Below are 72,089 nucleotides of genomic sequence, written 5' to 3' on the forward strand. Positions count from 1 at the left end.
AATAACAAGATTGGAATCCATTAGTGCAATCTTTGAAACCTTTGACTGCATTTAAAGATGAAGTTGCCTTGGCACGAAGGATTGTAGCTTAATCTACAAGGACACACTTCATTTTATGCTCGAAGCACTCTTCACAAAGATTACTCCAACACTCTCTCATATAATTACAATCAGAATCACAAGATTTTTCTCTTAGATTAAGCGAGAGAAGTAAGAACAGGCATTGAGAGCACTTTGATCCCTCGGCCACCCTTCAACTCTCATTTTGTCGCATATATATAGCCTTCAAAACTTTTTCAGTATGTTGGAGACTTCAAATAGGTCAAAGTAGCCGTTGCAAGGGCTTTTCTTAGCTCAAAAAGTTCACCCGAAGTTGATTGATGAATCTTGCCCATAATAAACCAAACTGCCTCTGCGAACTTGCTTGACACTTCCTTTACTTAACCAAAAATGGCAGGCCCCATTTGACGTCTCCAGAACATTTTCTATGGACTCCAAGGATTGAAATTGGCTTCAAAGCACTAATTTGAATCTGAATCAAATTGGTATAGAACTGGGTCTGCTTTGTTAAGAACGTGTAATGGGTCAAGCTATTCTTTTTTCTATTTTATTTTCAGGTTCATACTTTCTCTTGGATCTATTGTTAATTGAGTGACAATTGTATAGCTCCCGTGAGATTTGGGTTCAATCTTTCGCCAATCCTTTCTCATCAATGTACTGTCGATCTGTTCGATGGAGTGCCCTTTTGTGCGACTAATTCTCAAGTGCACGTGAATGGTTGAACTTTTCATCTTGTGCACCCGAGTCATTTTGTCAGTAGTACTCTTACTTAAGTTAAAATGTGATGATTTTTATCTGCCATGATGAAGAGACATGTTAGGATAATATAACGGTATTAATCTTGCCTTCTAGTCTTTAACTTCGAATACTGTATTGCGATAGCTAGTAGTAGGTACTTAGGAGACTAGAGATTAAATTTGAGTAATAAATGATGATTATGAGATGTCAATGATGATTAAAATATGCCAATGATGATGCTAATTTTACAAAATAGATACGAAAAATGTTTTTACCCCTATGCTTAGCACAAACTTCACATTGATTTCTATTCAGAACAAAATATTGTCTTCATATTGAGGATGAAAATATGGGTCGTTGTAAACTTACTCATATGTCCATGTACTATAAAATATGAAAGTTGATATCCTATTTGAAGAAGGATGAGTTTAAACAAACAAATAAATAAAATGATACCCATTAAAACAGCCAAACCAATGTTACTAGCATCCTTTAGGCAGTAATAATACATGAGCAAAATGGAGCTTGTGTTTACAAACATGGTCTGGATTTCTTTTAAACATTTGTGTGCTATGGCACTTTGTATAGTAATAAGAAGGCAAAATGTACGTTGGTACAATGTTCCTAGGGCAAATGGTCCATCGAGAATTCATAGAAGGTCTATGCTCTCAATATAGAAGAAGGCAACGGATATAAAACAAGGGTATTTGTGATGAAGACACTAGTAATAAAACCAAACAAAAATGGAACTTCCAGCTTTATTTTTGTCATTTTCCAAAACAAACTCACACATGAGGAATGCGAAAGTATACCTCAAATAAGCACTAACAATCGAAGCGATTTCACGTTGAGACCACTTTTAGTTGACAAAAGTAAAATTAGTGTCCTAAAGTGTTCCAAGATATTACTGTTCCAAATCAATTTAAGACAAATTTATCGAACTGCTCTCGCTTATGTGTTAAATTTGGGCAAAGGACACTGTGAAGTCTTATGTAAGTTGTGTACGGAGATCGAGCTTTGGTGCCATAACTTTTTCGGATCACTTTGGTGTCAAATCGGAGGAAAATATATCACTTTAGTGACTCCGACCAAAAAGGCGATGTGGCATTTATATTTTAAAAAATGGTTTGACTTGTACACGTGAAAATTATGTGGTTTTTTTTTTGAATTTTTTAATCTTTTTTTTCCTAACTTTTTCCCGGTCGTAGGTCCGGACTCGAGCCCGAAGGAGGGCCGGCGACCTGCAGCGAAACTGCTCCCGTCGGCCACGGCGAGGGCAAGCCTCGGCGGCCCCTGGTGGCGAGGTCGCCTCGCCTAGCAAGGCGAGGCCGACCTCGCCTCGCAGGTCACGACGGCAAGGTCTCCTCGCTCGGCAAAGGCGGGCGGCCTCGCCGTTGCCTCGACCCGGGCGACGGCGGGTCGGCCTCGCCTTTCTTTGGAGAGCGAGCGAGACCTCGCCGTCGTGACCGGGGCTGACGGCGAGTTCTCGCCTCGCCCGGCAAAGGCGAGCCGACCTCGCTGCGTCGCACAGGTCGCGACGGTGAGGTCTCCGCTTGCCGGCAAGGCGAGGCCGACCTCGCCATCGCCTCGACCCGGGACGACGGCGAGGTCGGCCTCGCCTAGCAAAGGCAAGGCCAATAAATTTGCCACATGCTTTGTTAGTCTAATTAATAGTTGAGCATTAGCGCATGAAAATGGGTTTAAGACATGAATCACCATCCATACTATCTTGTCTATGAAAGATACCAATCAGAATCATAAATATGCACATATAAAACAAATTATAACATTATCACTCAAACTAGTCCATCCTTATTCATATTTTTGGGGAGAAATTTGAAGCGGTACTACAATGCAAATTTGTCGCCAAGGGATTATTCTTCTAAGTTCTGTATTTGAAAGGTTGGGCGTGACTCTCCTTGAGTCTGTTGATTGATCGACCTCCACAAGCTCCGCTGAAGGTCGCACCTTCATTTGGTAAGCTCTTGAGCTCTTCATGTTGTTGGTTGAGCTCATGAAACTGGGCTTGATGATATGACTCAACCAAAGCATGAGACCTATCATTGGGCGGAGGGTTCTGGTTGAGGAATCGATTGGCAACTGTATCGATGGATGGATTAGCAAAAGAAAATGGTTTTCCTGCAGGAGAAAGTACTACAAATCTCACCTCCAGCCCACAGAGGATCACAAGCTCGCTTGCTTTTTTGTAGATACTAGATCTGCGCTTTGAAATTGCAGTAAATCTCCGATTCTCATTTTCTATTTGTTACATTTCACTTTTTTAATGCTCTGCCGTCTGTCTTCCTGCCATAATCAAAGAGAAAGTAATCTAAGACAACAGCAAACAAGTAAAGTTGTGATATCGTTTAGTGCAGAGATATTAGATAGAAAATGCACACACTTATACGTGGATATGAATGTCAAAATTAGTATGAGCATTTGGTGGGACAATCTCTTTCTGCTGTCACCTTCTCTAAGATGGCTAAAACAATAGTAAGGCTATTTATCATTGTGGATATAAGTATCTTAATCATGAATTAGATACCCAGTAATATTATAATGTCTATGAAAATCAAGATGACTATGTTATGTACCCATTAAGGTATGGTGCGGAAAACAAGAAAGTAGATTTTTTTTTTCTATTTTGGCATGCTTTTCATGCAATTTTCTTGAGCATTCATTGTCATTCATTGTTTCGTCCATTAAATTTTTTCATAAAGTTAAAAACAAAAGAAATTATGCAATTGATTTAAGTTTAATTTACAATAGAATTCGTACTTAGTAATAGATCTGCAAGTACAATGTAACTTACTCAACAGTTCTTCAGAAATGAATACGTGTGTGACTTTGGATGCGTTTGGGAAATACATTCCCAAGGTGCTTTGAGACAAGGCCCCTTTGACAGATGAAAGTACCGTTTGACAAATTTTTTGAAAAGTTTTGAAAAGATCCAATTGCATTTTTAAAGGCCTCTTAAGGCCTTTGACTCAAGGCAATCTTCACACGATTACGAGTCCAAATTAGAGAACTTTCAAGTTTGGTAATTGAAAGATGCTTACCAGAAATTCTACATGCAATTCACATTGTATGTGTTTAAGCGACTTTAAAAAAGAGAATTGCAAGTACATGAGGGAATGGTGATGCCAAGAATATAAAGGAGAGATCAAGTTCTCTGAGCTAATTAAATTCTGAATAAAGTTGTCTATGTTGAGCATCTCAAGATCATCCAACCAAGACAAATCAAGAGAAATTAATCTCGAGAGCTATGAGATATCCGACGGACTTTCTCAGAATAGTCCAAATTAAAGATATTAAAGTAAACTTTGTAAGTAAGAGCCATCCTTTGTATAGCAAATTATATCACAAAGACATTATGATAGATATGATCGTGATTCACATATCGTGATTCTTACAAAGTGTGGGAAGAGTAGCTCGCAGAAGAATCTGAAGGATGCCCACGCTTAAGTTAAACATGATCGTGATTTTTTTACTTCAACTTCAGACTTTTACAAAAAAATAAAATAAAAATTTCATGAAAAGCACATACATATATTTGAGAATATCCAATGATCACGTGTATAACTATGGATCATAATTTACTATAATTAAGACGATTGACAAGTAGTCAATGAATAATTTACCTTCCAAATTCAAAAACAAAATTCTGACCCCAAAAAAAAATTCAAAAACAAAATAATTGTCATGTATTGCATAAATCTCTTCTTTCCCTTTAGGACAATTGATACTATATTCAAATAATGAACCAAAATCTTTGCAAACCATTTTATTCCAGGTATGTGAAATATTGTCCCTCTCAATAGGAACATGAACTTCCTTGGTGGACCATTAAGACTTGTTGATTTATATGATCCAAGTTGTTCTCATTCTATAATGTCCATTCAAGTATCTTGACAATCCTTCATCCCTTGGTTATTCACCAAAATCTAAATGTTCTTTCAACTCTAACACTTTTCGTTCAATATATTGTTTTTCATTTGTAGACTGAAGAAGCTCTCCACAAGCACAAAAGTCCCGTTGTTAGCATCATCTACACATGAAGTTGTGAATGTAGAGGATCGATATTTTGTCAGCACACTCAAATACACATATTGAGTGACATAGAATGTCATGTCATCTTCAAAATATAGAGTTTTTTTTTCTAAAAAGCAGTTGCGTTTAGTTATATAAAGAAGGTTACCAACTGTCAAAAGTATAGGTTCAACATTTATAATGACAAAAGTGTTCCTAATTTTTCATTATTACGAGGAAGAGATGAATTTTGACACTCGAGAAAAATGAGATAAAATGATATTTTACCTTAATAATATAGACAGTATGCACGCTATGACATGGCTATAGAATATGTAATTCATTATGCGCACGAAATTGTCTCAACCCATTAAAAAAATATTGGCATAACACGCGCACAATGCTAAAGCAATTCAAAAACGAGAAAGCAAAAGACGATACAAGACTTTAAACTTGAATAATATCTTATTAACTTCTCTATAAATATTTCTTTTTGCTAGGGATTTTTCTTCGTCCGCTGCAACGCTGAGATTCTCTTCCTCATTATTACATTAGTTCCCGCGTCAATCTTATCAATGATTTTGCATTTCCACGATCGTCCTATGAAATTGCAATCTCGTGTTCAGTTCTTCAAAATATTTCGTAAAGGGTAAATGACACAAATGATTTTTGAACTTTAGCGTAATATGCAATGTGGTCCCTAAACTTTATATTTGTTTAATATTGTCTATGAACTTTAATCCAATATGCAATGTCATTCCTGAACTTTTAATTTATTCAATGTGATTTATGAACTTTTGATACATATTCAATTTAGTCCCTGAATTGTATGAAAATATTCAATATTGTCCGTAAACTTGTTTTAATGGAAGTACGATATTGAACATTTTCATACAGTCTAATGACTAAATTGAACACGTTCCAAAAATCTGGAGATTACATTGAATAAATTAAAAGTTCAGTGACCACATTGCACATTGGGCTAAAGTTCAGGGTTCATGTTGAACTAATTTAAAGTTCAGGGATCATATCTCACATTGAGCAAAATTTAGGAATCGTTTATGTCATTATCCCTTCTATAAATGGGTAAGGCTATGATTTTTTTGTTTTCGAGGTTCATAATTTCTCTTGGATCCAGTGTTCCTCTCTCTCTCTCTCTCAAGGTGAAGTGGACAACCTCAAATCAACATCTACCACCTTGCCCTGTTGGAACCCTTCCATTGAATTAGCTGCAATAGTTCAGAACAGGTCTCCAAAATTTAATGATCAACAGACCCTTTCCAGATAGCCATCCTGATCCTGGGTATTTGCTTTGACCCACTCCCACGGCCATAGGAGGCCTTTTGGAGCATATCAGATCGTTACAGCAGCAAGGCAAATCTCCAGGAAGATGAAGAAGTCATTCTCAGATTGAAGGCCACATTACCTCAAGCACCATGCTCGGTCATGGGAATTAAGAATGCCTGTTGCCTGCCAATAGCGTTCGAAACACTCTCGTTTTGCACCCATGCTTCACCTTCATCAAGAGGACCGACCAAGCAACAAATACATACACTGGAAGTCCTAAAATTTATTACGAAAGTGCTTTTAAAACAAAGTCCAATCAAGCCCTAAAACTTATCAAATTGGTGCAATCGATTCATTCTGTCAACTCCGTCCAACTTGATTGATGGAGAGTTGACGGAAAATGCTAACGTAGCTTTTTTGAATATTTTCTCTTTCATACATGACAATGATGTGGCTAAAACAACCTCGTTTTTGTCCAAATATGATTTTTAATATGAGTTTTATTTAAATTTTAAATTTGCCAAATTGATGCAATCGAATCCTTCCGTCAACTCCGTCCAACTTGATTGACAGAAAATGCTGACGTAACTTTTTTAAATATTTTTTCTCTTATACATAGCAATGATGTGGTTACAACGACGTTGTTTTTGTCCAAATATGAGTTTTAATACGAATTTCATTTAATTAGTGGCCGGCGACCTCGCCGGATATCCCCCACCCTCACCGCCTAGTTCTCAACCATTTTTCCTCTCTCTTTTTAATTTAGCTTATTTTTAAATTTAATTCAAATAAAATTTGTATAAAAAATCTGATTTTAGCCAAAACGACGTCGTTGTAGCCTTTTATTTCATGTTTTAGTCACGTCATCGTCACGTAGGAGATGGAGAATAATAATACAAAAGTGACGTCGGCATTTTTCGTCATTCAAATTTGACAGAGTTGACAAAAAGATTCAATTACATCAAATTTAACAAATTCTAAAACTTGATTTCACTTAACTTTCGGTGCACACGTCCCTAAAACAAACATGGAATCAGCAGGCCTTAAGCGGCCCGACTAAACATAGAATAATTCCCTCTGAAAAAACCATTTCTCGAGAGGAAGCGGCATCTTCTTCGGACACCACGTGTAGAGAGCCTGTTGGAAGATACGTCCCACTCGTTATTATCAACATCATTATTATTATAATTATCAATATTAATATTATAATATTAATAATAATCATTATTATTGTTAATCGTTATTGCCGTCTTTCTTGGAAGCTGTCATTCTTAATTAAACAAATCCAAGCACACTAGCGCCAAAACTCCGCGACACATAAGCCCGTGCGTCACGCTCGCACCAGACGGTAAAAGAGTACTTTAAGAATCTTTTCATGTCGCGCGAACATCTTTGTGTTGTTTTTTTTTTTATCTCAATTCACGATTTATTTAATTAATCGTGATTATCGTTTGAAATATTAAAATCACAGGCGAAGCCCTTTAGGCGAACGTTCCGCTACCGTTACGCCGATTGAAATTATTAGCTGATAAAAGAGAAATTATCGACGCAATATGGAGAGAAATATAATTCGCGATTTGAAGTTTACCCTGTAAGGGTCATTATTTGTATAATTAAAAATATTAAAAAAAATTCTACGTAGATTAAATAAAGGAAAAGAAAAGAAAAGTCATAGATTGAGATTCTTGAAAGTAGAAAAAGCCGCTCATTTTTATTCATGGTTAATATCTCGAAAAACCTCAAATCGGTACACCCGTGATAAATTTACCTTCCGTTAAGTTCCATTAAATTTTACTGTTAAATTATTGAATTGGATGACACGTTGCAGTTAACTAGTGCACCAATTTGACGTTTCGCCCTCCATTTGTCATATGCGTACTAGTTTGTGATTTTTTGTGATATTGATTCAATTTAACGGAAAACTAACGGAGGGCAAATTTATCATAAATATACTAGTTTAGGATTTTTGGTGATCAAAAAATTAATTTGAGGTAAATTTATCATAAATATACCGATTTGAAGTTTTACATGGTGTCAACCTTTTTATCTATTGGTATAGGTAATTATGATGACGACGATCACGATAAATAATGCACATATGATATTCAGAAATTTTGTGAACCACAGAGAATACCCTTTCTTTCTGCTTTTCTTCTTCTTCTTCTTTTCTCACCGTGACAGGGAGAGGACGAGGATAATGTCAATAGGATATGGCTCTGGGACTCTGTCTCCGTCGATAGCTCCCACCTAAACACATCACAATCAAAACGGGACGTACACAAAAACGATATCATACTTGCCCCCCCCTCAATACTTATATGAACGCCGACCTGACGAAGCAATTGCAAGATTAGTCAATGCCTCCCCTTTGTTTTTTTTTTTTTTTTTTTTGGTAATCGAGGTGTCAGGAAGTAGAACTGCGTGGCATCCCTGATTATTCCTCGGGAGACTAGCAAAGAACCCACCGCCATGGCCCCAGCTTAAATCATGAAGTCACGGTGGGGAATAACCCTTGGGGAATGCGTCTTAACCTGTAGCACAATCCCAAACGTCATAACTAACCGAGCCTGTACCCGTGGGTGGGTAATGCCTCCCCTTTGTTTTTATCTTGATTTTCCATTTCCAATCTGGCGAGATATCGTCCACAGCTTTGAGGTTTTGTGTGGCTTGGAGATGATCGAGTTGAGACGGTCCAAATTTCGCGTTCGATGATATCTGGCCACTTCATTGTCAATGGCTAGAATTGGCACTTCCAATGAGGTGTCGTGAGGTTTAAATAAAGAAGGAGAATTAGGTTGACCCTCTCTCAGTTTTGACCTTAAGAAGTAGGTGGTTCTTTTTAATGTGATTGTGCCATATTTGCGGTCCTTAAATCCATCCGTACGCACACGAGTTATGTAACTTTCGGTGATTGATTTTGGGGCGAGTCGGTTTCAAAATATTGGGATCGAGAAGCGAACTGATCCGGCTCTACTAGGAAACCGGCCCGTTTTATGTTTTGGGTAAAAAAACAAATTCTATAATAAAATATAAAAATTGCACAATTTCACTATAGAAAACATTTGTTGGTTCAATTTCACTATAAACCGGCCCGTTTTATGATTGGTGGAAAAGTTTCTTTTTTTCGAAAGAAGATTCAAAATCAGTTCAGCTTGAATATCGGATAGGTGAAATCGATTCCTAAGGGGAACCGACGGTTCTAACCTTGGAAGTGGAAATTAAAATCAGTTTAGGCCGAATCTAGGCCTGCGAAGTGGGGAACTGAACAAGTTTTCCCTAAACCCGACCTTGAACCGATGAATCCTGTCCGATTTGGTCCGGATCCGATGCTTACCACTATTTAAACCCTCGAAGTGCAACTCCCCGTATCCCTAAAAAGAAATTATCGCGAGAAAATGCATAAAAGATGGGTTTTTTCTTTTATTCATATCGCGAGTGAGAAAAAGACAAATAGAGCGAGCAATCGAGACACGGAATATTTCTTTTTTGTAAATGACCATTTTTGGGGCAATTTCCATGCGCAACCTTATCTTTAAGTACGCATAATTATTATTTTCCAAAGCTTACACGAATTTTTTTTATTTAACTACATTTTTTTTAATTCCTCGCTCTTCGAAAAAATCCCATTGTTATTATTCGGTTGAGTTGTCCAGCAAAGCCGCCCCAAATTCGATACCCAAAATTATCTATAAATCGATTGACCGGTTTCGTTCCATAAAAGGGCAAGAATCCCAAAGATTACCGAATTTTCTTTTGCTATAAAAAACGAAAGAAAATGGCCCAAAAAAGCACACGAAAAAGTTTAAAGGGAAAAAAAATTTAAATTAGCGGGACGCGCACCCTGTTGGATTCTCTCCAACCTTCCTCCCACCTCTGCCCCCTCCACGCAGCTTCCTCGTTCTTGCTCCCGTTCGTGGGTCGCGGTCGGGTCATCTTGTCGCGGGACGTGCGAAAACATCTGCGAAGGCGAAAGGTGACTTTCGCCCCCGTTTTGTCCAAATTTCGATTTCTTGGATGCTGATGATATCCGCTTTGCTTTTGCGGCAAGTCTTTTGCATCCCCCCCCATCGTTTTCTCCTGCTTTTCTTGTTTTCTTTTTTGATAAAAAAGAAATGGGTTCTTGTTAAATCTTTTGTTTGCCGGTTGAATTTTGGGGCACTCGCGGCGACTTCATCGACCCATGTCGAAGGTTTTGATTTTTTCCCAACCGATAACAGAGGCGTACTGTTCCGTGCGTGTTTTTTGTTTTCTTTTTTGATGTATATGTGGACAGGTATGTGTACGTGAATACAAGGGGGGGGTGTACTGTTGGGGGTTCCTGCGGCTGCAGTTTCTTGTGGGTTTCGCGAAAGAAGGTGGGGGTGCTCCTTCTGAAAGCTTCGAATGGGAGGGGGAGGATTCTGGATGTTCTTGTAAAAGTCTGATCCAATCTTGACGTAATTGCGTGTGCTTCGAGAAGGGTTTCACTTTCATTGAATCTTGGGGCTTCGCGCGTGGCATCTTCGGCTCAATTCTCTTGCGATTTTGGTGGAGGGTTCTGGTATTTTAAGAGGGGTGTGGAGTTTGTTCGAAGTGGGCAATGTTTGGGGCTCCCTTCAGGCTGATTCATTGAGGCTTTGGGTTGTTTGGGAATTTGAGCATTTCATGTTGTTTTGCTTGAGGGGGTGGTGTGGTGTGCTGTAGTTGTGTGTATCTGGGGGTTTTTCGATTGAAAGTTAAATTAGAGATTCCCGGGTGCAGATTCGTTATCTGGGTTTGGGTTCTTGTGCAAGACGGTGTGACTGAGAGTTTCGGTGGAAGAGCAGAAGGTGGGTTTTTGTTTGGAAGCTTGAATTGTTGGGTAGTTCTGATCTTGAGAGTGGTGGCGAAATTTGAAATGGACGAATCGCCGAGCGGCTCGAATTCGCTGCCACCTTTCCTGATGAAGACGTACGAGATGGTCGATGACCCCTCCTCTGACCCGGTGGTTTCGTGGAGTCAAACCAGCAAGAGCTTCATTGTGTGGAATCCACCGGAGTTCGCACGGGATTTGCTGCCGAGATACTTCAAGCACAACAATTTTTCCAGCTTTATTAGACAGCTGAACACATATGTAAGCTGAGACCTTTCTACTTACGTTTCTGCTTGCTCTCGTCTTCCGATATGATTTGGCTTTCTAGGAAGTGATCATGCATTCGCATAACTTGCAATAAATGTGCATTTCACCTTTGGACAGGGTTTTAGGAAGATTGACCCAGAACGATGGGAATTTGCGAACGAGGAATTTATAAGAGGTCAGCCGCATCTTCTGAAGAACATCCATCGGCGGAAACCAGTCCACAGCCATTCCCTTCAGAATCTCCAAAATCAGGGAAGTTCTTCTCCTTTAACTGAAGCAGAGAGACAAAGCCTGAAGGAAGAGGTAGAAGGGCTTAAAAGCGACAAGGAATCACTTCAGATGGAACTACAGATGCATGAAGAAGAGAGGAAGGGCTTTGAACTGCAGATGCAGAATTTGAAGGAGCGGTTTTTGAAAATGGAAGAACGACAGAAGAATATGCTGTCTAACTTAGGTAATGTTCTGCAGAAACCTGGTCTTGCCTTGAATTTGTTGATCGAGTCGGGGTTCAATGATAAGAAGAGGAGATTTCCTCGAATTGGTTACTTTCATGATGACGGACATGGTGAAGACAAGTATGCTGGGTCTCCCCGAACTTTGATGAGAGAAAACATTGATGGAGCTTCATCCTTACCATCGATACTGGATTTATATGATCAATTGGAATCATCGCTCACAATCTGGGAACACATTGCGCATGATTGTGAAAACATTATGCAGCACAACTCAACCGTAGACTTTGATGAGACTACTAGTTGTGCTGATAGCCCTGCTATATCCTGCATTCAGTTTAATATTGATGCACGGCCTAGATCGCCCACAATTGACATGAATTCTGAGCCCGCTACTGCTACTGTTTTTGAGCCTGCCATGGGTACCACTTCCGAGCCAGCTTCGACTGTTGCCTCTGAGCCAGTTTCCTCCAAAGAACAAGCAGCAGCTGCAGCTCCTAATGTGCCGGCAGGTGCTAATGATGTCTTCTGGGAGCAATTCTTGACGGAGAATCCCGGTTCCTCCGACGTTCAGGAAGTTCAGTCAGAAAGAAAGGATACTGATGGTAGAAGGAATGAGAGCAAACCTGCTGATCACGTCAGGTTTTGGTGGAGTACGAAGAATGTAAATAACCCAGCAGAACAATTGGGGCATCTTACCCCAGCAGAAAGCACTTGATGTTGGTCGATCGTATTTTGGGATTTTGATGGCTCGGCGTGGGCATTGTAATATAATAGGTATGGTATGTTGGGTCTTCCAATAAATAGGTAATACATGCTTAGGGTGGCTGGTTTGCTGCAATAACGTTGATGAGATCTCTCTTGATTATTTGTCCATCGAGTTTTGTAGCATTTTGTATTGTTCCAGTTAACATAGTTATATGAGGGTTGTGATATCCCATACAGTGTTACATGACAGTGGTACTGACTTTCATCATGCATCTTTTGAGGAGTTACCCATGATTTCTCATGTGTTTGCTTTATTGCAAATAATATTCCGCCCCATACAGGTGCTTACTTTGCATATGAATCTTAAGTAAAAGGTGAACACTCTTTCAGCTGTAGATTGTATCAAGGGCTCTGCAGATCAGGCTCCTGTAGTTTCATTGCTGCCTTTATGTTATCATTACTCCGCTGGACATCGCCATATGGTTTTTGACACGAGTAAGCTTGGTCTTTGACTCGAATAAGCTGAGAGATTATGTTTGCCTATCCAATATGATGTTCCTTATCCTGCCGAAGAATAGCTAAACAGGAGGGAATTGAACATAAGGAAAGAGTGAGAAATAGAAGGAACCTTCTCGCTCCATTTTTTTCCTCCTTTTGGTTGCTGGTCTGGGGTAGATTTTATGCCAATATGTGATTAGTCCAATGCTGAAATGCAGACATGCATTGCCTGTATTTCATCAAGAAATTCAGATCATGATTGTGTTAGCAGCCACCACCCCCCCCTCGCCCCCCCACACACACACACTCTCTCTCTCTCTCTCTCTTTGCGCGGGGGTGGGCGGGTGTGTGCGGATCTGCAGTGTGGGTCATGAGTGATGCATGTGTGCCTACACTCGCGCAGAGAATAGTCTTGAAGTTTCCTCTATAATCCGTGTCGTTGCTTTGCGATGCTTTTTCATAACATTTCTGCAGCACATGGTTAGAAAATGCAGAACACTGAAGCATGATCGGCCGAAGGACGAGTTCATGATTGAGGTTCTTGTTGGCTGTGTGAAGATTCCGGGGTAGCAGTCTTCAATCATGTTATTCAAGTACACAGCCCTTTGGTTGGAGAGATTCGGAGAAAAAGGAAGGGAATTGAAGGGGGTGATTTTCAGCTCATGTTGTTTGGTTTGTTTTAGTGGAGGAAAGAGGAAGGATTGGGAACTTTCATCTGATATCTCTTCTATCATGTCCTACTCAATATTGTTAATCCATCCTTTTCGTTTTCCCAGTGATTAGTCAACCCTTTTTCCTTCTTTTCTAATGGAACTTATCCAACTATAGTGGTGGTGTCCCTATCACCTCACTTTCAGTTTTTGTTTTATCTTTCAGTGTAGACTGCCAAACTTTACACCGCTCCCAATTGGAGAGAAAAAGTTGAGGCACAACCAGTGGTTTGACTTTTGCAGATTGTTTTTGGCGTTAATGTGCTTTATCTATGTTTGACTTCTTGGTCCCATCACTCCTAACCCTTTTGCTGCATTTACACTTTGCACGTTTCTTGGAACTCTGGAGAGGCGCTGCGATGAAGTGGGTGCGCCACTAAAAAGGAGGCCAAACGCAATCCTGTTGCTTCTGTTGAGATCCGCTTCTGCAACTTCTCACATTATGATGAAGACATGTCTTGTATGAGCTTCGCAACGAGCGGGTTGCTTCAGGACCTAGTGGAGCGTGGCCGCCGAGCTCTCCTGATTGTACTGTATATGTGGCAGCTCGTGGCAAAGTCTTCAGAATTTTGCTCAACCGTAGCATATGGTATTTAACTGACTCTAATGTATGTCATTCTGGATATTTTGCTTAGCATCATCTTTGGTGCTTGAACTCTTAGGTCTGGTGTTGATTGGGTCGTGCTCACCATAGCGAACCTTCGAAACGATGATGCTATTGATTCGAAATGAAAATGCATTCGAGTCGAGCACGAGATTTGACTCGTGCAAGGACTTTGCTCTGTGAATGACGTGAGTTTTTGTTCGGGGGGTCAGAATGGTTAAATATGTTCAAACGCGCTGTCTGAAAATTTCGTCCTTATGGCAGGGGTGTAAGTGTAATCAAGCCAAGTTGAGTTGATACTCGACTCGACTCAACTCGATTCGCTTATGCGAAGCTTAATATTCAACTCGAGCTTGATCTTAACATGATTGATCTTCCTAAAAGCTTGTCCTTAAGCTCAGTTTGGCTCGACTCTACTACCCAGTAAATTATGGTCTGAATTCGATCTCTTGAGCTTGAACCCAAAATCTCGAATACGGTAAAATCGAAAAACGGTACTCTTTGGCTCTTCATTGAATTCATCAATCTGTATATATCTTTTGCTCTTCATTGAATTCATCAATCCGTATATGTAATTATGATATGTAAAAATCAATTATTTTTATTGGATTTTGAGCTACTCGAGTAAAATATTTTAGAACTCGAAATGTGTTTCTTAGTCAAATTCGAGAAGAATCAAGTTGACTTTGAGTAACCTCTAGCTTACATCCCCGATTTTGGTAAAAAATGAAGGGTTAATATTATGAAAAACCCAAAAATGGTACATCTGTGACAAATTTACCATAAACTAATTTTTTGACCGTCAAAAACCCCAAACTATACATTTGTGACAAATTTACCCTCCGTTAGTTTCCGTTAAATTGTATTAATACCATAAAAATCACAAACCGATACACTTTTGACAAACAATGGGTAAAACCCAAAACTGATACATTTGTCACAGGTGTACAAATTTGGGATTTTTGGTGATAAAAAAATTAATTTGGATTAAATTTGTCACAGATGTACCGGTTCGGGATTTTTCGTGGTATTAACCCAAAAATAAATAGATTTGGAAATTAGCTTAATCTGAACAATACCCGTGACTGGATATGGTTGTTATTAGAAACAAAAAATAATGAATCGCAATTAATAATGACTATCCCGAATAAGTTTCTCTAAAACGATAGAGGGGCGAAATTCTTGCCTGGATTAGGATACATGGATGGATGCAATCATGGTCACTGTGGGTTGCCAGCTGAGCACATGGAGCTTTTGTTGTTTCACTTGGGTAAACCCCAGGCAATTGCAGATTTTGGCAAATCCTGCATTAGAATGCAGGTCAACAGATAGCAGCCAATGTCTGCTTTACGGACAGTAGGAAATGTTAGTCAGGAGACGGTTGCTGCCTGGAGAGTAAGAAAATCCTGTCCTAAAGTGTAAAGAGAGCAGAGTTACGGCAGGATGAACTTACACGCTTTGTATCAAACTAGTTGCTAATTGCTTTTAAAATCAACAAGGTTAGATATTAATTGTTAGCTTTGGGTTTGGGGGACTTCTCTTCCAAGCATATATTTGTTAGATGGCAAGCCATATTGTCTGCGTTTGTTTTGAGATACATCAAAGCCATTACTACCGTAATATATGGGTCAGCCCAGCCCATGTTTCAAAGCCCAGCCCATTTTCCTTCCTTATCAAACATAATTGTGCGTTGGATACGTGAAGAAGGAAAAGAAGACCTGAAGCGGTGGAATAAACGTAGAAAGAAGAAGACGGGCGACCGCGAAGAAGGAAAGAGGGAAGGAAGAGAGGAGAGAGAAATTTCGTGATCCGGACACCCCAGCAAGCCGAATCAACTGCGTATTGCAATGTCGGATAAGTATTCGAATCGATTATTCGTCTGATCGGAGTAATTTTGGAAGTTAGGTCTTAAAATGGGAGTCGTGTAGATTTTGAACTACGCGGTTTGATTGAGGAGTTTTTGAGCTGCGATTCTTGTGGAAATGGTAGCCTAGTGCATCGCGGAGCGGTGGCGCTTGACGAAACTCGATTTTGAAGTTTGGTTTGTTTGGAATGAAATTCCGAAGTTTCACGTACGAGTTACGCGTAATAGATAATATGCGTAACGGAGAAAGACGAACGTTTGTTATAAACGAGCTTTCTAGTTAGTGCTTAGGAGTCAATTCGTTGACGGTTGAGCGTGGTTTAGTCGAGTTGCTTGTTGGAGTAGTGTTTTACTCAGATTTTAACATCGCTTTTCAATTAATTGATAGAAATTCGAGTGCATCGGCTCGATTAACCATCGTATATTGGTTTTCGGCTTTCACAGGTGAGTGGTACTATTTCTTCCATGAATTTACAAACTCATGTCTTGAAAATGGTAGAGTTTTAATATAGTATGAGTTATCAAGAGCATGTTTCTTACATAAATTGGATCAAACTTTTACTATCTTTTTAGTCGATTGAAAAGAGATTGAGAATATTTTATGAAGTGATATAAAATGACCAATTGTGAATGCTTTGGTTAAATGTTTAGTGAAAGGAATTTCCAAAAGTAGTTCGTATTGATTATAAAAGCATTTTAATTGATAAATAGAATTGTGAAAGTTTATGTGATTTGGGTCATAAAATCGGTTTATGAAATGGCTTTTTGGTGTTGATTGTGGATTGTTGGAGAAAGTTATTGGTCGATACTGCTCACATCACTATGATAAGAACCCATTGAGGGGAGAGTATGCATACTGTTAAAATGTTCTTTTGGGCCGAACCACCGGTTGATATAGGTGATAGACCTAAACAAGGGGGGTAAACTTAGTTGCCTTTGTCACAGCGTTAAACGTGACCATAGTTCGATGATGACCATAAGATTAGTCGATAGAATGGACCATCGACGTGTGATTGATGAGATTAATCAATAGAATAGACCATTGATTATTATTTGTTATTATTGAGTAGGTTTTGATGACTAATCTTGTACGTATAGAGTTTTGTTGGAAAGTTATCGTACATTTTCGATATTTTACGTATATCATATATTGAATTTGAGATGATGAGATTGATATCGTTTTGTAATGATACATAGTGATTGTTCAATCCGTTTGAAAGAAACGTATTACTCATTGGGCCGTGGTAGCTCATTCGTTTCATCTTTCATGTTTTTTAGGTTTATGGTTAGTGACCAATAGTTCGAGAATGCTTTTGATGTGGACTTTTGGGATCTGATTATTTTTTGGTAGGGTTTGAGGCTATGTCTTTCGAGAGGAAGGACGGTTGTGTCACTACCTCTATTCCTATAGGATTTGGGGTGTGACACCTACAATTCTTTTGACTAGAGAATTTCTATTACGGAAAGAATAAGAAATGCTATGTAAAGATGGCCACCCTGTCTTAAGACCAAGCATCGCTCAGTGAAAGAAAATAGTGATTCATTTTTCACAGGATAATCAAGAGTTATCTCCAGGGAAAAGTTAGGGTAATTCAAGCGCCGGAGTCTAGTCATATTTTAGATAATGATTTCCAATTATTTTTAGAAAAATCATTTTCCTGAATCTACACGTAGGTTTTTCATTGACTATGAAAAGATTTCTTGTTGACTCATTTTTCTAAGGGACCCATACATAGGAAATTATGGTAAATGTTTTTCACTAGAAATATTTTCACGAAATGGACGGACACTAAGGGGCGCGTTTGATAACGTTTCTACTTATCTATTTTTCTGTTCTTTTGTTCCCCGGAACAAAAAAAGAACAGAAATCCGTTTGGTAATGTCACTTAATTTTTCTATTTCTCGGAATAGAAAAGTGGTCAAGAAATAAATTTGGAACAGAAATGAGAAGTAGAAAAAATCTACTTCTTTGTTCCCAGAAATAAAAACAGAAATAGAAAGGTAAAAACGTAGAGAAATTGAGGACTGTCGTCTGCAGACCGTCTTCTTCCCTTTCAAGCCGCGGGTTCAGCTCCTCCTCCATCTTCCGTCCTCTACAGACCGTCTCAAAGCACCGGCCACCGCCCCCGTCACTCGCAGTGAAGCCCCGGCCAGTCGAAAGTCGCCGGTACGCCTTTCTGTTCTCGTCTTTGTTTGATAGTGTGGCGATTCTATAGGGATTAGAGGTGTCAAAATGGGTCTTAAACCCATATATGACCCATTTAAAAATAAATGGGTCATATATGGGTCACTTTAATTTTAAAGAGTCAACCTTAAATGGGTTTTAAATTTTAAAGCTTAAAGATAAATGTGTCTAAATGGGTTGAGTTTGGAACCCATGTCCAACCCACCTACTAGACCTATCCACACACTCTCTCCCTCTTTATAAAAATGTTTAAAAAAAATCGAAATTTAATTATTTTTTTTTTCTCTTTTTCTTTTATTTTTTATTTTTTCTTTTCTCTTCTTTCTTTTTCTTTTTTTTTTTATTCCGGCCGGTGGTCTGCCACCGCGACCGGCCACCGGGACGGGACGACCTCGCCGGAGGCCGGCGAAGCTCGAGGTCGCCGGCCTCGGGCGAGGCTCGAACCTCGCCGATCTGGCGAGCCTCGAGCTCGCCCGATTCCGGCGACCTCGAGGCTCGCCTGATCCCGGCGAGGCTCCAGCCTTGCCGACCTGGCGAGACTCGAGCTCGCCGGCCTCGGGCGAGGCTCCACCTCGCCAGATCCGTCGAGGTCGAGCTCGCCCGAGGCCGGCGAGCTCGAGTCTCGCCAGATCGGCGAGGCTGGAGCCTCGCCTGAGGCCGGCGAGGCCTCGGCCTCGCCAGATCGGCGAGAACGAGCTTCGTCGGCCTCCGGCGAGCTCGTCCTCGCCTGTGGTCGGTCGCCGGCCACGGCGGCCGGCAATCGGCCAAAAATAAAGGAAAAAGAAAAAGAAAAAATAAAAATAAAAATAATTAAAAATTCGATTTAAAAAATAAAAAATATTAAAATTTTTTTATTTTCTTGGATAATGACTTTATGGAAAATTTTTTCTAGAAATGTCGCATTTTTCGTAAAACAAACAGAACCTGAATTTTAAAAAAAATTATAAAATTTTTTCACTAGCTTTGTATTGCATAAAATGTTTTAGCAGTATAATTTAAAAAAAAAATCATAAGAAACAAGTATTCCTAGATTATGTTAAATATAAAAGTGTTTTAGCAATATGGGTCGGGTCGGGTATGGGTCGGGTATGGTCGGGTATGGGTCGGGTATGGGTCGAGATATTTACACTATGAATAAATAGGTCATAAACGGGTTAATGGGTCAATTTGAGTCGGACCATTTATGACCCGACCCAAACCCGACCCGATCCACCCGTTTAACAGGTCTAATAGGGATGCCGTCGAGAGAGGACCGCCCTCGCAGATCTGGGCGCGGGCCGCCCTCGCCGCCGTCGAGCGAGGGTCGCCCTCACTGAACTGGGCGCGGGCCGCCCTCGGTCGACGGCAGCGAGGGCGGCCCTCCCACCCAGATCTGGGCGCATACTGCAATTCACAAGACTCTGTTCACAGAATGCATATGACGCTTACTTGAGATTCTTCCCCATTTTTAAAGGAATGACCGTGTTGATCCATAGGGCGATGGAACCCCTCCATATATAATTGTAAATTGATCTGCTCGTGCTTAGTTGTCAGCATATCAGATTTCATTGCTTTGTTGTTCATGCTCAGTGGTATATGCTTCACTAAGTTTCTTCGTATCTAGTTATGTATTTGATTTAATCAAATTAAGACCACCACGAACACCTTCTCCAGCTCCTGATGTTCTTGAATTTTTTGAGGCAATTTATTCTTTTTCTCAAGAATTTCCAATCTTATGGTTCTGTCATTTGAAGGCCTCATATTGAAAGTTGCCTTGGAACATGCGCCTAGGAGCACTGGTTGGCACCTGCTTTAGTTTTTTCAGAGTGCTTCGATTCTTCTTAGATGCTTGGCAAGCACTCAAAAGCTGGTGCAGTTAGAACCTTCAATGGTGTTCATTCTTCAGCAGCTTCTGGAGAAGTTGCTCTGATCTGGAGAGTTCATATTAATTACTTTATATTTGAAGGTCTATAGCACTTTTAGAACGCGCTCTGTTATGCTCATTTTGAAGCCACAGCTATAACACAACTACAGGCTACAGAACTAAAGGTTATAGTAGAAGTTACTGCAAAGCTAAACAAACCTTGATAGGGCACTTATAAAAAGAATTCTGTTGATGCTTCATGGATGTTGAAAAGGTCATAGAAGCAAATAAACTTCTGGATTTTGCGTATATAGTCCTCCCAAGATATTAGAGGCTTCTGAGCTTAAATTGGCCGCTCCTTGTCCCAAGCAAGAGTTCCAAAAGCTGGTATTGGGATTGCTTGCATATAGTCCTCCTAAAACATTAGAGGCTTTTAAGCTTAAACGGGTCGCTCCTTGTCTGAAGCAAGAGTTTCAAAAAGCTGGTATTGGAATTGCTCGTGTACGTGAACCTGTAGCTGATTATGTCCAAGGCATGCCACACTCTCCTCATATGCTCTTAAGTCTTGTTTTCATGTCTGCTGCTACTTTATTCCCACATGCAAAGTGAAAGTAATTCATTAATTGATTGTGTGATTGGACTTGCAGGGTTGTCGGAACGGTGATTCATGTTCCTTCTCTCATGATCTGGGCACATCATTTTCATTAGTCACTAAGCTAAGTTCATGCATCCCAGAAAATGGTGATGCTGAACCGGCACTACTTATTCGGTTATTTCCTTCTTTTGCTGATGATGGGAATATTCTTATCTTGGATGACACCACCTTCCATTTTACCTCCAACATTGCCTGGAGTTATGATCCTTTTAGAATGGTTGCCACCTCACGTCTTCTGGAATCCTCCATATCTGACCCGTTATTGACTCATGTCAAGATTATGTGGGGACTCCATCACCCATACCAAACCATCATAGGGAAATCTGCAGAGAGTCAAGTGTGCGTCTGGTGGTTTCCTGATTTTGAAGTTTGTGGACATAAATTTTTTTTTGAGGGACAGATAAGTTTCATGAAGAATTTCTTCGAGTATCTGGCAATTCGGCTACTTGCTGACACTTTATGTGAAGTGCCGGTTGTTCTTACTATGAATAACCTTAGGTTTTCAAAACTGCAGGTAATTACCGTTTCTGAAAGATGGTAACAATTTTTTGTCATTGCTGCGTTTGCTTGCTCATGGGATCTTGTAAGGAATAGGTGATCAACTGATCATGCTTGGTAGAGAGCTCGCAATTTCCATTCATGCCAGTAAACTAGATTTTTATGTTTGTTCTCCAGTGTATCTTTGCTAATTGGTAGTTACACAGATGAATCTTTCAGCTCGGTTTTGAGTAGCATCTTTAAACTCTTTTGCTAAAGTTCATAATAGCGTGTTCAAGACATCTTTTGTAGATATCCGTCGTTAGTCCTGTTTATACCAAAAAGTGGTAAAAAATCATGGAAATAGGCATCGGGAGCTTTGGCGTCGGTAATCATGGAAATAGGCATCGGGAGTTTTGGCATCGGTAACTTACCGATAGTTCGCAACTTACCGATAGTGGGTGAGTAGAGGATTGGCATCAGCAACTTACCGACAAAACTGCTTATGGATAAGGGTGGTTATTTGAACGTGGAGAGTGCCTAGAAAATAGGAAGATAATAACCACCGTTAGGAAGTTACTTTTTATTTAAAAGTTGTAAATGCTTGTACGAGATTATAAATATCCCAAACTTGTATTTTAAAGTCCCCCCCGAATCAACAACAGAACTCACGTTCTTTATCAGTTTGTCTTTCTTTTATCTTTACATTTCCTGCACTCGTACCTTTACATTTGGCCAAGGCCATTATTTTCCTGCAATTTACAAGCTTTAATTCTTTAGGAGTAGTTCTAATGCTCAGATTCACGTCGCCGAGTCGTCCTCCGATATGAATCTTCATCCCCGGTGCTTCGTCGTCGAGTCAAATCCCGGCATAGTGCCGCCGCTCTTTCAAGCTTCGTCCTCGAGTCAAATTCCGTCGAAGTTAGTTTCGATAGTACTTCCTAAACTTTTCCGTCGAGTCAAACTCCGGTTTGGTTTAGGTTTGTACAATTCCACGTTGATTTTTATGATCGCTTGGATATTTCCTGTCAAATCACCACAGAACCCGTCCTTCAATTAAAAGCCGAAGATCCATTTTCGGTGTTTGTTTCCTTACGGATTAAATTACGGAGAAACAAATTGGCACGCCCGGTGGGACTAATGTGGCTGATTCGAGGAAATATGAAGGTACGTACTCAACTTGATCCTGACCATCCTGGTGGTGTTCTGGGTTATCATCTGCATAATTGGTAGGACAAGTAACAAGAAGGAGGTGTCAACATCCCGAAGTAATTACCGATGAGCAGAGAAAACAGTTGGAGACAAAAATTCGATCGTAATGGCTTCTATACGGAGAAACAAATTGGCACGCCTGGTGGGACTAATGTGGCTGATTCGAGGAAATATGAAGGTACGTACTCAACTTGATCCTGACCATCCTGGTGGTGTTCTGGGTTATCATCTGCATAATTGGTAGGACAAGTAACAAGAAGGAGGTGTCAACATCCCGAAGTAATTACCGATGAGCAGAGAAAACAGTTGGAGACAAAAATTCGATCGTAATGGCTTCTATACGGAGGATACAGAATTGGCCCAACCAACAAATGAGACTCCACAAATTGCAGCAACAGATGATGTTGAGTCAAGTTCTACACCTTCTATGTTCGTGAATTCAAAACCGATGCGAAAGGATCAGGGGGCAGGATGGTCAACGACTTGTATGCTCTTCAAATGACAAAATATGAGGATTCGGCTTTTGTCAAGTAGCAGAAAAGTTACCGATGCCAGGGGGCAGATTCAGCTTCTATCAAGTAGCAGAAGTGTTACGGGGCACCTAAAGGCCATTAGTTAAAAGAATCGAATGATTGGTAAATCATTCAATTCTTTTAAGGGGGCATCTGTTTACACCAAAAAGTGGTAAAAAATCATGGAAATAGGCATCGGGAGCTTTGGCGTCGGTAATCATGGAAATAGGCATCGGGAGTTTTGGCATCGGTAACTTACCGATAGTTCGCAACTTACCGATAGTGGGTGAGTAGAGGATTGGCATCAGCAACTTACCGACAAAACTGCTTATGGATAAGGGTGGTTATTTGAACGTGGAGAGTGCCTAGAAAATAGGAAGATAATAACCACCGTTAGGAAGTTACTTTTTATTTAAAAGTTGTAAATGCTTGTACGAGATTATAAATATCCCAAACTTGTATTTTAAAGTCCCCCCGAATCAACAACAGAACTCACGTTCTTTATCAGTTTGTTTTCTTTTATCTTTACATTTCCTGCACTCGTACCTTTACATTTGGCCAAGGCCATTATTTTCCTGCAATTTACAAGCTTTAATTCTTTAGGAGTAGTTCTAATGCTCAGATTCACGTCGCCGAGTCGTCCTCCGATATGAATCTTCATCCCCGGTGCTTCGTCGTCGAGTCAAATCCCGGCGTAGTGCCGCCGCTCTTTCAAGCTTCGTCCTCGAGTCAAATTCCGTCGAAGTTAGTTTCGATAGTACTTCCTAAACTTTTCCGTCGAGTCAAACTCCGGTTTGGTTTAGGTTTGTACAATTCCACGTTGATTTTTATGATCGCTTGGATATTTCCTGTCAAATCACCACAGAACCCGTCCTTCAATTTAAAGCCGAAGATCCATTTTCGGTGTTTGTTTCCTTACGGATTAAATTACGGAGAAACAAGTCCCCAGTGTTGTTTTGACACCTTTGTGATTATTGTTCCAGGTGGAGAAGCTGGGAAGGAGCAGCTTCTTCTTTCTCACCCAGTCATATCCTTTCGCCGAGTAGAGCTTCGGGGAACTGTCGGATGTTATACCCACCAAGAAACTGATGGAGGTATCCAAGCCCATCTCGTATGTTTTTCGCATGTACCCTCCTTCCACAGACGTCTAGTCCGATGATTTCCAAGCTGCGATTCGAAAATGCCTGCACGATGTTCAGTAACTTTCAGTGGCGTATGGGATCAAAAGGGCATTAATTGGTCATAAGAAGTTTCGAAGGATTCCTCCTGCGAGGTTCTTCAGTGAATGTGCTTAGGTATCGCTGTGTTACGTTGGACAGATGACAGGATGTTTATTGTATTGTATGTAGTTGAACAATACCTGTTGCGACATTGCTTCTTTGCAAAGTGTGTATGTTGATTCAGAATACTCGAGGAATGCAAACATGTCGAGGTCTTCTGGGCCATTGGAAGCTCTTCTTCAATCCAGTCCTTCGAGTTTCACCCATTTTTCGACCTTAGCAAAATCAACCCAACGCTCAGGAGAGTCTTGTTGAAGATGTTTGATATTGAAGCTGCCATGGACAATCTAAATGTGGAGCGAATTGAGAGAAAAAGTAGCACATTCGCATCATAACATTAATGCCTCAGAAAAATTGTATAATTCTAACTAGTGGGCCAATAAAAGGTTTAAATCTGTGGTTTGAGTACTTTCTTGAGAAAAACCGGTTCACAAATTGAACAAAACCATTTTCTGTGGTCTAATTTGGTTTCAATTTTTTTGAAACCAAACCAAACCGCAAAAACGTATTATGTGACCTACTAATTTTTTGATTATATTGGTTTTTTTCACTTATAACTTGTACTTATAGTTAAATAAAAGATATAGACTTGAATGAAAAAAATTGGGAATAGAAATTTTTTTGGTTGTACCAAACGCATTTATGTTCTTTTTCTATTCTAGGAATAGAAATTTTGTGCAGTTACCAAACGCATTTCTTTTCTTTTTCTATTCCAAGAATAGAAATTTTGTGTAGTTACCAAACACATTCTTTTACTCAGAAACTCATCCAGGAAATAGAAATAGAAAAAACTATTTCTGAAAAAAAATTGTTCCCAGAAGCAGAAACGTTACCAAACGCGTCCTAAGACGTGTGTCATGATAATAAAAGTTCAAAAATCAATGTCAAAAAGAAATTTATAAATTGTTTGACTATTTTATCAAGTCAAAAATTTATTGAAAATATAATGTGCAAGAAATCAAATTGACTTATCATTGAGATATATAGTGTAGCTACGTTTACATAGATTGGTTGAGCTGATTCAAAAAATTTTCTTTAGCTAATAAAAAATTATCAACGAGGCCGGCCTGTTTGGTAATATTTCTGTTTCTCTGTTTTTCTGTATTTTTATTCCCTGGAACAGAAAAAGAAATTTGTTTGTGTACGTCAATTACTTTTTCAATTCCTCGCCATAGATAAGTGGCTGGGAAATAGATTTAGAACAGAAACAAGAAGTAAAAACAAAGTAAGATTTGGAACAAAAACAATAACTAAAAAAAATCTACTTTTTTGTTCCTCGGAAAAAAAAGAGAAACACGGTCATTTTAGGGAAACAAGTTCAGCGAAACTTAAACCCTAAAACCCAACACCCTAAAGCCTAAATACTACACCCTACACCCTAAACCATAAACCCCACACCCTACACCCTAATGCTCAAAAAGGTTTATACACCTGTTTAATGTAATAACTAAACATTTACTGTCAACCTTATCATATTGTGAATTATAAATCAGTGGAACTCTCTGCTGCCATTTCGAGCCATCAATCTTTGACTAACTATTATGTTGGATTTTCTGAGGCCATCTTAGAATATCTTGATCAGTTAAGTCCTTACAAAGTTTAGTTTTATCCAAGCATAAATTGTTAAGTCTTCATTGACATTTTTATAAATAAATGAAAAAAATTTCGGAATAGAAATTTTTGAGGTCGTACTAAACGCATTTATGTTGTTTTTCTATTCCAGAAATAGATCTTTTGTACAATTATCAAACGCGTTTTTCTGCTTAGAAACTCGTCCAGGGAATAAAAATAGAAAAAACTATTACTGAAATTGTTCTCAGGAACAGAAATGTTACCATATGCATCCTTCAATTTAAAATTAAGCTCTTCTACATAGTAAGAAGGCTAAGGAGTTTTGAACCAAAAAAAAAAAAGAAGGCTAAGGAGTAGGGGTGAGCAGCACGGACCGACCGAATTGGGAACCGCCAAAATCGGACCGAACTAGGAACAGCCTGAATCAGACCGAACCGGCTGGTTTTGGGCAGTTCCTAGGAGCGCCGGTCCGGTTCCCGTTTTCACAAAATTGGAATCGATGATTTTCAATCCAATTCTCAATTTTGGGGGGAACCGAACTAGGAGGAATTGGACTGGACCGAATTGAATATCTTTTATTTATTTTTTATTTCTTAAATGTAAATCTAATAATTGATCGCTTAAGTCTCACGTCTCCTGTTTCCTTATTCGCCCCTCATGAGTCACGCCTCCTCTTTCCCTCCCCTCTCTCATGCCTCGGCTCTCTTTCACAATCACGATTCACGACCTCGCTTGAATTAGCAGCTCACCAGAGGCAAACCCTAATCGCCCCTCGTCTCTTGCCTCTCCGGCCTCTTTCGACGCTCTTTCCCTCTCGCCTCTCAGCTATCACACGTCGCTATTCCCCTCTAGCCTCTTAGCTCTCATGCCTCGCTCTTTCCCTCCCACTTGAGCTTGATGCCTCCCTCTTGCTTTGAAGGTGTTTATGTAGCCTCGGTTAATTGGTTTTTATGTGTTTACAGCGAACTTGAATGTTCAACTTGGGTTCATTTATTGCTGTTTTTCATTTGCTTGATTTAGGTCAGTCTTCTCGGAAACCCTGGCCAGAGTGTCGCTCCCGTGCTCGATAGCTGGGTCCAAAGGGGCAACAAGGTCCCATTCGTAGAGCTCCAGTGCATAATAAGAGACTTTTGCCACCGCAAAAGATTCTCTCACGCGCTCGAGGTTTATCATTCTCTATTATTTTTTTCCCTTCAACCGAACTGTTGATTGGATTGTTGGTGTCTCGATCAAATGGGGTCGAGACTTGAGTAGTGTGTGATTCGGTGATGTTTCTAATAGCGTGATTCGGGGGTGCTGTTTCGATCTGTGAAGTAGAAATTGTGTGTTGATATGGATAGGTTATTTGATATGGATCATCTCTCTTCTTTGTTGTTAATGTATCATTTGCATTCTTAATTGTTCTTTCAGAGTAGATGGTAAGCCCATTCCCAACCTTAATTATTGAATATCTCCCCTCCCTCTTTGACCGGTTCCATTTGACCGCATAGGATCCAGGCCGAACTGGTCAGTTCGGTCCCATAATCAGGTGGTCCGATTCCCAGTTCCTAGGTGGGACCGGACCGGATCGAGAATCGATCACCCCTACTAAGAAGGTGTTCAAGTTCAAAGAAACTTACAAATGAATAATATCTTGATTATAAAAAAACAAAAAATCCATGGATTTAAGTGTTGAGATATACAGAAAAATAAACTTTTAATGCCAATATAAAAAGCAACAATCGCAAAAAAAAAAAGGAGGAAAACCTTCTTATTTTTCTTGGGCATTTGGACATGCTTTTCACGCCTGTTAAAACAATAATCGTCACCATCCATCGAGAATTTTCCGCCTGCTACGGCGAACCGCTCGAAAGAGAAATAAACAGTCGGGCACACTGTCTCTCCAATCGGCGCCATGTATATCTGCGACCTGTCGTTTACCATTTAGTTAGAAACGAAGAAACACTTCTCATTAGGTGACCCGACGTCTACAATGTTAGATGCTAATTGTGAGGTCGGTCCCGCGACATCAGCGGGTTTGAGGAACTTGTCTTCCGAAACGTATATTTGTTTGATAGCAAGCCATGTTGTCGGCATTTTTTGTTTTGGGATAAATCAAAGCCATTCCTACATTTCTTTTGACTAGAGAATTTCTATTCCAGAAAGAATAAGAACTGCTTTGAGAATGTCGTCAGTTTCAGACAGAAAGAAGATGCTTCGTCTTTTTAACTCCACGCCAGAAAAGGGGTGAGTGATTGTGTTCTCACACCACGAACCAGAATAGACGAAGTCTTTGAGGGAGGGAATCGGAGAATAGGATGTCATGGGATGAACTCCATCAGCTTTTGTCTTTTTCCGATCAATGAAATAAAAGGTCAGAAAGAAATTCGGCCGAGACCCTCGTCATTGAGAAAGAGGACGAGGAGAAGTTCGGCCGGGAGAAGAGGCGGAAGCTGTGGGGGATGCCCTCAAAAGTGTTGCCCAAATCACAGGATGGGAGTTGCAGAAACAGAGCCAACCTTGGCATTCATTTAGACCCAATAAAGGAAGAACCCGGGTCAGTCTTCTGTCAACTGAAGTTTTTCATGGTTCAGACTGCGAGCCAACTTGTCAATCCCGAATGAATGTTAGAACTAAATTGATAATGTTGTTACAAGGAGTATTTCTTTCGTATGTTTGTGTTTTTCCTCTAATGCCTTCATTAATGTATCTAATGTTGCATGTGTTCGTGTTCCAAAACCACCGAATATAAATGAGTCATCAATGGAGTAATCAAGGACATTCACAAGTAAAACTAATCGAGGCCATTTCTAGTAAGAATGTATTGGATGACATATTCTGGATATACATGTGGATATATGTGGATCAGGTTGAATAGGTATTAGTACTAAAGTGAGTGGATCTATGTGGGTTAAATAGGGAAAATGAGTCAACACGATTACGACTCATTTCCAACGGAACCAATTCCAACACAACCATTTATTGGCTAAATTTGCATGGAATTTTCCCTTTGCTCTCTTTTAGCCACTGTAACAGGTTGCTAAGAAGCTGAATGTTTTGGGTCCCATAAAACTGCAACAACATGACCAGGATTTCAATCTTCTCTAATTATTTGAGTTTAGAGGGATTGATCCATAAAAATAGCAAAACACTGATTGAAGTTGATGGTTCCCTCAAAAAGCTTAAGTGTGTCATGATAGTAAAAGTTAAAAAATCAATGTCAAAAGAAAGTTATAAATTGTTTAACTATTTTTATCAAGTCAAAAATTTTGTAGCTACGTTTACATAGATTGGTTGAGCTGATTTAATTTTTTTTTCTTTTGCTACTAATAAATGATCAACGAGGCCTCTTAGATTTAAATTAAGCTCCTCTACAAGCACAGTAATAAGGCTAAGGAGGTGTTCAAGATCAAAGAAATTTACAAAAAAGCTTATCTTACGAATTCCTAAATGGATAATATTTTGATTCTTAAAAAAAAACAAAAAATCCATGGATTTAAGTGTTGAGATATCCAAAAAAATAATTTTTAATGCTAATATAAAAAGCAATAGCAATTGGTCCTTAGCAAGACCTTAAAAGGCTACATCCTGGTCCTCGTTCGGATCTTAGGATCACTAGGATGTAAAACACCTACAGGTTATATGCTTGTCAGGAGGCAAGACAAACATTCCTCGGCAATTGAGGGTGTGAGGCGTGTGGGCACCGGCACGTAAAATTAAGGAACACATCCTTGGAGCCATTTGTCCCCGTATATCAAACGGACAGGCCACGGAGGCTCGTAGGAGTGAAAATTCCATTCTTTGGTGAGGAACATTTGTTAACCACACCAAGAATCCAAGGAATCCCCTGGAAGAAGGAAAGCCGCCTTATTTTTCATGGGCATATTGGACATGCTCACATGTCTGTTAAAACAATAATCGTCACTATCAATCGAGGATTTTGAGGGTCCACCTGCTACGGCGAACCACTCGAAAGAGAAATAAACAGTCGGGGTACCGTGTCTCCCCTATTGGCGCCGTGTCTATTTGCAGCCTGTTTTCATTCAGTTAGAAACGGAGAAACACTTCTCATTAGGTGACCCGATATCTTCGATGTTGGATACTAATTGATAGGTGGGTCTCGCGACATCAACGGGTTTGAGGGAACTTGTCTTTCGAACATATACACGTTTGATAGCAAGCTATACTGTCGGCATTTTGTTTTGGGATAAAACAAAGCCATTCCTACAATTCTTTTGACTAGAGAAATTTCTATTCCAGAAAGAATAAGAAAATGCTTTGAGAATGTCGTCAGTTTCAGAAAGAATAAGAAAATGCTGTCTTTTTCATTGGACTCTAGGGTACCGCATGATAACTATTCTAGTTCTATCCAGAACTGGTTTTTTGCTCCCGAAATCAGTTTTGGACCAGAAACCCGTTTGTTAACACAATTTAATTTTTCTATTTCCGGGACAAGTTTTTGTCCCGGAACTCGTTTTGGACCAGAAATGAGAATCAGAAAAAACCAGGTTTTTCGTTTCTGGACCAAAAGTGAGAACTCATTCCCGAGGAAATCGTTTTTCTTCGACACATCTCTCTCTCGTCTCCTTCGAGCTCTCTCTTCTGCGAGCTCTCTCTCGTCTCCTTCGAGCTCTCTCTTCTGCCCGTCTCTCTCTCTACTCTCTTTTGTCGCCGTCGAGAGGAAGCCAAGGCCGCTCGCTCCTGCTCCACGTAAGCTCCGATCGTGCGCAAATCTCCTCTCATCTCTCTCTTTTACGGATTTGGAAGTCGCCGTGATCGAGGGGTCGGCTTTGGTCTCGCCGTGGGCGGCGGTCAGGCTCGTCGTCGCCCGGATACGGGGCGACCGCGAGCTCGACCGCCGGCCCGGGCGAGGCCGCTCGGCCTCCCAGTTGAGCGGCCTCGCCCGGGGCCGCGGTCGAGCTCGCCGTCACCCGGATGCAGGGGAGGTCGAGCGGCCTCGCCGTGGGCGGCGGTCGAGCTCGCCGTCGCCCGGATCCGGGCGACGGCGAAGCTCGGAGGCCAGTGGCCTCGCCCGGGGGCCGGCGGTTGAGCTCGCCGTCGCCCGGATCCGGGCGACCGCGAGCTCAACCGCCGCCCACGGCGGGGCCGCTCGGCCTCCCCCTCGACCGCTGGCATTTCAGCCTAATTTCCATGGAGGTTTTTTCTCTTTTTTTTTTGTTCGTTGAATTTCGAATTCCTTATTTTTTACGGAATGGGTGCGTGCGAACGAGGTTGACGTCTCGAAAAGTTTCCGACTTTTTTACGTGGTGGGTTTTTGCTCGTGCGCAGGGCCTTCATATCTCCTGCGGGAAGAAAGATCGTGAAAGAGATAGTCGCCACCCCTACAAGGTTGTCGAGATCACCCCTCCTCCCAGGAGTTTGGCGTTCGTTGCTGTCCCTCGGTCAGTTTGGGAAAAATTTGGTTGTTTTTAGTGTTTGATTCGGGGGTTGATGCTGTCGTGATTGCTTTGTATGCGTCCCCTATTTTGTCAGTTGATTGAATTGCTATCGTGGGATTTGAGAGTGTAACATGATCTGTTGGGCGTTCGCATAGGGCCTAATTGCGATTATTTACTTGTAATTCTCTGAACTGTCATGCTTCAAAAGTGAACAATTGCTTCGTGGCCTGATTGCAATCTTAAAGTTTTAGAAGAATTGAGCCTTCAAATTTGACCAAGCAGTGGTTGATCTAGACATTCTTTCCTCGGCCATTCTCTTCTTTTCCTCAGCCTCTGCTAGAAATTTGTATTGTACGTCGAGAACTAGTTGCCATTGGAAAACTCTATTTGCTGCTGTAACTTTCATATGGTGCTGTTCTTATGGCATGTGAACCTTATTGAATTTCAAGAATGTTGAAATATGATTGATGACTAGTACTATGCCAGTTTCTCTCTCATACTTTTCTGCCATAGTGCAAGTGTAGCTTCATACTATAATTAAGCACAACAGGGGAGAGGAAAAAAGCAAACTTCATTTCTTGATCATATACGAAAATTTCCAGTGATTATTCTTATTAATGAGCTATATACTTATCCCTTTTCATATACTATCCGGTTTCTTTGTGCAATTATTTTTATTTCTTCCCCCCTTATGGACATTATGGACATTATATACTATCCAAAGATTAATTGCCTGTTTGAAACTTTAACTAAATATTTTTTTCAGGTACAAGCTGCTGCACCTGCAAGTAAAGGAGAACTCGGGAGGGCCACCTGGACTTCTCTCCACACTCTAGCTGCTCAGGTGTTCTTAGCAAATGAAGTCTGGTTTTTTACTTTCCTTTTCGTTTTCCATTTATGAAATTTTACCTGAATATATCAGTATACTCCTACATCATTTGCACTTCTGCTCAGGTTATTGACGATACATCAACAGAGGAGGATATCGAGATCAACATGCTTAGAAAAAGAATTGCCAATGAATTGGCAATTGATAATAATATGGCGGAGATTCCATGAAAATGTGTTTACGACTTTTCTAATGTATTTCCATTATTTTGTATTTGAGGATTTTTTATGTTGGCTCTTGTAACGTGACGTGGCATTTTGGGATCTCCTATATTGGCTCTTGTAATGTGATGTGCTTGGTTTACTTTTCTCCATAAGCTTTTGCGATATTATGCGGAACGATGCATACTCACAAATATTGAGAGCAAATATCGAGAACGATGGTGGTTGAATGCTGAAGACCCGTTCCAGTGCTTGGCCATTTGCATTAATTTGACTGGAATTTGTGTGCGGGCGTACGTAACGTTACGAATCCAACGTAAAATTTAATTTCAAAACTTCACAATTTGTGGCCACCCGCTTTGAGAGAAATTTAATTTTTTTTAGGTGTCGAAAAAAATTAAAAAATTAAAAACATCAAAACTTCATAGAATGGCTTAGAATATCTGTGGTCACCCATTTCGAGAGAAATGGGTTTTTTTTTAGATTCCCCAAAAAAATTTAAAAAATTAGAAATTTCAAAACTTCATAGAATGGCTTAGAATACCTGTAGTCACCTACTTTGAGGGAAATTTAAATTTTTTAGCTGTCGAAAAAAAATAAAAAAAATGAAAAATTTGAAAATTTCTCAGAATGGCTTAGAATACCTGTGGCCACCAACTTTGAGTGAAATTTAATGTTTTTTTAGGTGATGAAATAAAAAAGCAAAAAATCAAAAATACCACTTGGGCACCTCAAAAATTGTATATTTTACTCAAAGTGAGTGGCTAGAAGTATTCTAAGCCATTATGTGAAGTTTTCAAATTTTTGATTTTTAATATTTTTTTTACCTAAAAAAATTTAAATTTCGCTCAAAGTGGGTGGCTACAGGTATTCTAAGCCATTCTGTGAAATTTTGAAATTTTTCATCTTTTCACTTTTTGATTTTTTTTTTCGGCACCTAAAAAAATTTAAATTTCGCTCAAAGTGAGTGGCCACAGGTATTCTATAAGCCATTCTCTGAAGTTTTGAAATTTCTAAAATTTTTAATTTTTTTTGGAAATGTCAAAAAAATTAAATTTCTCTTGAAATGGTTGGCCACGTGTATTCTAAGCCATTCTGTGAAGTTTTGAAATTTTTAATTTTTTTAAATTTTTTTAGGGCATCTAAAAAAAATTAAAATTTACTCAAAAAGTGGGTGGCCACAGCTATTCTAAGCCATTTTGTGAATTTTTGAAATTTTTTTTTTATTTTTTAATTTTATTGGGTAACTCAAAAAATTTAAATTTCATTCAAAGTGGGTGGCCACATGTATTCTAAAATATTCTATGAAGTTTTGAAATTTTTGATTTTTTTTGGGAACCTAAAAAAATTTAAATTTCACTAAAAGTGGATGGCCACAGGTATTCTAAGCAATTCTGTGAAGTTTTGAAATTTTTTATTTCTTGATTTTTTTTTTGAAAAATTTCAACAAATTTCCTATTTTCCCGAAATCTGAATTTTTTTTTATTTTCTCGACATTTTGATGATTTTTTCTGGAATTTTTCAAATTTTTGGGATTTTCTGAATTTTTTTAAAGATTTCGATGAATTTTTCAGATTTTTTATTATTATTTTTATTCCATTTCTAAAAAAATGGATTTCTGTTCCTGGAAATAGAATTTTATGTTGTCTATCAAACGGGTTTTTTGTTTCAGGAAATAGAAATTTCGTGCTGTTATCAAACGGGTTTCTGTTCTAGAAACAGAAATTTTTTGTCGTTATCAAACGGGTTTTTTTTCCCATAAACTCATCCAGGAACCAGAAATAGAAAAATCTATTTCTGGTTCAGGAACTCATTCCGGAACAGAATGGTTATCATTCGCTACCTAGAAAAGGGGCGAGTGATTGTGTTTTCATACCACTAACCAGAACAGACGAAAGCCTTGGAGCGAGGGATTCGGAGAATAGGAGGACATTGGATGAACTCCATCAGCTTTTTGTCTTTTTCCGATCAATGAAATAAAAGGATCCATTTTTGTTAAGAAGAAAGAGGGTCAGTCGAGGCCCGATGCCCTTGTCATTGAGAAAGAGGAAGAGGAGGAGTTCGGCCGCGAGAAGAGGCGGAAGCGTGGGGGATGCCCTCAAAAGTGTTGCCCAAATCACAGGACGGGAGTTGCAGAAACAGAGCCAACCATGTCATTCATTTAGACCCAATAGAGCAAGAACCGGGTAAGTCTTCAGTCAATTGAAGTTTTTCATTGTTCAGACTGCAAGCCAACTCGTCAACGCCGAATAAATGTTATTAAAACTGAGTTGATAATGTTGTTACAAGGAGTATTTCTTTCGTATGGTTGTGTTTTCCCTCTAATGCCTTCATTAATGTATCTAATGTTGTATATGTTCGTGTTCCAAATGCACCTAAAATAAATGGGTCATCAATGGAGTAATCAAGGCATTCACAGTAAGATTGTATAATATGACTTGTTCTGCATATACAGGTGGATATATGTGGATCGGGTTGAATAAGTGTTAATTCTAAAGTGAGTGTATCTATGAGGGTTATATAGGGAAAACGAGTCAACACAATTACGACTAATTTCCAATGCAACCATTTATTGCCTCTAAATTTGCATGGAATTTTCCCTTTACTCTCCTTTAATTATCGTAACAGGTTGCCAAGAAGCTGCGTGTTATGGGTCCCACAAAACTGCGACAACATGACTAGGATTTCAATTTTCTCTGTTTATTTGAATTTAGAGAGATTGATTAAAAAAAATAAGCAAAAAGACTGATTGAGGTTGATGGTTCCCTCAAAAAGCTTAAGTGCCTGATTTACTTTAATGTGGATGGCTGTACAAGTCTTATGGAGTTGTGCGAAGGAATCGAACAGTTACAGAAGCTCGAGTTGTATTTAGGCAATTGCAAAAAGCTGAGGAAGCGGCCTAAATCATTTGTGAGAGTGGCATCACTGGTAGAGTTGGATCTCTCATAAATGGCCATCACAAGATTAGTCGGCTCGATTGGTAACCAAAAGTGATAGTCAGTACTTAAAGTGCAATCTCCAAAAATTAATGAACTTCCTAGTTCTATTTGGGAATCAATGGAAACTTAAGTCTCTCTTTCTATGGCATTCTAAAATAAAGGACCTTCCCATCTTGATTAGCAACTTGGAATCGCTACTCCAGTCAGATGTCTCGGGAACACGATGTCTATGGTATGGTTACCTGAATCTATTGGAGAACTTGGTAGATTAAAAGTCACCAACATTTCAAATTCTTGGATCAGGGAGTTACTGAGGAGTATTGTTGTGCTAAAAAAGTACGAAGAGCTACATGGTGGGCGATAAAATATTTAAATATTAAACCACGCTTTCATCTAACAGCTTAAGCTTTTAGAACAGTTGACAGTAGTTCTATAAAATCGCACATTGTATTAAAGTAGGAGATCTTGAGTTCAAATCTTTTTAGGCCCCACTTGTCTACCCAATTAAATATCTCAACGCTTAGTATTAGGCAAAAAGACCAGACTAGAAGTGAGGGGGAGTGAGTCCTTTACTCGCAGGTAATCTGTATTTGCATTGTACTGGTGACCCTTCCATCGTTAGCAAGGTGAGGCTGGATAGAAGATAATGCCAGCTTCACTCCTCGCCTAGCATGAGAAGCATAAGATATTGAATAGCAATGGGTTGGTTGAGTCGATGAAGATCATGGTCGCAGCTCGCCACATCTCCTATAGATCCTTTTTATACTATTCTCTTATTGCCGTTCGTATTTGATTATTCGACATTTAGATTAGCTTTCACCTGTTTGAATTAGTGGGGGTAGATTTGAATATTGTTACGAGTGAATTTGCAATACGAGATGCTATGCTGATGATGTCATTGAAATGTTTGTTTCATTCTTGATGTCCTGTACATCCATCAAGTTTTTCTGTTTTCTCACGTCTTTAAGGTGTGCTTGTGGAGTGGAATGCCAATTCCGGTATATGCATGTGTAGTTTTGTTTAGCTCTCTCTTGGATACCAAATTATATGCACTTGGATTTGCACATGTTACATGATACTAACTTCAGATGGAGCTGAATCACTGTCTTATGAGAGGATTTATAGCAGCTCACGATTAACCTTGTATCTATCCCTCCTTCACAGAACTGCTTTACCTTCGGACATTACTTTCACAGAACTTAAAATTGCATGTACTTCCTTGCCTAGAGAAATTGAGTTTATGGGGTTGCAGCAAACTCGTAGTGCAGACCTGAGCTTCTCACAAGTTTGATATAAAAAGCAACAAAAGGAGAAATTTCCTATTGGGACTATCGACTGTTAAGTTTTCTTGTTTATTGGTCCCAATCTTCTTGAATCTCTTAGGCATATTAGACATGGTAAGACGTATGTTCCAATAATAATCGTCGCTATCATTTGAAACTTTCGAGAAGTCCCCCTGCTATGACGAACCACTCGAAGAGAATGTCCGTTACAATAGGGATATGGGAAGATGCTCTGAGTGTCGCCCAAGAGCCGGCGGAGCCAGTCATTTTCATGCTCTTAGAATGTCGTTCATTCTTATGGACGTGCCTTTCATTGATCAGGTGCTTCCAGAGAGGAAACTCTCAGGTGAAATACTCGTGAGAATGGAGTGGAAGCCATTGTGATGATGTTGGATGTGCACTTTGTGCTAATCCATGGAATGGGCGGAATAGGTAAAACTACTCTCACTGAGGTTGTGTTCAACAAACAAAATTACCTCTTCAGGCGAGAATATTCCGTGAGAATGGGCGTGGGAAAGAGCTCGGAGGCTGGAAAGTGTGGCGGCGTGTCGTCGACGATTTCTTGAGTTTCAGAGGGGTGGACACTCGCCAAGCATTGACGGATTGCCTTTACCACGTTATGCTAGACGTGATTTTTTGTTGGATGAGAAGACTACCACGTTGGTAAAGAAACAAGAGACGAGCTGCGGAGGGCAATAAAGAATTCCAAGATCTACGTACCCATCTTGTCTAAAAATTATGCTTCCAGTCCGTCGTGCCTTCTCGAGCTCGCACACATGGTGGATTGCAAGAAATCCAAACCATTCGAGAAGGAGATTTTGCCGATTGTCTATGACATGGAACCTCGCGATGCAATGCTTTAGTCACGACTATACGTTGGCACTTTGGCGAAGCTTGAGGAGAATTTTGGCCGGAAGACAACGAGAGCGTGGAGGATGCCCTCAGAAATGTCGCCCAAATCAAAGGATGGGAGTTGAAAAAGCATGGGTATGTAGGTGTCCTAAAGCACTCCATTCACTCTTGTTTTGGTCTTTCATTACATACCCGACCTTGGATAAGGTCTCAGTCAGATGTGCTGATATTGAATGAATACCATGTGTGTTTTGAAAACAATTTTTGGTTACAGAATCAACCATTTATTTCATATGGTAACCGGTACTAGCCATGTTGATTGCAACCACTTGCTAAGTGTCCTGAGGTTATCTTTTACGATTTCGACTTACATGATTCGCTATTGCGGCAGGCACTGGAAACTCATTAAATTGGTGACAAGAGAGATTATGATGAGGCTGAAGGTAAAAGACAAAAACGACGCCGAGAAGCGAACGGGGGATTTTGATATTGAAGGCTCTGAATGAATATATAAGTAATGCTAAATTCAAACTGCACAAAGATGTATTGTTCTGTCACAGATCGTAAATCCATCGTAAATTTATGTGGAAATGAAAATTTTCGTTCATGCATTGTGGACAATTCAACATATTTTCTCCATTATGCAATTGCCTTATGTTGACAATGTGGATATTGCCAAAATGGTACTGGGCCTGCGTAACCGAATGCTAGCTTGGGTGATAGATCGGACAAATGATGTACTAAAGAAAGTCATCTAATGCATAAATATTTTGACGAAGCCAACACATCACTTATAAATAGGCACAAGAAGACATATCATTTCATGTCACAAAATAGGAAAGGTATTTCATGTGACAGGTTTTTATTTTTCGGTCAAAATGTGACGGTTAAAGCATGTGGTAATGACATATGGTCTAAAAAGCCAATTAAGAATAAGTGCATCCAATATTTAACAAGATGATAATAAGTTATAAATTAGGGGCTACTGTGAAGATTACAACGGTGTTTTCATTAGAAGCTGTCATAATCGAACTGTTCTGTCATCTAGATTATCCCGGGATGGTACAATTTTCCTTTGTTCTAGTGCCGAATTCATTCGTGCTTCTCAAGTGTATCTATGCAACTGTTCGAGGATGACAATCTTCTACTTCCTCCTCGCAGAGAATGTGATCATCAAAACTTCCTCGAAATCGGGCAAGTTATCAATGTCAACTGATATAAGTGCTCCATCGGTCCATCCATCAGAAATATGTCAACCAGGCCTTACAATGGAAATGGTTTGGGAGTGAGAATCGCTCACGCCAGTTCCCATTTTCGTCTTGTGAGATCACTGATTAAGAAAGAAGGCATCCGGTGGTGAGGTTGCAAATTACTCAAGCGAAGAAGATTGCTTGATCAGCTTCCTGGATCTGTGGTTCTGCTCGCCATCGTTTTCTTTGAAAAAAAATCCTATTATTTGTTTATAGAACTGTTATTAGAACCCACTCTACTCCTGCTGTGCCACCGCATGCCCAATGAGACATGGCGCGCACATGGTCTGCAGCTGTTGTTACCCTGGAAGGAAGTGCTCATCATCTGGTAATTTCTCATTCCGTATGTCATTCCGTTGATTACGCGAGGTACAGATATTAGCTTGATTTGGGATGTTTTGTCGCCTTGGTGTTGGTTTTTTGTGGCAATGTTTGATGGACCTACACATTGCCAGCCTTTACTGATCTGAATCGGTTAGGATTGGACTAGTTTGTGAAGTGGGCATTAAGTGCAGCATGATGATTATTCGACATTTAGATTAGCATTCGCCTGTTTAAATTAGTGGGGGTGGATTTGAGTAGTGTTGCGCGTGAATTTGCAATATGAGATGCTATGCTGACGATGTCATTGAAATGTCTGTTTCATTCTTGATGTCCTGTATGTCCACCGAGTTTTCCTGTTTTCTCACGTCTTTAAGATGTGCTTGTGGAGTGGAATGCCAATTCCGGTATATATATGCATGCGTAGTTTTGCTTAGCTCTCTCTTCTATACCAAATATATGCACTTGGATTTGCACATGTTACTTCAGATGGAGCTGAATTACAGTCTCTTTAGAGGATTTATAGTAGCTCACGAATAACCTTGTATCTATCCCTCGTTCACGGAACTGATCTGCTTATTGTCAGTTTTAAATGTTAGTTTCGTACACGCTTTACCTTCGGACAGTACTTTCACTGAACTTAAAATTGCATTTACTTCCTCGATTAGAGAAATTGAGTTAATGGCGTTGCAGCAAACTCGAAGTATTGCCGGAATTTCTAACAAGTTCGATATAAAAGCAACATAAGGAGAATTTTCCCATTGGGACTATCGACTGTTAAGTTTTCTTGTTTATTGGGCCCAATCATCTTGAATTTCTTGGGCATATTGGACAACGTTAGACGTATGTTCCAATAATAATCGTCACTATCATTTGAAAATTTCGAGAAATCTCCCTGCTATGACGAACCACTCGAAGAGACTGTCCTTTACAATAGTGATATGGGAAGATGCTCAGAGAATGTCGCCCAAGAGCTGGCAGAGTCTATTTTTATGCTAACGAAGTGAACGTACCTTCATTGATCAGGTGCTTTGAGAGAGAGAGAGAGAGAGGAAACTCTCGGGCCGAAATACTATGTGAGAGTGGGCATGAGAATGAGCTCGGAGGATGAAAAAAATGACGGTGTGTCGTCAGCGAATGGCTATGACGTCTTCATGAGTTTTAGCGGAGTAGACACCAGACAAGGATTCGCGGATTGCTTTTACCACGTTATGCGAGAAGCAAACATCCATGTTTTCCGCGATGAGGAAGAGCTCCACGTCGGTAAAGAAATAAGACATAATCTGCAGAGGGCCATAGAAAATTCAAAGATCTATGCACCCATCTTTTCTGAAAATTATGCTTCCAGTTCGTCATGCCTTCGCGAGCTCGCATACATGGTGAAGTGCAAGAAATCCAAACCATTCGAAAAGATGATTTTGCCGATTTTCTATAACGTGGAACCTCGCGATGTTATGCTTAAGTCTGAACTTTACACTAGCGCTTTGGCGAAGCATGAAGAGAAGTTCGGTCGGCAGACAACAAGAGCGTGGGCGGATGGCCTCAGAAGTGTTGCCCAGATAAAAGGAATGGAAGTGAAAAAGCAAGGGTACGCAGGTGTCCTAAATCACTCCATTAACTTTTGATTTAGTCTTTCATTATATACCCAATCTTGGATAGGATCTCGTTTAAGCAGTTTGAAATTGAATGAATACCATGGGTGTCTGGAAAACTATTTTCGATGACAGAATCAACCATGTCAACTATTTTTGCCTTGAGGTTATCATTTTATAATTTCTACTTAGATGATTCACTAACGTGGCAGGCACTGGAAATTCATTCATTTGGTGACACGAGAGATTCTGATGAAACTGAAGGTAAAAGACAAATCTAACTTCACAATTTAACACATTTTCTCCATTATGTAGTTGGCAAAATGGTAGTGACCTTGCGTAACCGAACGCTAGCTCCGGTTATCGATTAAACAAAGGATGTATAAAAAAAAGTCATTCATTATATGACGGGAATCCACCATATACATAAATATTTTTTATGATGCTCACACAATAGACACAAGAAGACATATCATTTCATGTCTCAAAATAGGAAAGGTTTTCATGTGATGGTTAAAGCATATGGTAATGACACATGATCTAACAAGCCAATAAAAAAAAAGTGTATCCAATATTTAACAAGATAATAAGTTATAAATTGGGGACTACTGGGAAGACTATAGAAGCTGTCGTAGATGAATTGTTCTGTCGTCTGGCTTATCCCAGGAAGGTACAATCTTCCTTCGTTCTAGTGCATAATTAATTCATTCTTCTCAAGTGTATCTATGCGACTGTCCAAGGATGACGACCTTCTGCTTCCTCCTCGCAGAGAATGTGATCATCAAAACTTCCTTGAAATCGAGCAAGTTATCAATATCAACTGATGTAAGTGCCCCATCGGTCCAACCGGCAGAAAGATGTCAACCAGGCCTTACTATGGAAATGCTTTGGGAGAGAGACTCGTTCACACCAGCTCCCATATTTCTGTCTTATGAGATCACTGATTAAGAAGGAAGGCATCTGGAGGCGAAGATGCAAACTCAAAAGAAGAGGATTGCTTGATTAGCTTCATGGATATGTGGTTCAGCTCCTCATCAATTCACAGAAAATATAATCCTTTTAAGTCACTTATAGAACTGTTATTAGATGCTACCATACTACTTCTGTGCCGCCACTGTTGGGGAAATTAGATTGCTGATGAAAATAGAGTGGTAGTTTATATTTTCTTAATGCTTTGATGTATGATGATGATCACTATCCTTAAAGTATTATTTGCCCTTACTATTGTTACTATCGGGTTTAAACAAATATATCTCCAGAATATACACTCTAGTCACAGAAAAATGAATTGAGCAATTGCTCGATTTCTCTATTGGAATTTCTATCTTGAATGTGTTATCAAATTTGTGTACGAGGAGAAAGAAAAGAGTGTCAAAGGAAAGAAATCCCAACAGCGTTGATTGTGGAACTGCTACAATTCCTCCACGACTTGGTCATCAAGTCAGATCATTTCCTTCCAAGAATACACCTACAATTCCTCCACGACTTGCTCCTCAAGACAGATGATTCTCTAGAGATTGTATCCCACAGAATCACGTCTCTTGTAAACCTAGTGCTTAGCCTATATATTCACTGTGTTGTATAGCAAACGTGTGTATAGAAGACATTCTCTTGAAATATACAGAAAATACAAGGCAACGTTGTGTCTGAATCTTCTTCTTCTATTCAGCCCTCTTTTACCATTTTCACAAAGAGAATGTTATTGTTATGAACAGTTGTGATGAACAATGTATGATTTAGTGCTATTTACACACAACCAACTTCTTTTTGGAGTAGCTACCTTTTCCTCACCATCACCACTTTTTCTTGTTAACCATCACCACTTTTGATGATCAATCATCACTTCTCTTCATGTTAACAATCACTTCTATTCATATTCAACAATCACTTCTTTTCATGTCCAATAATCACTTCTTTTGATAATAACAAACTATTTCAACAGCCACCACCTCAAATTGCATGCTTAACAAGATATTGTACTAAGTATAGACACAATATGCAGACAATTCGTGTCATGCCCCGAACCCCGCGAGCGTGCCAACATCCCTCCGAGGTCGTCAAGTATGCGACATCCCAGGACTTGTCGCCGACCCAAACTTAATCACTTACAAATAGCATAAGCAGAAGCAAATACAAACTCTCCATACAACATGTAATCCAACGGGATAATAGAGAGACAATCGAAACACATCAACAAATACATTTTATAAACATAGCGTTAAACACAAATAAGCAATTACAAGCCTTACTAGAGGTCACCATCTAGACACCACTCATAACAAAAAAGAATTGGGTGGTGGGTAAGCTTAACTCCTCTACAAAAGGGGTACTCCAAAAAGAGACGAGGAGAATAATCCCATCCTTAGATCATCACGGTACCCTGGTGGCATCTCCGGATCAGTCATGGTCGTGGGTCTGAAATGTTTATAATTCAACAATGAGAATAAATCTCAATAAGCAACTACCTAAGCCTCGCTTAGGCTAACACGTACCTCCGGACAATCCTAAACGTGCAATTCTAACAAACAACGTGCCATAGACAACACAGGCGTCCTTACCTTGCCTTGGCACATGCACATGCCCTGCACGTTGGAATACTGCCATAACATGGCAATTCGCTCATCGAGCACATAATACAACCACATAACGTAAACGTGCATAAAACGGTTATTAAACCATACATGCTCAACAGCAACACAAGCACATTGCATTCCCCAATGCATAACACCTGATTATAAATGTCTAGATTATTAACGGCCCCTCGGGCCACCGAACCTCCGCCGATCTTCTGGCGTAACCAGGCATCGTCCCGCTACTTCGGCGACGGCAACATTCGGAACCCCCGCCCAGACGGCATTCCATAAAGGAGCATCGGTCCGGCCTCCACCGCAATCGGCAACTTCTAGAACCCCCGCCTAGACGGCATCCAAACTCCCGTCGGGCATTGTCTAGAACCCCCGCTTAGACGGAACGTGTCGTGGCCATGCACACACTCAACAACCATTACCGATTCTTATCTTTATGAATTAACCAAATGCCAACTAAGTCTGTACTCATCAATTAAAAAGCCTCGCCTTTATTTTGTAACAAAATCTCCGAAAAGTCCCCGAGGGAGAGAAAAACCGAGTATGCACAGAATCGCGGCCAAATTGGGCAGTTGTGCAGTGACCGAAATCCTTTTGAAATAAATAGTAAATCAACTTCAAAAATTATGAAATTTGGATATGTTGTATAAAACATCTTGATAAACATTTTTCATGAAGGACACAAAATCCAGTTCTAACTGTAAATGCCTCGTTTTGACACTCAAATCCGGACAGAATCCGGTTCGCTCGGACAGCCCCTCAGACCATCAAAATACAACTCATTCAGTACCCAAATCACTTTGGAAAGCTCTGAAATTTTTATATGTCATAGAAACGGATGTTATTAACAATTTTTGTGAAGGAATTTTGTTGAAAAGAGGTATGGAAAAATTTATAGAAAATCGGAAAGACCAGAAGGTCAGATGAACAGTAAATCCGGCAGACTGAATTCGATCCAAAAATGGATTTACAAATGGCACTAAATGATCTCTAAAAATTTCAGATTTAATATATGTAAAACTTCAAGATATTATGAACAACTTTCATGAGAACACTTCCTCAAATTCGGCCCACACAAGTCACAGTAAAAATAGCAAAATCCAGCGACGCAGCAGCAACCTTACCGGAAATCAACCAACAAGCACCACCAAGCAAACCAAGCACAACCAGCCACTAAACCAACTATCTACAGCCCTTAAACCATCCCTAACATGTCCATTAGTCACCCCTTAGCCTGGTCGAGGGTTAGGAAGCCACTTACTAGGAATGCTAAGCAAGCAAACCAAGAAGAGAGGTAGCAGCAACTCCGGCGGTGAGCTGAGCTCACAGCGGCTGGACGGTGGCTGAGGGAGGCGGGCGAAGCGGCTGGCCGGCTGGAATGGAGAGCAAGAAGCAGCAGCAGCGACCAAGGATCAGCCGCGGCCCAGCAGAAGCCAAGAAGCAGAAGTCGAAGAAGAAAGCAGAAGGAAGAAGTAGAAGCAGCAAAGCAGCGGCAACAAGGCAGAAATGAAGCAGAAATGGAAGAAGTGCAGCTCAGCAGAAGCAGCAGCTGCACGTGAGGGTGCAGCAGGAAGTAAAACAGAAGAGTAGAAGTAGTGGCATGGGTGTTCAGCGTGACAGAGGAGTCAGCAAAGCAAAGTCAGCAGAAGCAACAACAGAGCAACAAGGGAATGAGTGGAAGTCAGTCACAGCAGCAAGGTCAGCACGTGGGGCAGCTTGAGGGGTCAGCAAAGCAAAGGTAGAAGCAGCAAAGTGGGGCTGCCCGGCGGGGAAAGAGGTAGGCGGCGTGGGATTTCAGCGGGGGAGGAGGAGAGGAGAGAGAGATTTTCAATATTATCTCCACAAAAATAATTTGTCCACAAAATATTTTGCCCAATTTTCCTTTTTCCAAAATTTCCGATCAACCCGATAATTGGCCACGTTTAATGAGACGACGTCCAATAAATTAGTTGTGGAAATCTTGAAACTTTGATACCCAATTCGGATTCTAATTAGTGGCAAAATTCAATTGAACGCAACTTTAGTGCATTTCGAACTAACGGGCGGCTTTTAGGAATTTACACGTATTGACTCGTGGCCGATTCGATATCAAGCCACATCTAAGTTTACTCGAGCCATGGCAACCTCGGTTGTCATGTAATTGCGAGGGTCAATCACTAGTTCTGAATAGCGCGATCGTTCGAATTATGTTTAGGATCGTTCAAAATTCATACAATGGCCAAGCGGAATCACCCGCGACCCAATTGCACGACATTTGCGAATCGTTTCATAATCATCCTTGGATCGGCCTTTAACGGCCCAAAATATTCCCTCGCCAATTCTTATGGTCGAAGTGTCAATCCATGGCCAAGTTCTTAGGTCCACGTACTTGATTCCTAGCTAACCATTCCCTAACGCTTAGTCTACTCGAGAGTGATCAATTCCGAGCGAGATTTCACTGAAAGCGCATTGAAGAAATATTCATTTCATAAATCCCGAAAATGGGTCGAAATTCAGAATGTCACAATTCGACTAACACAAGTGAATACCATTGCTATGAGCTAATCTATATTGTCCCTGGTCCAAATTTAGTCTCAAGCTGCCAAGAGCCGCAAAATAGGGACATTCGGGGATGGGTTTTCCAATTTCGAACTACGTCCAAAACTAATCAGTTACAAGCCATTGACACCTAGATTTTTACCAATAAGCCAATATGTTTTTTTTTGTAATAAGAAATAATAAAACCATAAATAAAATAATAAAATATTTTTTTGTCAATTGAGTCTTAAACCTTTTGCATTTGTGCCAATTCAATTTATCCAACTAATTTTGGCCGGAAATCACTAACATAGACGTCGGCCATCCTATGTGGTACGACTGGCGCTGACGTGAACAGTTTTTAATTATATTTTAATATTTTTAGATTTTTTATTTTATTTTAGATTTTTTTTTTCATTTTTTTCTTTTCTTTTTTCTTCCCTTATGCTTCTTCCTCTAGGTCCGGCGACTGGCCAGAGGTGAGGGCCGGCGAGGTGGCAAGGTTGACCTCGCCGGCCTCGGGCGAGCGTTGCCCAGCCCTCAAGTGAGGACTTCTCGATTCCTATGGGTTTAGGTTAGTTGAGGTTAGCCAATGGACTTTTCTTTTCTTCTTCCCATCGGGTGAAGGCGGTGAAAACATAGGCTGCTAAAACTTCTTCGGGATTGCTATAAATGTTTCGTCTGTTCTCACGTCTTTCTAACCGATGAAATGGTATGGAGGAGATGTAACGATTTGGGTGTGTTCAACTTTGTCGGAAACTTGGCTTAAAGTCTCTAATGTGTCTTTACTATAGAGCTCATGCATGTATTTTCCCATTGCGTTGCTTCACAGGTCATGCTTTGAGTCCTATTGTCCTCTCAAGATCCCCGCCAACTGTTCCATAAAAGTCCTCCATCAAGTTTGTGAAAACTGGAGGCTTGTGACACATCCTCAAAGCATTTCTCAGTGATGTCTTTTCAATTTTATTTCGGTCTTTCTTATTCGTAACTTAATTTAATATCCAGAATGGTCACCTTCTAAGACAAATTATTATTATTTCAGTTAATTTTTTTTCTTCCTGGAGATTATCATTATAACTTATGATTATAAAATAAAAAGAAAATTTGGTGAAAACAAAAATAAAAGATTGTTTGTGTCCGGGAAATCCCGGGTCTTATGACCAAGACCTCGGCGCTTGGTCTTGGGAACCCTCGCAGCTAGGCCTAGTACCCGACACTTGAGCTGGGGTCCTTAGCACTCGGAAAATAATTTGATGATATAGCATGTGTATCCATTATAGCACACGAATAATTCATGTCTCTTTAGGAAAATAAAAGCAAGTTTTCCTTCCCAAATGACGGAAAATATTTTCCAATTCATTTTCAAATTTCACCCAAATACCGAAAAATTTCGTCATTGTCCTAAGAACATTTTTTAGAAAAGTCACATTTTTTGCGAAACAAACAAACCCTAAGATATTAGCAACAATATGCATGACTGGATATGGTTTTTATTATCAGAATTAACTCAATGTGATCTTAATTCTATTTTTTTTTTGTCAAAAGAAAATTGTAACATTTTGAATTTCGACCCATTTTCGGGATTTATGAAATGAATATTTCTTCAATGCGCTTTCAGTGAAATCTTGCTCGGAATTGATCACTCTTGAGTAGACTAACTGTTAGAGAATGGCTAGCTAGGAATCAAGTACGTGGACCTAAGAACTTGGCCATGGATTGACACTTCGATCATAAGGATTGGCGAGGGAATATTTTGGGCCGTTAAAGGCTGATCCAAGGATGGTTATGGAACGATTCACAAATGTCATGCAATTGGATCGCGGGTGATTCTGCTTGGTCATTGTATGAACTTCGAATGATCCTATACCTAATCCGAACGATCGCGTCATTTGGAACTAGTGATTGACCCTCACAATTACATGACAACTGAGGTTGCCACGGCTCGAGTAAACTTAGATGTGGCTCGATATCAAATCGGTCACGAGTCGATACGCGTAAATTCCTAAAAGTTGCCCGTTAGTTGAGATACACTAAAGCCGCGTTCGATTGAATTTGGCCATTAATTAGAATCAGAATCGAGTATCGAAGTTTCAAAATTTCCACGACTAATTTGTCGGACGACGTCTCATTAAACGTGGCCAATCGTCTGGTCAATCGAAATTCCAAAATAGGGGAAATTGTGGACAAATTAATTTTATGGATAATGTTGAACCCTTCTCTCTTCTCTCTCTCTCCTCCCCCACGCCGCTGACTTCCTCCTCTTTCCCCGCTGCCCTCCCTCACGTTGTTTCTGCCTTTGCTGCTGCTATTGACTTCTTCCACCAACTCCCACCAGCCATCATCACTCCCCCACGTTGCTGCTGCCTCTGCTTTGCTGCTGCTGCCATGCCTCTGTTCTGCTGACTTCCGCCTTTGCTTTGCTGACTTCCTCTCCATCGTGTTGCTGCTCTGCTGATTGCTTCTGCATGCTACCGCTGACTCCTCTGCACCCCCACGTCCCCTTGCTGCTGACCAACTCCTCCTTCTCTCTCCCTTTTCCTTTTCCTTTCTTTCTTCTTGGTCTTCTTCACTTCTGTTTCTGCTGGCTTTGCTGTTTCTGCTTCCGCTTGCCTCACTGCTTCTTGCTTCTTCTTGCTGCCACGCTGACCAGACCATTTCCTCGTCGGACCATCCACCGCCGTACACCACACCACCCCGTCACCCCAGCTCGTCCCCTGGCCGTGCAACGCCGCCCCCAGCAGCCCCGAAGTTTCCCGTCGCCGGCTGTTTTCCAGCCTCGTCTCTCGCCGTCCGCCTCACGTCACCGCCACTCGGCCATCACCACCACCCACGATCACCCTCACACCATCACCGACCACCTGAGCTGTCATCCGCCGTCTGCCCTCGCCGTTGCTTCGCCGGAATAGCCATTGCCGTGCCGAGGCTCTCTATTGCTCCCGTTGCTCGGTTTTCTTGCTTAGGCTAAGAGTAAGTGCTCCCTAAGCCTTGGTTAGGATAATGGGTTACTAATGGACATGTTTAGGGGTGGATTAGGGCTGTGGATAGTTGGTTTAGTGGCTGGTTGTGCTTGGTTTGCTTGGTGGTGCTTGTTGGTTGATTTCCGGTAAGGTTGCTGCTGCATCGCTGGATTTTGCTATTTTTACTGTGACTTGTGTGGGCCGAATTTGAGAAAGTGTTCTTCATGAAAGTTGTTCATAACATCTTGAAGTTTGACATATATTAAACCTGGAATTTTTGGAGATCATTGAGTGCCATTCGTAAGTCCATTTTTGGACCGAATTCAGTCTACCGGATTTACTGTTCACCCGCCTTCTGGTCTTTCCGATTTTCTATAAATTTTTCCAGACCTCTTTTCAATAAAATTCCTTCGCGAAAATTGTTAAGAACATTCGTTTCTATGATATATAAAAATTTCAAGGATTTCCAAAGTGATTTGGGTACTGGATGAGATGCATTTTGATGGTCAGGCGGCTGACCGGATGGGTTGAATTTCGTCTGACTTCAAGTGACAAAAAGAGGTGTTTAAAGTTGGAACTGGGTTCCGAGTTCTACACGGAAAATATTTATCAAGATGTTTTATACGACATATCCAAAATTTAGAATTTTTGAAGTTGATTTAGTATTTATTTCAAACGGATTTCGGTCACTGCACAACTGCCCAATTTGGCCCTGATTCTGTGCATACTCGGTTTTTCTCTCTCTCGGGGACTTTTCAGAGATTTTGTTACAAAAGAAAGGCAAGGCTTTTTAATTGATGAGTACAGACTTAGTTGGCATTTGGTTAATTCATAAAGATAAGAATCGGTAATGGTTGTTGAGTGTGTGCATGGTCACGACACGTTCCGTCTAGAGGGGGTTCTAGACGATGCCCGACGGGGGTTCGGATGCCGTCTAGGCAGGGGTTCTAGACGTTGCCGATCGCGGTGGAGGCCGGATCGATGCTCCTTTATGGAATGCCATCTGGGCGGGGGTTCCGGACGTTGCCGTCGCTGAAGTAGCGGGACGATGCCTGGTTACGCCAAAAGACCGGCGGGGGTTCGGTGGTCCAAGGGGCCATTAATAATCTGGACATTTATAATCATGTGTTACGCATTGGGGAATGCAATGTGCTTGTGTTGCTGTTGAGCATGTCTTGATTAATAACCGTTTTATGCACGTTTACGTCATGTGGTTGTATTATGTGCTCGAGCAGCGAATTGCCATGTTATGGCGGTATTCTAACGTGCAGGGCGTGTGCATGTGCCAAGGCGAGGTAAGGACGCCTGTGTTGTCTATGGCACGTTGTTTGTTAGAATTGCACGTTTAGGATTGTCTGGAGGTACGTGTTAGCCTAAGCGAAGCTTAGGTAGTTGTTTATTGAGATTTATTCTCATTGTTGAATTATAAACATTTCAGACCCACGACCATGACTGATCCGGAGATGCCACCAGGGTACCGTGATGATCTAAGGATGAGATTATTCTTCTCGTCTCTTTTTGGAGTACCCCTTTTGTAGAGGAGTTAAGCTTACCCACCACCCAATCCTTTTTGTTATGAGTGGTGTCTAGATGGTGGCCTCTAGTAAGGCTTGTAATTGCTTATTTGTGTTTAACGCTATGTTCATTAAATGTATTTGTTGATGTATTTCGATTGTCTCTCTATTATCCCGTTGGATTACATGTTGTATGGAGAGTTTGTATTTGCTTCCGCTTATGCTATTCGTAAGTGATTAAGTTTGGGTCGGCGACAAGTCCTGGGATGTCGCATACTTGACGACCTCGGAGGGATGTTGGTACGCTCGCGGGGTTCGGGGCGTGACAAAAATTGTATCAATTACTCAAAAGAATACATGAGAAGTACACTGACTTTCATGGCAAAAAAAATCGAAGCAGAGCAAATCCCATAATAGAACAAAAGAAAGCTAAATCCAAAAAACAAGGAGGATAAACAGAGCACCAGCAAGGTTAACCACATACTCATTCCATAAAAATGAATCTGTCAAGCAAAATAATCGGCGGTCGATCATTGGACCTCGTATCATCATCATCAGTGATGAGCACATGCTAGAAAGTCCTTTTCCAATGACTACTACGTTACCTGTTGGCAGTGCACGCTTAGGTTCAGCTTCCTCTACACCATCGCCGGACGGCGACAACCAAAACAGGTTGAAAAAAAACAGATCTAACTTTGGAAGAACAAATCTTCGTGATTCAGCGAAACGCCAAAGTTTTTATGATCATCAAAAAAACTGGAGGCATAGGATCTGTATACGGACAGTACACAGGGTTATCAAATCCCTGAAAACATTATTAAACTCTCAAAACTAAATCTGGAGAGAAAAGCTCATGGATTTAGAATTAAATCAGGAAAGTTTGAACTCTCTAATCTAGAATTAGATCAGGAGAAGAAAGCTCATAGATTTAAAAAACAAGAAAAGAATAAAAAGACTCAAACAAAATCAACAGGAGGGGAGGGTGAGACTAGCTCAAACCCTCCCTCATGATTGAAGCGTGAAGAAGACGATAGAGAGAGAAAAACTTTTCCGCTTCTAACGCGTGATGATCTTTATTCTATTGAATAAAGACATCTTGAATAAGTTTCTCCACAAAGGATAGGGTGTGGCAACTCTTGCCTCGATCACGGTCATTTTCCTTGCGGGACCCATTGGTGGGCTAACATGGGAGCCAAGATCAAGGATCCTAATTAATCTGGCTCCCTCGATACGGATCCAGGCTAAAAAATCCTCAGGAATAAATGTTGGGTCCATTTCTTTGTAATCCGTGGGTTGCTAGCTGGGGCTATGCAGCTTTTCTTGTTTTACTTGGGTAAACTCAAGCCAATGCATATTTGACAAATCCTGCATTAGAAGCCTGAGTTAACGATGTGAGGAATTTGTAGCCATATTGTCAGCATTTTGTTCTGATATAAGTCAAAGTCATTCCTGGATTCTCTGCAAGAGAATTTTTATTCCAGAAAGAATAAGAAATGTGCTATGCAAAGATGGCCACCCTATCTTAGACCAAGCATCAATCGATGAAACAAAATAGCAATTTATTTTTTGCCGAATAATCGAAAGTATCTCAAGAGAATATTTATGTTTTAGACAATGATTTCTGATCTTTGAAAGAATTCACTCTCTTGAGTTTAAGCAAAGATTTTCTATTTATTGTGATAAGATTTACTGTTGACTCATTTTCCAAACTCGGAAATGCAGGAAAATGTTTTCAGTTAGAATATTTTTCGCGATCAAACGGACCATAAGAAGTGATTCAAATATAAATGTTGAAAAGAGAATTAAAAACAGTCAATAATTTGTAAAAAAACAATGTGGAAGAAATCAAATTAAGTTATCATTGAGATACACAGCGTAGCTTCGTTTAGAACTTTAGATAGATAGATTTAGCTGAACTTGAAATTTTGCTTTTGCTAATAAAAAATTGATCAACTAGCCCTCTCAGATTTGAAGTTAAGTTCTTCTACAAGGATAGTAGGAAGGTGAAGGATGTGTTTAAGTTCAAAGAAAACTTAAAGAAGAGATCATTTCAAGTTTTCCTAACTAGACAAACATTCATTTATTTATTTTTTAAAATCTCCATGAATATAAGTGTTAAGATATCTAGAAAAATAAACTTTAAATGCTAATATAAAAGCAACTACATAAAAATGCAAAACCTTTTGCATTGGGCCCATCGACATTCCAGTTTTGTTGTTCCTGGACAGTGTCGCCCCTATTAGCGCCACGTGTATTTGCAATCTGATTTTGCAATTGTAAATGCCGATGCTCACAACATGATCTGGCGAGATGCTTTGAGAATGTCGTCAATTTGACAAATACTTTGAGAACTCGCTTGTCCTTTCTAAAATATCGGCCCTGATGATTTTGCAAAAATGAGAGGGTTGAGATTTCTCATCACGCCCGATGCGCATGACATCGCATAAATCTTACCAGAGTCCTATATAAAATGATCTAAGATGCTTTGAGTATGTCGTCAATTTGAGAACTCGCTCGTCCTTTCTGAAAACGTTAGGCTAAAGAGTCCTTCCTATAAAACTCAAAGTGGAGTTGTAATGATTGAGGCCTGAGGAGAGGAGAGGAGGGTCAAAGTGAACGAGACTTTCATTGATCAGGTGCTTTGAGAGAGTAAACTCTGAGGCGAAAATACTCGTGAGAATGGACATGGGAAAGAGCACAGAGGCTGGAAAGAGTGGCGGTGAGTCGTCGACAGCAATTGACTATGACGTCTTCTTGAGCTTCAGAGGGCCGGACACTCGCCAAGGATTCACGGATTGCCTTTACAACGATATGCTAGAGGCGAACATACATGTTTTCTTCGATGAGGAAGAGCTCCGCGTCGGTAAAGAAATAGGTGATGAGCTACCGACGGCCATCGAAAAGTCAAAGATCTACGTTCCCATCTTCTCCAAAGGTTATGCTTCGAGTCCATGGTGCCTTAACGAGCTCGCACACATGCTGGAGTGCAAGAAATCCAATCCCTCCGAAAAGGAGATTATGCCTGTTTTCTACGACGTGGAACCTTGCGATGTTAAGCTTAAGTCTCAACTATACATCAACGCTTTAGAGGAGCATGAGGAGAAATTCGGCCCCCGGACAAGGCAAAAGTGGGAGGATGCCCTCAAAAGTGTTGCCCAGATCAAAGGATGGGAGTTGAAAAAGCAGAGGTACGTAGGTGTCAAGTACTCCATAACTTTTGTTTTAGACTATCACTATGTACGCAAGCTTGGATAAGTTCCTGTTTAGACGATTTAAAATTGAATGAATACCTCGTGTGTTTTCAAAACCATTTCTTATAACAGAATTGACCATGTCATTCATCCAGTAACCGATACTAGCCGTGTTGATTGCGATCAGTTCCTGAGTGTCTTGAGATTATCTTTTACAATTTCTACTTAGATGATTCACCAATGACAGGCATTGGAAATTCATTAAATCGGTGACACGAGAGATTTTGATGAAGCTGAAGATAAAAGACAAATATGTCACCGAGCATTTAGTCGGAATGGATGATCGAGTGGAAGCTGTTGTAAAGTTGTTGGACGTGGACTCTGGGGGTATGCGGTTTGTGCTAATCCATGGAATGGGCGGAATTGGTAAAACAACTCTTGCTAAGATTGTCTACAACAAACTAAATTCCCTCTTTAGTCATTGCTGCTTCTTGGGAAATGTCCGGGAATCGTCGCGCCGCTTTGGCCTTGTAACTTTGCAAAAACAACTATTATCTAACATGTTTGGTTCTGGATTTCACGACGGAATCAATGACATTGACGATGGGATCAAGTTGATTGCACAACGACTTTCTAATAGGAAAGTCTTCATCATTGTCGATGATGTGGACGAGGAACAACTCGAGAAACTAGCCATCAAGCATGTTTCCTTCGGCTCTGGAAGCAGAGTTATTATGACAACTAGGAATAGAATCATCATAGAAGCTAGCCGGACTTTTGAGTATGAAGTGAAGCCATTGGATTCCATTCAATCGCTTGAGCTTTTCTATGGACATGCATTCGGAAAAAATCCTCCTCCAAATGATTATGTCAGTCTTTCGAGACAAGTAGTTTCTACTACCGGAGGACTTCCCTTGGCTCTCGAAGTCATAGGCTCATTACTTCGTTGCCAAAACAAAGGCTTTTGGATAGGTGTACTGCACAATCTGAGGGAAATAACTCATGAGAAGGTCCAAAACACGCTGAAGATCTGCTACAATGCCCTGAAGCATGAGCAAAAACAAATCTTTCTCGACATCGCATGTCTTTTTGTGGATGAAGACAAGACGAATGCATTCTACATGTGGAAAGATTGTGGGTTTGAGCCAGATTATTCAACTCAAGTCCTTGTTTGCATGTCCTTGATAAAGATAACTGACGACAATAAATTCTGCATGCACGAACAACTGAGAGATCTCGGGAGGAAAATTATCTGTGAAGATACAAGGTTGGTGGATCCAAGAAAGCAGAGCAGGTTGTGGGATCCTGAGACAGCGGTTAAAATCATTAGAACAGAAGAGGTGAAACGATATGCTCTACCATCGAATTCTACACTTTTCTCAATAGTTCATTTATTAATTAAGCACCCTTTTCTAATAGGGAGAGAGAGAGAGAGAGAGAGAGAGAGAATGAAGACATTTTTCATTTACTCTTATGCTACTTTACCATTGAACAACAGAGAAAGGAGGCCATTGAAGCAGTTTGCTTAGATGAAAATGCACCAGGAATCTATACAAGCGAAGAGTTTTCTAGGCTTCCAAACATAAGGTTCCTCAAATTACGTAGGGGACGCTTTGTTGGAGACTTTAAGAATCAGCTTTCAGAGTTGAGATACTTGTCCTGGAATAGGTGTCCTCATGAGCTCTTGGTCCTCAATTTCCATCCAAGCAATCTTGTTGTTCTCAACCTGTCTAATAGCTTCATCACGGAGGACTGGGCCGGATGGAGTCAAATCAAGGTATGATCTGTCGCTATTTATTTATTTGGATCTCAATTGATTGTCATGCGGAGTTTTTGTTTTTTTTTTGGGAACTCCTATAGACAATAAGCCATTGTAAATAAATGGGGTCATGAATGGAGTAATCAAGGCCTTTCACCAGTAAAACTAAGCTGGTCTTATAATCAAGGCCATTTACAATTAATTGCATATTATGGGAAGAAATTGAATTGATATATAGGTGGATCTGCGTGGACCAGGTTGGACAAGTGTTAGTACTAAAATGAATGGGTTTATTGGGGTTAAGGGAAAATGAGTCAACCCAATTACAACTCATTTCCAACACAACCATTCACTACCTCTAAATTCACATGGAATTTTCCCATTCATCTCTTTTAGATATTGTAACAGGTTGCTAAGAAGCTGAAAGTTCTGGATCTCACAAATTGCAACAACATGACTAGGACTCCAATCTTCTCCAATCATTTGAGTTTGGAGAGATTGATCGTAAAAAATTGCAGAAGACTGATTGAGGTTGATGGTTCCCTTGAAAAGCTCAATAGCCTGATTTACTTCAATGTTGATGGGTGTACAAGTCTTACGGAGTTGTGCGAAGGAATCGGACGGTTAGAGAAGCTTGAGTACTTGTATTTAGGCAATTGCAGAAAGTTGAGGAAGCTGCCTGAATCATTTGCGAGAGTGGCATCACTGGTAGAGTTGGATCTCTCATATACGGCTATCACAAGATTACCCGTCTCCATTGGTAACCAAAAGCGGTTGTCAGTACTTAAACTACATTCTACACAAATTGATGAACTACCTAGCTCTATTGGAGATCTACGGGAACTTAAGTCTCTCTCTCTATCACGTACAAAAATAAAGAAACTTCCCATCTCGATTGGGAATTTGGAATCGCTACTCGAGTTGGATATCTCAGGAACACGATGTCTACGGTTACCCGAATCTATCGGAGACCTAAGGAGATTGAAAGTCCTCAAAATTTCGAATTCCTGCATAAGTGAGTTACCGAGGAGTATTGTCACCCTAAAAGAGTTGGAAGAGCTACATGGCAGGGATTGCCCATCTCTGAAGTGGGAAGTTCCCGAGGGCATTTCAGGATTTTTGCTTTTTAGAGTCCTCGACTTGCAAGCAACCTGTATTAGAAATGTTCCGGCGACGATCCAACTACTTCCTTGCCTAGAGAAATTGAATTTATGGCGTTGCAGCAAACTTGAAGTATTGCCTAAGCTTCCCATAAGTTTGATAAGCCTAAGCTTCGGATCAAGTTCGTTGCAGTGGGTCCCGGATCTGTCAAACCTAACAAAATTGGTGGATTTGAGCTATGGTGGTCATGATGAGAACTATCATCCTTTGTTCTTCCAAGATGGGACATGCCAACAATCTCTCATGTTCCTTCCACCGTCTCTATCAATATTGTCACTCGAATATCATGAATCCATAACCAGTTTGTCATTTCATTGCGACTTGAGAAACTTGACACGTTTGCGCATTTATCAATGTTGTTGGAAGGAAGTTCAACTTGATGGGCTTGAACAGTTGATTGAATTCGAAGTGGAGGGGTCAAAACTCCTCGAGAGATTTGCTGGTCTTTCCAGGTTAAAGAGGTTGAAGCTGTGGAAGCTGATTGATTGCCCAAATCTAACTGTGATTCAAGGTCTTTGTTCGATGGAGTCATTGGAACAATTGGAAATAAAAGAATGTCCTAAGATTAAAAGTCTAGATGATCTATCAGATTTGAAAAAGCTGGAGTACTTGGTAATTCGAGGATGTGAAGAGCTTCCGGCGGTTAAGGGCTTGGATGAACTAGAGACTCTCAAAAGATTGGATTTTAATCGTTGCAGATCATTGGAAAGTTTTGCTAATGTATTCAGTTCGAGAATACCAGACAGGTGCTGTATAACCATTTTCAACTGCTCAAACTTAGTTGATCCTTCGTATGGAGGCCTAGTCAGCTCGTACAAGCAATGGAAAGTCCTGGAAATGTCCAACAGGGTTCGTAATCAGTCAAGCCAGAGAACTCAAACCCCTCGGAGAACGTTGATAGCGGATGATGCTGAGAGAGAAGACAGACGGGGAGAAGCAAAGAAGACAAAGCAAGGCAAATTTTTAGTGAGTGAAACCTTGAGGCAGAGGGGGCATTGTTCTTGTCTCCCCCGCTTCCCTCTCTCTCTTCTCTTTCCATCGTCTTCTTCAACCATCAGCCACGGGGGGAAGATTTGAGCTAGTCTCACCCTCCCTTCCCTCTCTTCTACATTTCGTTTGTGATTTTTTTTTGTTCTTTTCGTATTTCTTTTTCTCTTCTGATCTATATGTGGAAGCTCTCTTCTCCTGATTTAGTTCTAGATATGTGAGCTATCATATGGAGTTTAATAAATATACTTTCGGGGATTTGATGCCCCGGTGTTCGTTCGTGCACAAGTTCTCTGCCTCCAGCTTCAATGGTGATCACAAGAACTCTAGCGGCTCACTGCACCATGAAGATTTCCTCTCCCAAATATTAGATTTGTGTTCGAATCTAGGCGCGCACCGCCAACTGGTAATGCCATTGTCACGCCCCGAACCCCATCGAGCGCGCGGCATCCCTTCTGGTCAGCCGCCCAAAAATCCAAAAAATCAATAAAATTGGGAGAAAAAAAATATAACCGAAAATATTGGACCAGGAAGGTCGAATGCCATGTCGCGACGTCCCAGAAATCGTCGCCGACCCAAAGATTCCATCAGAGTAAATTCGCGGCGGAAACAAATCATATTATCCCGGACAATAATATTAGAGAACCAGGAAGAAGCAGACTATTAAACTACCAAATAGAATATTATACCTTGATATATAAATATACAACATCCAATTCTTTACAACCAAATACTTCCAACACTCCTTAGATTTACATCAACTGATAGTACACACCCGAACGGATTTCCTGATTACACCACCAATTATTCACATCAAACACTCACTAATTTAATATCAAACTTATAATACACGCACACCAACTGGCTTCTACGGATCGCGTCCTCGACCTCAAAAGGGATTTGCAGCCAAGGAATATTCTACTCCTGAATGCTCGGTGTGCATCGGGATCCCCAAAACGCTGCGGCGGTAGCGGCGGAAGGTTCAAGGCTCGGGCGGGTGCTCTGAAATGGTTTGGTTGAAACAACCATGAGACACTTCTCAATAAGTCACAACCTAAACCCTACCTAGGCTACCACGTATTCCAGACACATCCAGACACAACCAAGCAATAAACACAAACATCGTCATCCACACGATCATACTAACCTGGACTCTTGGCATAAACAGCCTGCACATTAGTCCGCAATCATAACAAACAATTCTCACACGCATCTCAACCACACGCACTATAAATCACTCACATTCTCAAGCCTACGTACACATCGAACACACCACATTTCCAATCCCACATTCCACACTCGGTCACGCACCAATCACATCATTTTCATTAACTTGCCATCGCGACCCGCGTAAACACGCCTCAGGCCCGATCTCACTTTCCTCGGCCTGCGTAAACATGCCTCAGGCCCACACGATCGCGCCCCGAGCATCACACGCCTCGGTCCGATCCCATTCCTCAGCCCGCGCCAAATGCAACAGGCCTACGTGATCGCGACCCGAGTTTTCGAACGTTTCGGCCCGATCCCATTCTCACCCGAGCTGATCATGCCCCGGGCCAATCTCATTTCCCATTTCCTCGATCCTCAGCCTGTGCCAAATGCGACAGGCCTACGTGATCGCGACCCGAGTTTATAATGCCTCGGCCCGATCCCATTCTCAAGCTCACACACATTCTCATTAAATTCCGTGCACACAATTGCACCCAATACATCACAACCACACCGTCATATCACGAAACACACGATCAACGCACAAACTGGCATTTTTCCACACCCAAGCATTATCAAATCAGTTCAGGCCCTTCACGGCATTTTCACAAAATCTCGAGCCGGACCTAACGGTACCAACCACACAACAAACAACACCCCACAGCACATAACACAACCCATCACAGCCATCAATCACCCTTTTTCGCCCTCAAAATCACCATATTTCACTCCCGGCTCTTCACGACGCTTTCACGAAATTCCGAACCGGACCTAACAGTACAAACCATATGTCCATCGGCACATCACAGCACATAGAACCGCACAGCACAGCCATCAATCTGTCATTTTCACACTTAAAATCACAATATTTCATTCCCGGCTCTTCACGGCACTTTCATAAAATTCCGAGCCGGACCTAATGGTACTAACCACGTACCGAACAGCCCGTCACAGCACACTAAACAGCTAATCACAGCCATCAATCGACCTCTAAAATTCCACCAAATCTTCCCGATTTCGCACCTAAGGCCCGCTAATCCAATTAATTCCTAATTTCCACCAAATCGCATCTAAACGGGCCCGAAATAACCCGATATACTAGGCGGGGTTTAGATCGCGACTTACCGAGCTCTAAACTAACACGGTTAGAGCGAAAGCGGCGGCAAAACCAAGATCTAACGGCGGCTTGCGGCGGCGGTGACGATCGGCGGTGATCGGGAGGAACGGCGGGCGACGGTGACTTGGGTGGCGGCCGGTGGGACTCACGGCCAAGAGAGGGAGACCGAGAGGGAGAGAGAGAATCACGGTGGGGTGAGGGTGGCGTGAGGCTCGGCGGACGGGCGGTGCGGCGGCGCGGCACGACGGCGGTCTGGACGGCGGCGCGGTGGCGACACGGCGGGAGGGGGAGCTCACGGTGGAAGGGGGAGAGAAGAGAGAGAGGGGGAGCCGTGGGGGAGGGGAAATGAGTGAGGAGAGAGAGAGAAATTTGACTTAAATAGTCAAATTTTGACCAACTTGACAAATTACCAAAATGCCCCTCTCTAATCTTTTCATCCGACGGTCCAGAGATTCGATCTTATCTTGAGATCGACGGCCCAGATCGAATCTTACCCAAAATATCCAAGGGCAATCTTATAATTTCTCAAAAAGTCCAAGGGCAAAATTGTCTTTTCCAAATTTTGGGGCAAAATTACCAAAATGCCCTTGCTCCATAAAACTAGCCCTTTAGAAATTTCCAAGGGTAAAATGGTCACTTTCTCCGTTTCTCATCAAAATGAATTTTTTCTGAAGGATTCGGGACATTCCAAAATTACACGTTCCAACCGCAACGTTGTCCTAATGTCCCGTTGTGACTTCCAAATTTTTCCGGTGTCCGATTTGGGCTAAATTAAATAATCAAATTTTATTAAACGCAACTCGAGCGTTTCTCAAACTAACGGGTGGCTTTTTGGGAAAATTCGTATAGTCGACCTGTGACTGATACTAAATCGAGTCACGTGCAAATTTATTCGGTTCGTGACGACCTCGGTTGTCATTAAAATCGCGAGGATCAATTACTAGATCCGAGGGGTACGATCGTTCGGTATAGGTTCAGGATCATTCATCAATTCATTTCGTGGTCCGGCGGTATCACCCGCGATCCACTACTCTGACAGTGGCGAGTTGACCCCTGGCTATCCTTGGATCGGCCAACAGTGGCTCAAAATATCACCTCGACGATTTCATGGTCGAAAGTCAATCCACGATTGAATTTTCTTTAGTCGTACGAATTTTAAATCCCTAGTTAGCCTTTCCCTAATGGTTAGTATCCCAGGAATGATCAGTTCCGGGTGAGAACTAACTACGAGCACTTTCATAAAACTCAGCATTTTATAAATCCCAAATGGACCAATTTTCAGGATGTCACAGCCATAATTACTGGGGAAGGAATTTCTGATGTGTACTCATCACCAACAATGATACGAGATCCAGTAATCGTCCACTGAATATTTCGCTCGACAAATCTGTTCATGTGGAACGAGCATGTGTTTAACCCTACTGGTATTCTATTGATCCTCATTGTTTTATGGATTTGGCTTCTGCTTCGATTTGATTTGCTATGAACTCTATATACTTTATATATATCTTTTGAATAATGAATACAGTTTTATTTCAAAAAAAAAATTCTTAAGGCGTAGCAGAAAAAAAAGGCAACTTTGGATCTGCCCATTTCTAGGGCCTTGACTGATCAGTTGCCATTAGGTTTATTCCTTACTATTGATAACTATTATTCAATCTATATCACTCATCCAAATAAAACTTTCAAGAATTTTCAGCTTCCTAAAATTTCTTCTCGTGGCATTTAGGCGAAGAAACGACTGATTAAAAGAATGGTCGTACAGGGATGATTTTCACTACCTATTGCTCGGGAAGTGGCTCTCTAATTAGACAACTGTAATTTGTGAATCCGTGTGTATTGGCATGTTGGATCATGGCGTGCATCCTAATTTGGTGTGTTGTCCTTCCTTGCAGTTTGCACTCCACACATTTTAGGTGGACCAAGTCGGGTCAATCAATGACGGTATTTGTTGGCATTCTCATTCTATATTTTATCTTAGATTGCTTCGCATGTTTTTGTCGTTATTGTTAGAGTGTGATTCATACTCCCCAACAACAGGATAGCATGGGGCTCCCTGAAAGTGTGAGGCTTTTTTTATTTTAAATTAGTGATTTTATTAGAAGTTTGGGTTTGGGCCCATAACTAGCTACTGTATTTATTTGTATTCTCTTTTTCTTGTAATTGAGGGATATAACAAAGAGGTGCAAGGTGCTAATTATAGTAGATTCCTTAGCTAGACGTAGCCCTAATTTAAGGATGAATCAAAATAAAATCTTGTGTCTCAAATTCTCTTTCTCGTTTTTAATTTTTATTTTCTTTGTAATTGTGTAGCGAACATTTATTATTAAAGCTTCCATAGTGCTTACAATAATCTTTTCACTGCTTAGGAAGGCGTGTACAATTTTTTTTTTTCATATCCATAGTATTTTTTTGTTTTTAATTTTTTTGTTTGAATCCATATAATTGGCCAAATTCTTTGAAAAGGCTAATATTTGAAATCCAATTGATGAGATTTTTTTTCAGTGAGGAGAGAGAAGGAAATATCACTGCATTATATCTTCCCCTTATAACATGTCCACATAATATTTGCTTAATATTGATCTTGTTGGCTAATGTAAGATTGGTGAATGTTATATTTAACACCTTTTTCACGTTGAATTTATACATTCAATTTATGTGGTAGTCATCGAATGTAGGAGTCAATTCTTGTTTAGAATTAATTGACTTTTGATTTATATCTCCGCTTTTTTTTTTCTAAGGAGTATCTTCACTTGTGGTATGTCAGCAAAAACAAGGTGAATATCACTTCTATCAATCCTATCTTATTCGTGACTTCTTTAGTTATCGTATTTTTGGCACCACTTGGTAATATGGACCTTCAGTTAATGTTGTTTTCCTAATGATTTCATTATGTATGTTGACCATTCACTAAAACATAGTGAAAATATTCATTCGTGACAAGATATGCTCGTGAAAAAGTGATGAGATTAAATGCTCAATTAGAGGATTACCAAAACAAGCAATACGAGAAACCGGATTCACATGCCTATTAGATCTCCTAATTCTTTAAGTAGAATTTTTGTTTCATCAGAGGGGATTTTGTCGTTGGCTGGTGGACAGCTTTGATCCAAACTTACGCGAGATAAGATGATATTAAATGTCATGATCAATCATTTCGAAGAACTTTTACTATAAGTTTACAACTACGTGCTCTTGCTATCGATAATTTCAAGATGGCTCTTAATTCATTTTCCATTAGCAATCTATTTATACTCCTCGATCGGGATTGTTTAAACCAATGGGTATCTCCACTTTGTGGAAGACGTTAATCAAGAGACACGAATTGAGCAAATTTGGTATTAAAGGCTCTGAATGAATCTATAAATAAAGACAAATACAAGCTTTACCAAGATGTGTTGCGCTTTTACAGATGGTATATGTATCCTTGAATAATATTAAAATATTTTTTCTATCATGCATCGTGCATAATTTAACACATTTTCCCCATTATGCATTGGACAATCTAAATCGTCCTTGGTCCATCCAAGGATCGGTTTTCAAATTTCGAATCACATATGAAATTGTAATCAGTTACAAGATGAATCCGGAGCATTGGAAATGCAGTGGCCATAAAATACTCCACATAATAGGCAAATGATATTATAAGGTCAATGTGCCTGACACATCCCAACAAGTTAGAGAAAACAATGGTCCAGCAACGAAGGATGTCATGATTTTCCATTGTAACAATCACCTGAGTTGGTTACTTTTCGCGTTTCTTTATAAGGTTCGGGTACTAATGAAATAAACTATATGAAACTGTGGAAGTTACACATTTCGTGGGGCAGAAGTTATGTAACATTCGTATTGGAGTGTGCATCATGAAAATGCCAGAATACACACCAGTTTGATGCAAATTGTTTTACCAAACTGTCGATTGCAATTGTCACGCCCCGAACCCCGCGAGCGCGCAACATCCTGCAATGGTCATTATGATGCGACGTCCCAGGACACGTCGCCGACCCAATATTTTATCTTTTGATTACGCATGCGGAAGCTAAACAAAGATTCACCCAGACAATAACAATAAACAAGGATAGATAGGAAAACGGTTTACAACATTTGTCACATCCCGATTTTGGGCCTGGGAAGCCGCAGGTAAATTGTATTATCCTCAATTTTAGTCCCTGGGAGTTGGCTATGGTTTAAGTTTGGTGGTTTTCCAAACGGAACAAATTGTTTTCTCTTGTTTTGGAAAACCCAGTTTCGGATCCTTTGTATCCCTTCGTTTTGTTATTTTTGAGGAGACTTTTGTGATCCGAATTTCAGAATACTTTCTTCTTGAAAGTTGTTCCAAAAATCTTGAAGTTTTACATACTTTAATTTCAGAATTTTTGGAGTTGATATGAGAGGTACGATGGACTGATTTTCGGACCGTGTAAAACTGCCCAGAATGGGTATTTCGGTGATGTTCACACCGTATTTATTTTCTACAAGCTTTTCTGGGCCGATTTTGGAAAAGTTTCCTTCATGAAAGTTGTTGAGAACTTCCTTTTCTATAACGTGTATAAATTTGGGAATTTTCCGAGATGATTTGGATTCTGGACAGAGCGTAATTTGAGAAACAAGAATGCTGTTCCAGTGAACTGTTTTTAGTCTGTTTTTGAGTGACTGAAAATGGTGTTTATAGAGAGATTTAGATTTTGTGTTCTCATGAAAAATGTTTGTTAAGATCTTGTTTATGACATATCCGAATTTGAGAATTTTCGGAGTTCATTTACTATGTTTTTAAGTCCAATTTCGTAAACAGTGCAAAACTGTCCGGTTTTGTCAGATTTCAAAGATTCGGCATTTTCTATACGAGAACGTTGGAATTTGGACTTGATATCTTCTGGTGATTTAAAGTACACGTTCTGAGCTTTCAAATGAGATATTTTGTGCTTTGATTGGAGAAAATCCTAGAAAGTTTGACAAAGTCAAACCTTATCCCCTTCATTATTACTCTCATTAATGCTTGGCCTTATTTTCCACAAGCCTTTATGAAGCCATTAATTGAAGCCTTGGTCATCAAGTATTGACCAAGAAAGGGAGAGAGACCCACGGCCAAGCTTGAGGAGAGAGAGAGAGAAAGAGGCTATTAATGCTTGGATGACACGCGCGCTTACCTCACCTCACCGATGACACGTGCGCTTACCTCATCCAAGCTTTGGCCCCAAGTTTGTCTCTCTATAAATAGGAAGAGGGCCATTCGGCCAAAGAGAAAGAGAAAGAGAGAGAGAGAATAGCCGTGAGGGAGAAAGAGAGAGAGAGAGAGGCCATTCGACCAAGAGAGAAAAGAGAAAGAGAAAACCGAGAGAGAGAAAGTCAAGGGAAAGAAAAGAAAGAGGTCGACACCGTGAGTGGCCGAGATCCCGAGGCCGTCGTCTTTCCCATCCATTTTCTACTCTCTAGTTCTGGTTTCGTTAAGTGTAAGTGGATTCCCTAATATCGGGAAAGGATGTTGAGATGCGTTGTGACGTGGTTTGCTTGGACCGTTTCTCGGTCGTTTGGTTGGTTGTAGTTGGTTCATTTCTCGATTTGATCATGTTTCCTGGTTGATGTTGTTTTGAGATAGAACCGAGCCTTGGTTGGTAAAGTGTGCACGATGTGGCTATGCGTGATGTTCTCTTGTTTGAACTTTGCTATTGATCTGCCATTGATGCGGGTGCGGTAAGGGCCGACTTATGTTATCGGCGATCGATATATCCTCGCTTGATATTAGTGTTTTCACTTGCTGAGTCTCCCCGACTCATCCCCCATTTTTCCCACCCTCAGGTACATAGGATGGTCGAACGGACGGCAGCCACAGGAGGAGGTTGAGCCATGTTGAAGTTCGGGAAAAGCGAGGAACGAGAAGCCATAGTGGGGATAGGAAAGCCCAAGCCACGTCGGCCTGTAATTAGAAAAGCCTTCGGAATAGGCTTGTAGAATATGCGTGATGTTTGCTATGACCCAAGAGAAGGGCTTGTTTAAAACATGTTTGCATGCTTTGTAAACATAAGGTTTGCTCATGATGCTGTTTATCTCAATCCCGCTGTTTGTTTTGAATGTGATTGTCCCGAGATATGCTTCCGCTTGTTGTAAGAAAGATAATAATGAACGGGACGTCACGTTAATGACCCCGAGGTCGGGGCGTCACAATATTGAGATCAAAACACCATTTTAACATTTACTTGATTAATCCCTGGGAACATTTTTACAAGCCCACTTCGAGCATTTCCATAAAAGTCTACAAAAAATATGTTAGGCTGGAGTCAATCTACTTCACCAAAAGTCAGCTTCTAGGCACCCCGAACCATACTAGGTGCATCAACATGCTAAGGGCCTGAAAAATGTTTAACAACCACAAATGAGATAAAAATCTCAATAAGTTAACACCTAAGCCCCGTTTAGAAGGCCAACTCACCTCGGGAGTCCCTAATCATGCGACCATGCACTGGACACAAATCATTAACCAACCATAGGCATCTTTACCTTACCTTGGCACACATATTATGCATAACATAGATAGTCATATGTCACAACGATGCATCAAACATATCACATACCCAGAACGTGTAATGAGATTTCCCATGCATCAATGCATCACAGTCGCGCGTGTTTCAATTATAAGGCAAAATCCACTTGGGCACGTCCCATACTATGCCTAGCAGTTTCTACCCCATAATCAAGCACTATGCATCACACGTATTCCATTTATTACGCCCCTCGGGCCACCACACATCAAGCAATCTGCAACAATATGGCAGTCTTCCGGACCTACCCGGCATCGTCTCACCCCGTTGGGCATGGCATCGTCAAATGATCTACAAGAAGAGAGTTCCAATACGGCAGCATCAAACGATCTACAGTAAGATGGTATCCCGTAAGGAGCATCGAGTCTAACCTCGGGCCGCGACAAGGCATTCGGAGTATCGGCAATCCATATAATCTCCAGGCATCCGATAAATCGAGTATTGTCAAGCGATCTACAAGCCAAGACCCCGATAAATCGGGCATCGTCAAGCGATCTACAAAGAAGACGGCTCCAACATGTGACCACACGAGCACACAAGCATTCATGCCAATTCTTATCTTTTCATTTAGCCAATGCATGCATGAATCGTGCTCACATCAATGCCACACAACAATAACAAGTGGTCACACATGCAAACGGTCAATCGACTTTGTGAAACTCATTTTAAAACATGAATTTACAAAAGCATTCAACATCGGATCACAGCCAAATAAACATTATTGAAAAGCTAGGTAATTGTGGTTACTGTCTCTATTAGGCTAGAAATCGAAAGCCAAAGATTTCAAGTAAAGACCGACAGATTATGGAATTCTAGTAAAACTGGACAGATTTGCATGATTTGGGAAATCAACTTCAAAAGCATAGCAAATGGTTTCCAAAAATTATAAAATTTGAATATGTTATAAAAAAGACCTTCACAAATATTTTCCATGAAGAACAAAATCCCAAGATCCTTATACAAAGATCACTTTTGATGGCTCGGAAACAACCCAGAACTGGTCCGCTGGAACAGGGGAACTGAACCACAAGAAATACTCGTTTTACAAACCAAATCCTTTCAAAACACTTTGAAATTTTTATACATTGTAGACATGGATTTTGTTTACAAATCTTGTGAAGGAAGTGTGGTCGAAATCGAACTGGAAATTTTATAAAAATCTGAGAAGGCACGAAGGTCACGGAATCCACAGTATAAAACAGTTCTGATTCGGTAAGAAATTGGACCTTCGTGTAACCCATTTGAGCTCAGAAAAATCTGAAATTTAAGTATGTTATAGATCAAGATCTTGTGAACAAATTTTATGAAGAACACTTTTCAAGATTCTAACCACAAAATGCTCTATAAAAATGGAAAACCAGGGACGTACAGTAAAATCAGTTCTGAAATCAAGATAAAAACTCCAAGAAACGCCTTCAACTTTGAGATCCACCACTTCTCAGCCATGAAATTACCACACCAAGAGTTCAAATCAACATCCAACATCTATTCCAACTTAGTCTAGCAATCAAGACTCGCCAACGCTCATTCTAGAAGTTCAAACACACTAAAACAATAACTAGCTAAACTACCCTACGTAAGTTAAACATTCTAAACAAGGGATTAGATGTTAACTTACTCGTCTAACAACGATGACGACGCGAGGACGACACGGGCCGTTCGTGGCGACCTCGGTTTGACACGGCAAGCGGCAAACGGCGGTGAACGGCACACGGCGATCTACGGGGCTCAAGGATGGTGGCGCGAGGGGCTGGTGGATGAACGGCGGTGGTGGGGTATTCGGCCGAGAGAGAGGGAGAGAGAGAGAATAAGAGAGAAAGTGAGGAAAGAGAGAAAGAGGGTTTAAATTTAAATCAAGATCAATGGTTGAGATATGTTCTTGATACCCAAGCAAAGATCAAGGGCTAAGATCAAGCCTTGCTCTCAAGTTCAATCCAAAGGCCAAGATTTAATCTAACAAAAAGTTTCTAGAAGGGTAATTTAACAAATAATTTTCGATGACCAATTCGTAAAAATTATGAGGCGATGTCCGATAGTTCGGGTGTGATATCCTTGAGCACTCGACATGCAAAATCGGATCATAATTCGTGATCGAAATCGATCAATCGCAACTATAGTTTATCTCGAACTAACGGCATGTGCTAGAAATAAATTCTTCGATAGCAACTTTTGTTGCTTGAATATGTGTTGGTCGTGCTGAGTTGGGGACCGGCAAGAATTAACAAATAGAATGTCGATGAAATCACCATTTCATAAATCACCAAATTTGGTCGAATTTTCAGGATATCACAAAGAATTCACAGGATTTACACACTAAGTCGAGCAACATCCGCCCGGCATCCATTGTCAATTATCATCAATCAAATTGGTCGGCTTGCTCAAAACATACTTGGGCGATTCATACTGTGACCTACAGCTATCGTCATCGCAAGGATTATATTCTGGATAGGACGGTAGTGGCAATTTGTACCATTGAATAAAACGGCATCCATTGTCAATTGTCATCCATCTTGTTTTTGAATACCCATTAAGTTCCGACGACTGGGTGATTTTGTGGTCGAGGAATCGATTTCCAGACTTCATTGACTTCGAATTGGTGAAGCTCCTCTTGCATTACTTCAATCTAATTTTCATCTTTTATGGCTTTATCAATTCCCTTTAGTTCGACGTAAGAGACTAATGCAAGTGATTTCATGACTTGTCGAAAAGAGGATCTGGTTCGTACACCTTCTCTAGTATCACCAATGATTTGTCCCTTTGGTTGGGACTTGCTTGGAATATCCGGTCCTAGGCATTTTAACTATAATTTCGTGACATTCCGAATTTCGACCCATTTTTGGGATTCATAAAACGTGTATTTCGTTGCGCTTATAATAAAATTCCTCGCCCGGAAAACTCTGGGCTATTTTCTTTAAATTAGAGATTTCGCTAAAATCGCACTCATCACTCTTGATCACGTTATTTTCTTTAGTGTCGAATTAGAGATTTCGCTAAAATCGCACTCCGATCGATAATTTGATCGTTATTTAGAGCCTAAACTTTAGTGTCGAATTATCTGGTGTCATGGGCCAAATCCTAATTTATTAATTAGGATTTTTCGTGGACCATTGGATCGATTTCGGATCCGAAACGTGGGCCATCGAATCGTATTTGAGTATTCTTTTGACTTCTCTCTCTCTCTCTCTTCCCCGCCCACGCACGTTTCCCTTGGACACGTCCACTCACTACCCCTCTCGCATGCACTCCACTGGCCCTCTCTCTCTCTCTCTCTCTCTCTCTTCCTTTTCTTCTTTTTCTTTTTTTCTTCTTCTTCTTCTTCTTCTTCTTCCTCGCTACGCTCCAAATGCTCCGGCTTTCCCTATTCTTGCCGCCCGACGCCGACCGCCACTGCGGGACAGCCTGTGGACCAGCCCGCCGCCACCGCCGCCGTCGCCGCGCTTACATTGTCTCGTAGCCCTACAGGTTAGGCATTTGACATTACGCAAATCACGTGCAGTTCGGGCTCGACCCAAGGTCACGGTTTGTCCCGACCCGAAGGCCGCATTTCTCCCGACCCGAAGGCCCGGTTTCTCGACCCGAAGGCCCGACCCGAAGCCACGGTTTTCCCGACCCGAAGGCCCGACCCGCGACGCCGTTTCTCCGACTGAAGCCCGCGGTTTCTCCGCCCGAAGGCCCGACCCTTAGGCCCCATTTTTCTCCCGGCCTTCCCCGTTAAGGCCCCCGGACCCGAAGGCCATAATTGAGTAAATCTCAGTGCCGCCATTGTTGCACTCAATTCCAATCAATCACAACATGACATACCGCCACCTCGGAAATTCTGCCAATACCCAAGCCAACATCCGCCGAACACACTTATTTACCAAGCCACATGAATTTAACACACCCCGGCTCCATCAATTTATCCATTAGGCACTAAACCACACTTAAACAATCTCATTAGGTCACTAATCAACCCCTAAAATGGCCAAACTCAAGCCCAATCTAAGTCCCAATACCAATTCGGTTCCGCCCCGGGCCTAATCATCCAACCACCAATCTCATTAGGGCCCAACACCTAATTAAGCCTCACCGTAATTTCAATTCCGCCTAATTAGTCTCCAAAATGTCCAATTCAAAGTCCTTAGCAATTGAACCCAATTAGTGAAACACTTAGGCAAATTACACAATTTCGGTACTCAATGAACGTAAGCATTACCGCATCAGGGGCTGTTTAGGCCTCCTTAATCCACCGTTAAACTATCTCATTAGGTCCTAATGACCTATACAAAACACCCCACACACAATTAAGCCTTTGGGAATTAAATCGGACTTGTTTAGATGCCATATCATGTAAATTAGGGGCTGGGTATGGCTGATTTTGGTTGCTGGAATTGCGGGCTGATCATGGTTGAAACGTGGGTGGATTGGGGCGATCTAGAGACTTAATTAGTGGCGGGTTTTGGTGGGTTTAGTTGCTGGTTTGATAGACTAATGTTGATTAGTTTGTGGTTTGAAATGTGAGTTTGAACGTGATGAGTTGGTGGGCGCGTATATGGTTGAATTGTCATGGTGCTTGTGAGTGAAATTCGATGCTCAATAGTGGCCGGTTTGTGTTGGATTGTGGGTTATTGTAGTGAGTTCAGGACTTGAAACTGGGTATTTGAAATGTGTTAGAAGAGTGGTTGCGTAATGTGGCTAACTTTTGTTGCTTGAATATGTGTTGGTCGTGCTGAGTTGGGGACCGGGTTCGATGGCCTATCGAGGCCTTTGTGCGCTCAATTTAGTATGGCGCATTTTGTGGAAATTATGGTGGATTGGATGTTTGAACGGATTGATTGAGTGATTGGCGAATGAGCAAATTTGAGTATGGTTTGAATATGTGAAATTAGTTGGTTGGTTAGTTTGTCATTTAATCCAATGGCCTAGGCTCATTCTCCTCCAATAATGCAAGGGTATAATGGTCAAATACCCCTAACCAAGGCTGACCAGGTCTAGTTTGGGCTTCTTAACCTTAGTTAGTCCCCAAAATTTATCCAAAATTCGGAATAAATTAAAATGGCCTAGGGGCATTTTCGTAATTTTCCGATCCCGGATTGAAATTTCAATTTTGTCCATACCGGTCCTATATATTCACGGTAGACATAATATGGTGTCGGATCCTTAAAATTCATCCTTTAAGCCCTCGAAAATCAGTCCAAAAGTTTGGAGGGGCAAAACCGTAAATTCTCATTTTTCTCCCACCAAACGGCGTCGGATTAATTCCGATCCTTCACGGAACTTTCTCGCCATAAAATACTGGTTCTAAAAACCCAACTCGTGTCCCGAATGTCATCACAGCCCCGTGAACAATAATTCACAGCTTGTGAACATGTGATTCGTGACATATGAACTATTATTGCACCTCTATTAATCCGAATTTCCAATAAATATTACCCAATTTAATTCCTAAGGCCCACCATAATTTTTCCACTCCCCATTCACGTAATTCCGCACCTAATTCCATACTGATTTTGCCCAAAATCGCCCGTCGATACCCGAAGTCCAAAATTGTGTTTAGAGCGCGACTTACTAAAATCAAACAAGCATTAACATATACTTCATTGGTCCCGAGTAACGGATCAAAATTCAGGATGTTACAGAGTGACCTTGGGCATTTGATGCTTCACTTCATCTTTGGATGCCCTCTTTTGTATAGTGAAGTAGGCTACCCAACCACCGCCCCCTTTTTATGATCGTGGTTTATTCGTTAGTAGCTGGGTTGTTATGGAGTAAATGAAATTATTGTTTTGTGCTATCCCTCTATCATTATCTTTTGTCTGGGTTGTTTTATTTCCGTTTCTGCTTGCGTTTATCTTTGGGTGTTTCATTTGGGTCGGCGACGCGTCCTGGGACGTCGCGTTCAATACGACCGTCGTGGTGTTGCGAGCCCGTTGTGGTTTGGGGCGTGCCAATTTCTTCTTGTAATCTGGACTATTGATTCTGAGAAGCTTGTACAATCTACATTGATGATGATGGTTCAACATCTTCATTGAGATTTTGGATTCCCATCATGTTGTCATTGAACTTGACATTGATAGACTTTTCTACTTCCTGCGAAACTTTGTTGAACACTCGATATGCTTTGCTAG

General features: G+C 40.7%; 3 protein-coding genes and 1 pseudogene across 3 annotated transcripts; all 4 read left to right on the plus strand.

Moving 5' to 3' along the window:
- Positions 1–10,442: 10,442 nt before the first annotated feature.
- LOC115663236 (heat stress transcription factor A-4a-like) lies at positions 10,443–12,599 on the plus strand. The gene is made up of 2 exons (XM_030585252.2): positions 10,443–11,206; positions 11,330–12,599. The coding sequence occupies exons 1-2, from the start codon at positions 10,991–10,993 to the stop codon at positions 12,380–12,382; spliced, it is 1,269 nt and encodes a 422-aa protein (XP_030441112.2). The 5' UTR covers positions 10,443–10,990; the 3' UTR covers positions 12,383–12,599.
- A 2,785-nt stretch (positions 12,600–15,384) lies between these two features.
- Positions 15,385–24,305, plus strand: LOC115694263 (DExH-box ATP-dependent RNA helicase DExH8-like; annotated as a pseudogene).
- Positions 24,306–39,945: 15,640 nt separating this feature from the next.
- LOC130140677 (disease resistance protein L6-like) lies at positions 39,946–40,482 on the plus strand. The gene has a single exon (XM_056320662.1). It carries the CDS (start codon positions 39,946–39,948, stop codon positions 40,480–40,482), a length of 537 nt encoding a protein of 178 aa, XP_056176637.1.
- A 12,161-nt stretch (positions 40,483–52,643) lies between these two features.
- LOC115662255 (disease resistance protein RPV1-like) lies at positions 52,644–57,210 on the plus strand. The gene is made up of 4 exons (XM_030584420.2): positions 52,644–53,210; positions 53,461–54,553; positions 54,712–54,990; positions 55,381–57,210. The coding sequence occupies exons 1-4, from the start codon at positions 52,702–52,704 to the stop codon at positions 57,208–57,210; spliced, it is 3,711 nt and encodes a 1,236-aa protein (XP_030440280.2). The 5' UTR covers positions 52,644–52,701.
- The last annotated feature ends 14,879 nt before the right edge of the window (positions 57,211–72,089 follow it).

This window comes from Syzygium oleosum, unplaced genomic scaffold, assembly GCF_021117445.2.
Source record: "Syzygium oleosum isolate NSW1041296 unplaced genomic scaffold, Sole_v2.1 Sole_v2.01, whole genome shotgun sequence".
NCBI lineage: Eukaryota > Viridiplantae > Streptophyta > Magnoliopsida > Myrtales > Myrtaceae > Syzygium > Syzygium oleosum.

Excerpts from the sequence above, each read along its gene's own strand:
- LOC115663236 (XM_030585252.2), top strand. The coding sequence starts at position 10,991 with ATGGACGAATCGCCGAGCGGCTCGAATTCGCTGCCACCTTTCCTGATG. Across the intron at positions 11,207-11,329 it reads TTAGACAGCTGAACACATAT|GGTTTTAGGAAGATTGACCC; the intron begins GTAAGCTGAGAC and ends ACCTTTGGACAG.
- LOC115662255 (XM_030584420.2), top strand. The coding sequence starts at position 52,702 with ATGGACATGGGAAAGAGCACAGAGGCTGGAAAGAGTGGCGGTGAGTCG. Across the intron at positions 54,554-54,711 it reads AAATCATTAGAACAGAAGAG|AGAAAGGAGGCCATTGAAGC; the intron begins GTGAAACGATAT and ends ATTGAACAACAG. Across the intron at positions 54,991-55,380 it reads CCGGATGGAGTCAAATCAAG|GTTGCTAAGAAGCTGAAAGT; the intron begins GTATGATCTGTC and ends ATATTGTAACAG.
- LOC130140677 (XM_056320662.1), top strand. The coding sequence starts at position 39,946 with ATGAGAATGAGCTCGGAGGATGAAAAAAATGACGGTGTGTCGTCAGCG.